This window comes from Heterodontus francisci, unplaced genomic scaffold (genome assembly GCF_036365525.1).
Source record: "Heterodontus francisci isolate sHetFra1 unplaced genomic scaffold, sHetFra1.hap1 HAP1_SCAFFOLD_136, whole genome shotgun sequence".
Classification (NCBI taxonomy): Eukaryota; Metazoa; Chordata; class Chondrichthyes; order Heterodontiformes; family Heterodontidae; genus Heterodontus; species Heterodontus francisci.
Window position 1 is genome coordinate 75,705 of NW_027141926.1, and position 72,089 is coordinate 147,793.

The window sequence follows — 72,089 nt, forward strand, 5'->3', positions numbered from 1 at the left end:
TCATCTGCATTCCTCCCTCTCCCGATGTTCGTTTTCTCTCCATACCTATCTCAAATATGTTTGTGTACACAGCAGTGAAGGATTAAATCAAGTTAATATATCTTACATTATCCTCTTCATCCAACTCAACATTCTCTCTCTCTCTCCAAGTTTGTCCCTCTCTACGCCTTCATATCTAACCCTCCGTCCCTCTGTCTCTCTCCCAGTGTCAGTGATAGCAGAGAGAGAGACAGAGATAGAAGGAGAGGGAGGGAGTGACAGAGAGGGAAAGACAGATGGAGGGGCAGAGTGAGAGAAAGAGAGAGGAGAGAGATGGAGTGACAGTGAGGGAAGGACAGATGGAGAGACAGAGAGAGAGAGACAGAGATAGAAATAGAAAGACAGAGAGGGAGTGACAGAGATAGAAGGAGAGGGAGGGAGTGACAGAGAGGGAAAGACAGATGGAGGGACAGAGTGAGAGACAGAGAGAGGAGAGAGATGGAGTGACAGTGAGGGAAGGACAGATGGAGGGATAGAGAGAGAGAGAGACAGAGATAGAAGGAGAGAGATGGAGCGATGGGGGTGGGTGGGAAGACAGATGGAGAGACCACGAGAGAGACAGAGAGAGATGGAGAGAGATGGAGTGACAGGAAGGGAAGGACCGATGGACAGGTGGAGGGATGGAGAGAGAGAGAGACAGAGACAGAAGGAGAGAGAGGGAGAGACAGAGAGGGAAAGACAGATGGAGGGACAGAGAGAGAGACAGAGAGAGAGACAGAGAGAGAGAGAGAAGGAGAGATTGGGAGAGACAGAGAGGGAAAGGCAGTTGGAGAGACAGAGAGAAAGAGAGAGGGGCAGAGATGGAAGGAGAGAGGGGGAGTGACAAGGAGGGAAAGACAGATGGAAAGACAGAGAGGGAGAGACAGTGATAGAAGGAGAGAGAGGGAGAGACAGAGAGGCAAAGACAGATGGAGGGACAGAGAGAGAGACAGAGAGAGAGGCAGAGAGAGAGAGAGAAGGAGTGTTTGGGAGAGACAGAGAGGGAAAGGCATTTGGAGAGACAGAGAGAGAAGGAGAGAGAGGGACTGTCAGGGAGGGAAGGACGGATGGACAGCTGGAGGGATTGAGAGAGAGAGACAGAGATAGAAGGAGAGAGAGGGAGAGACAGAGAGGGAAAGGCAGATGGAGGGACAGAGAGAGAGACTGATAGGCAGAGAACGAGAGAGAAGGAGAGATTGGGAGAGACAGAGAGGGAAAGGCAGATGGAGGGACAGAGAGAGAGAGACAGAGAGATGGAGGGAGAGTGAGGGAGTGACAGGGAGGGAAAGACAGATGGAAAGACAGAGGGAGAGAGACAGTGAAAGAAGTAGAGAGAGGGTGAGACAGATAGGGAAAGACAGATGGAGAGACAGCGAGAGAGGCAGAGATGGAAGTAGCGAGAGGGAGTGATGGGGAGGGAAAGACAGATGGAGAGACAGATGGAGAGACAGTGGTGGAAGGAGAGAGAGGGAGTGACAGAGATTGAAGGAGAGAGAGGGAGTGACTGGGAGGGAAAGAGAGATGGAGAGATAGAGAGAGAGAGACAGAGAGGGAAAGACAGATGGAGGGACAGAGAGAGAGACAGAGACAGAGAGAAAAGGAGAGGTTGGGAGAGACAGAGAGGGAAAGGCAGTTGGAGACAGAGAGAGAGCGAGGGGCAGAGATGGAAGGACAGAGAGGAAGTGACAGGGAGGGAATGACAGATGGAAAGACAGAGAGAGGGAGACAGTGGTAGAAGGAGAGAGAGGGAGAGACAGAGAGGGAAAGACAGATGGAGAGACAGAGAGAGGTGCAGAGATGGAAGGAGACAGAGGGAGAGACAGGGAGGGAAAGACAGATGGATGGACAGAGAGAGAGACAGAGAGAGAAGGAGAGAGAGGGAGTGTCAGGAAGGGAAGGATGGATGGACAGATGGAGGGATTGACAGAGAGAGAAAGAGATGGAAGGAGAGAGAGGGAGAGACAGAGAGGGAAAGACAGATGGAGGGACAGAGAGAGAGGCAGAGACAGAGAGAGAAGGAAAGATTGGGAGAGGCAGAGAGGGAAAGGCAGATGGAGGGACAGAGAGAGAGAGAGAGAGAGGCAGAGATGGAAGGAGAATGAGGGAGTGACAGGGAGGGAAAGACAGATGGAAAGACAGAGGGAGAGAGACAGTGAAAGAAGGAGAGAGAGGGAGAGACAGAGAGGGAAAGACAGATGGAGAGACAGCGAGAGAGGCAGAGATGGAAGTACAGAGAGGGAGTGATGGGGAGGGAAAGACAGATGGAGAGACAGTGATAGAAGGAGAGAGAGGGAGAGACAGAGATTGAAGGAGAGAGAGGGAGTGACTGGGAGGGAAAGAGAGATGGAGAGATAGAGAGAGAGAGACAGAGAGGGAAAGACAGATGGAGGGACAGAGAGAGAGACAGAGAGAGAGGCAGAGACAGAGACAGAAGGAGAGATTGGGAGAGACAGAGAGGGAAAGGCAGTTGGAGACAGAGAGAGAGAGAGGGGCAGAGATGGAAGGAGAGAGAGGGAGTGACAGGGAGGGAAAGACAGATGGAGAGACAGAGAGAGGTGCAGAGATGGAAGGAGACAGAGGGAGAGACAGGGAGGGAAAGACAGATGGATGGACAGAGAGAGAGACAGAGAGAGAAGGAGAGAGAGGGAGTGTCAGGCATGGAAGGACGGATGGACAGATGGAGGGATTGACAGAGAGAGAAAGAGATAGAAGGAGAGAGAGGGAGAGACAGAGAGGGAAAGGCAGTTGGAGAGACAGAGAAAGAGAGAGAGGCAGAGATGAAAGGAGAGAGAGGGAGTGACAGGGAGGCAAGGACAGATGGAAAGACAGTGAGAGAGACAGTGATAGAAGGAGAGAGAGGGAGAGACAGAGATTGAAAGAGTGAGAGGGAGTGACTGGGAGGGAAAGAGAGATGGAGAGATAGAGAGAGAGAGACAGAGATAGAAGGAGTGAGAGGGAGCGACAGAGAGGGAAAGGCAGTTGGAGACAGAGAGAGAGAGAGGGGCAGAGATGGAAGGAGAGAGAGGGAGTGACAGGGAGGGAATGACAGATTCAAAGAGAGAAAGAGAGACAGTGGTAGAAGAAGAGAGAGGGAGTGACAGCGAGGGAAAGACAGATGGAGGGACAGAGAGAGAGACTGATAGGCAGAGAACGAGAGAGAAGGAGAGATTGGGAGAGACAGAGAGGGAAAGACAGATGGACGGACAGAGAGAGAGACAGAGAGAGAAGGAGAGAGATGGAGTGTCAGGCAGGGAAGGACGGATGGACAGATGGAGGGATTGACAGAGAGAGACAGAGATAGAAGGAGAGAGAGGGAGAGACAGAGAGGGAAAGACAGATGGAGGGACAGAGAGAGAGGCAGAGACAGAGAGAGAAGGAGAGATTGGGAGAGACAGAGAGGGAAAGGCAGTTGGAGAGACAGAAAAAGAGAGAGAGGCAGAGATGGAAGGAGAGAGAGGGAGTGACAGGGAGGGAAGGACAGATGGAAAGACAGTGAGAGAGACAGTGATAGAAGGAGAGAGAGGGGGAGACAGAGATTGAAAGAGTGAGAGGGAGTGACTGGGAGGGAAAGAGAGATGGAGAGATAGAGAGAGAGAGACAGAGATGGAAGCAGAGAGGGGAGAGACAGAGAGGGAAAGACAGATGGAGGGACAGAGAGCGAGGCAGAGACAAAGAGAGAAGGAGAGATTGGGAGAGACAGAGAGGGAAAGGCAGTTGGAGAGACAGAGCGAGAGAGAGAGTGGCAGAGATGGAAGGTGGGAGAGGGAATGTCAGGAAGGGAAAGACAGATGGAAAGACAGAGAGAGAGAGACAGTGATAGAAGGAGAGAGAGGGAGAGACTGGGAGGGAAAGACAGATGGAGGGACAGGGAGAGAAGGAGAGAGAGGGAGTGTCAGGGAGGGAAGGACAGATGGACAGATGGAGGGATTGAGAGAGAGAGACAGAGATAGAAGGAGAGATTGGGAGAAACAGAGAGGGAAAGGCAGTTGGAGAGACAGAGATGGAAGGAGAGAGAGGGAGTGATGGGGAGGGAAAGACAGATGGAGAGACAGAGAGAAAGACAGCGATAGAAGGAGAGAGAGGGAGTGACAGGGAGGGAAAGACAGACAGAGGGACAAAGTGAGAGACAGAGAGAGAAGGAGAGATAGGGAGAGACAGAGAGGGACAGAAAGATGGAGAGATAGAGATAAAAGGAGAGAGATGGAGAGACAGGGAGGGAATGACAGACGGACGGAGAGAGAGAGGGTCAGAGATAGAAGGAGAGAGAGGGAGTGACACGGGGGGAAAGACAGATGGAGGGACGGTGAGAAAGTGAAGGAGGGAGAGGGAGAGATAGAGAGGAGGAGAGTGGGAGTGACAGAGAGGGTAAGACAAATGGTGGAACAGAGAGAGAGACAGAGATAGTAGGAGAGATTGGGAGCAACAGAGAGGGAAAGGCAGATGGAGGGACAGAGAGAGAGAGACAGAGAGAGAGGCAGAGACAGAGAGAGAAGGAGAGTGTGGATGAGACAGAGAGGGAAAGGCAGTTGGAGAGACAGAGAGAGAGAGGCAGAGATGGAAGGAGAGAGAGGGAGTGACAGGAAGGGAAAGACATATGGAAAGACAGAGAGAGAGAGACAGAGATAGATGGAGAGAGAGGGAGAGACAGAGAGGTAAAGACAGATGGATGGACAGAGAGACTGAGAGGCAGAGATGGAAGGAGAGAGAGGGAGAGACAGAGAGGGAAAGACAGATGGTGGGACAGAGAGAGAGAGAGAGAGAGAGAGAAAGGGAGAGAAATGGAGTCACAGGGAGGGAAGGACAGATGGAGGGATAGAGAGATAGAGACAGAGATAGAAGGAGAGAGACGGAGTGATGGGTGGGGTGTGGGAAGACAGATGGAGGGACAGGGAGAGAGGCAGGGATAGAACGAGTGAGAGGGAGTGATAGGGAGGGAAATTCACAAGGAAAGACAGAGAGAAAGACAGAGATAGGAGAGAGTGGGAGTGACAGGGAGGGAAAGACGGATGGAGGGACAGAGTGAGAGAGAAGGAGAGAGGGGTTAGAGGAAAAAACAGATGGAGAGACAGGGAGAGATCCAGAGATAGAAGGTGAGATAGGGAGTGTCAGGGAGGCTAAGACAGATAGAGGGACAGACTGAGAGACAGAGAGAGTGATGGAGTGACAGGGAGGGAAGGACTGATGGAGGGATAGAGAGAGAGAGAGAGAGAGAGATAGAAGGACATAGAGGGAGTGACAGAAAGGGAAAGACTGATGGAGAGACAGAGAGAGGCAGAGATGGAAGGAGAGAGAGAGGGAGTGATAGAAAGGGAAAGACAGATGGAGAGACAGAGATAGAAGGAGAGAGATGGAGAGACAGAGAGGGAAAGACAGATGGAGGGACAGAGAGTGAGAGGCAGAGATAGAAGGAGAGAGAGGAAGTGACAGAGAGGGAACGACAAATGGAGGGACAGAGAGAGAGAGGAGATCGATGGACAGACATAGAGAGGGAAAGACAGATGGAGAGACAGAGATAGAGAGAGGCAGAGATGGACGGAGAGAGAGGGAGTGACAGGGAGAGAAAGACAGATGGAAAGACAGAGAGAGAGAGTAAGGGAGAGAAAGGGAGAGAAGGAGAGAGATGGAGTGACAGAGAGGGAAGGATAGATGGAGGGATAGAGAGCGAGAGACATAGATAGGAGAGAGAGGGAGTGACAGGTGGTGGGGGGTGGATACAGATGGAGGGACCGAGAGAGAGAGAAGGAGAGAGAGGGATAGACAGAGAGAAGGAGAGAGGGATTGGCAGAGAGGGAAAGACATTTGGAGGAACAGAGAGCGAGACAGAGATAGAAGGAGAGAGAGGGAGTGACCGAGAGGGAAAGACAGATGGAGGGACAGAGAGAGAGGCAGAGAGAGATGGAGAGAGAGGGAGAGACAAAAAGGGAAAGACAGATGGAGAGACAGAGGGAGAGACACAGATAGAAGGAGAGAGAGGCAGAGACAGAGAGGAAAAGGCAGATGGAGGGGCAGAGAGAGAGAGATTAAGATAGAGCGACAGAGAGAGAGATAGAAGGAGAAAGACATAGAGATAGAGAGGGAAAGACAGAAGGAGGGACAGAGAGAGAGACAGAGAGAGTGGCAGAGACAGAGGTAGATGGAGAGAGAGTGAGTGTCAGGAGGAGGGGGAGAGTGAGATAGAGGGGGAGAGTGAGATAGAGGGGCAGAGTGAGTTAGAGGGGCAGAGGGAGAGAGACGGGCAGAGGGAGAGAGACGGGCAGAGGGAGAGAGACGGGGTGATGGAGATATAGGGGGTCAGAGGGAGAGAGAGGGGGGAGAGGGAGATATAGGGGGAGAGGGAGATATTGGGGGTATGTGAGATAGTGGGGGGAGAGACAGATAGAGGGGACGAGTGAGATAGAGGGGGGAGTGAGATAGAGGGGCAGAGGGAGAGAGAGGGGCAGAGGGAGAGAGAGGGGCAGAGGGAGAGAGACGGGGAGAGGGAGATATAGGGGGCAGAGGGAGAGAGAGGGGAGAGAGGGAGATATAGGGGGAGAGGGAGATATTGGGGGTATGTGAGATAGAGGGCGAGAGACAGATCGAGGGGGAGTGGGAGATAGAGGGGGAGAGGGAGATAGGGGGGAGAGGGAGAGAGAGCGGGAGAGGGAGAGAGGGAGATAGAGGGGGAGAGACAGATTGAGGAGGAGTGGGAGATAGAGGGGGAGAGGGAGATAGGGGGGAGAGGGAGAGAGAGCGGGAGAGGGAGAGAGGGAGATAGAGGGGGAGAGACAGATAGAGGGCGAGAGTGAGATAGAGGGGGAGTGGGAGATAGAGGGGGAGAGGGAGAGAGGGGGGAGAGGGAGAGAGAGCGGGAGAGGGCGAGAGTGAGATCGAGGGGGAGAGTGAGATATAGGGGGAGAGGGAGATATTGGGGGTGTGTGAGATAGTGGAGGGAGAGACAGATAGAGGAGACGAGTGAGATAGAGGGGGAGAGTGAGATAGAGGGGAAGAGTGAGATAGAGGGGGTGTGTGAGATAGAGGGGGTGTGTGAGATAGAGGGTGTGTGTGAGATAGAGGGGTTGTGTGAGATAGAGGGGGTGTGGGAGATAGAGGGGGAGAGGGAGATAGAGGGGGAGAGGGAGATAGAGGGGGAGAGACAGATAGAGGGAGAGAGTGAGATAGAGGGAGAGAGTGAGATAGAGGGAGAGAGTGAGATAGAGGGGAAGAGTGTGATAGAGGGGAAGAGTGAGATCGAGGAGATGTGTGAGATAGAGAGGGAGAGGGAGATAAAGGGGCAGAGGGAGATAGAGGGGCAGAGGGAGATAGAGGGGGAGAGGGAGAAAGAGGGGGGAGAGGGAGATAGAGGGTGCAGACGGAGATAGAGGGGGAGAGATGGATGGGGTAGAGGGTGGTGAACCTGTGGAATTCCCTACCGCAGAAGGCAGTGGAGGTCAAGTCATTAAATATATTCATGGAGGAGAGAGATATATTTCTTAATGTCAAAGGGATCAAGGGGTATGGGGAGAAAGTGGGAACAGGGTACTGAATTAGACCATCGGTCATGATCTTTATTGAATGACGGAGCAGGCCCAAAGGGCCGAATGGCCTGCTCCTGCTTTCTATGTTTCTATGAGAGAGGCGGATTGAGAGAGGGAGAGAGAAGGAGAAACAGAGAGAGAAGGAGAGATAAGATGGAGCGAGGTGACCCTGATATTCTCTCTCTCTCTCACACACACACATCCAGACACACACAGACACATCCATAAAGGGACAGACAGAGACACACACACACACACACACACACAGAGACACACACACACAGACACACACACACAGACACACACACACACACACACAGACAGATTTTACAATCCACACTGAGTGAGAGAAAGAGAGAGGAGAGAGATGGAGTGACAGTGAGGGAAGGACAGATGGAGAGACAGAGAGAGAGAGAGACAGAGATAGAAATAGAAAGACAGAGAGGGAGTGACAGAGATAGAAGGAGAGGGAGGGAGTGACAGAGAGGGAAAGACAGATGGAGGGACAGAGTGAGAGACAGAGAGAGGAGAGAGATGGAGTGACAGTGAAGGAAGGACAGATGGAGGGATAGAGAGAGAGAGAGACAGAGACAGAAGGAGAGAGAGGGAGAGACAGAGAGGGAAAGACAGATGGAGGGACAGAGAGAGAGACAGAGAGAGAGAGAGAGAAAGAAGGAGAGATTGGGAGAGACAGAGAGGGAAAGGCAGTTGGAGAGACAGAGAGAAAGAGAGAGGGGCAGAGATGGAAGGAGAGAGGGGGAGTGACAAGGAGGGAAAGACAGATGGAAAGACAGAGAGGGAGAGACAGTGATAGAAGGAGAGAGAGGGAGAGACAGAGATTGAAGGAGAGAGAGGGAGAGACTGGGAGGGAAAGAGAGATGGAGAGAAAGAGAGAGAGAGACAGAGATAGAAGGAGAGAGAGGGAGAGACAGAGAGGGAAAGACAGATGGAGGGACAGAGAGAAAGACAGAGAGAGTGGCAGAGAGAGAGAGAGAAGGAGAGTTTGGGAGAGACAGAGAGGGAAAGGCATTTGGAGAGACAGAGAGAGAAGGAGAGAGAGGGAGTGTGAGGGATGGAAGGATGGATGGACAGCTGGAGGGATTGAGAGAGAGAGACAGAGATAGAAATAGAAAGACAGAGAGGGAGTGACAGAGATAGAAGGAGAGGGAGGGAGTGACAGAGAGGGAAAGACAGATGGAGGGACAGAGTGAGAGACAGAGAGAGGAGAGAGATGGAGTGACAGTGAAGGAAGGACAGATGGAGGGATAGAGAGAGAGAGAGACAGAGACAGAAGGAGAGAGAGGGAGAGACAGAGAGGGAAAGACAGATGGAGGGACAGAGAGAGAGACAGAGAGAGAGAGAGAGAAAGAAGGAGAGATTGGGAGAGACAGAGAGGGAAAGGCAGTTGGAGAGACAGAGAGAAAGAGAGAGGGGCAGAGATGGAAGGAGAGAGGGGGAGTGACAAGGAGGGAAAGACAGAGAGGGAGAGACAGTGATAGAAGGAGAGAGAGGGAGAGACAGAGATTGAAGGAGAGAGAGGGAGAGACTGGGAGGGAAAGAGAGATGGAGAGAAAGAGAGAGAGAGACAGAGATAGAAGGAGAGAGAGGGAGAGACAGAGAGGCAAAGACAGAAGGAGGGACAGAGAGAAAGACAGAGAGAGTGGCAGAGAGAGAGAGAGAAGGAGAGTTTGGGAGAGACAGAGAGGGAAAGGCATTTGGAGAGACAGAGAGAGAAGGAGAGAGAGGGAGTGTCAGGGATGGAAGGATGGATGGACAGCTGGAGGGATTGAGATGGAAGGAGAGAGAGGGAGTGATGGGGAGGGAAAGACAGATGGAGAGACAGAGAGTAAGACAGAGATAGAAGGAGAGAGAGGGAGTGACAGGGAGGGAAAGACAGACGGAGGGACAAAGTGAGAGACAGAGAGAGAAGGAGAGAGAGGGAGAGACAGAGAGGGACAGACAGATGGAGAGACAGAGAGAGAGAGAGACACAGATGGAAGGAGAGAGAGGGAGAGACAGAGAGGAAAAGGCAGATGGAGGGGCACAGAGAGAGAGATTAAGATAGAGCGACAGAGAGAGAGATAGAAGGAGAAAGACATAGAGATAGAGATTGAAAGACAGAAGGAGGGACAGAGAGAGAGACAGAGAGAGTGGCAGAGACAGAGGTAGATGGAGAGAGAGTGTGTCAGGAGGAGGGGGAGAGTGAGATAGAGGGGGGAGAGACAGATAGATGGAGAGAGACAGATAGAGGGAGAGAGACAGACAGATAGATGGAGAGACAGACAGATAGAGGGAGAGACAGACAGATAGAGGGGGAGAGTGAGATAGAGGGGCATAGTGAGATAGAGGGGGAGAGTGAGATAGAGGGGGAGAGTGAGATAGAGGGGCAGAGGGAGAGAGACGGGCAGAGGGAGAGAGACGGGCAGAGGGAGATATAGGGGGTCAGAGGGAGAGAGAGGGAGATATAGGGGGAGAGTGAGATAGAGGGGGGAGAGACAGATAGAGGGGACGAGTGAGATAGAGGGGGGAGTGAGATAGAGGGGCAGAGGGAGAGAGAGGGGCAGAGGGAGAGAGAGGGGCAGAGGGAGAGAGAGGGGGCAGAGGGGGGAGAGGGAGATGTTTGGGGTGTGTGAGATAGAGGGCGAGAGACAGATTGAGGGGGAGTGGGAGATAGAGGGGGAGAGGGAGATAGGGGGGAGAGGGAGAGAGAGCGGGAGAGGGAGAGAGGGAGATAGAGGGGGAGAGACAGATTGAGGAGGAGTGGGAGATAGAGGGGGAGAGGGAGATAGGGGGGAGAGGGAGAGAGAGCGGGAGAGGGAGAGAGGGAGATAGAGGGGGAGAGACAGATAGAGGGCGAGAGTGAGATAGAGGGGGAGTGGGAGATAGAGGGGGAGAGGGAGAGAGGGGGGAGAGGGAGAGAGAGCGGGAGAGGGCGAGAGTGAGATCGAGGGGGAGAGTGAGATATAGGGGGAGAGGGAGATATTGGGGGTGTGTGAGATAGTGGAGGGAGAGACAGATAGAGGAGACGAGTGAGATAGAGGGGGAGAGTGAGATAGAGGGGAAGAGTGAGATAGAGGGGGTGTGTGAGATAGAGGGGGTGTGTGAGATAGAGGGTGTGTGTGAGATAGAGGGGTTGTGTGAGATAGAGGGGGTGTGGGAGATAGAGGGGGAGAGGGAGATAGAGGGGGAGAGGGAGATAGAGGGGGAGAGACAGATAGAGGGAGAGAGTGAGATAGAGGGAGAGAGTGAGATAGAGGGAGAGAGTGAGATAGAGAGATAGAGGGGAAGAGTGTGATAGAGGGGAAGAGTGAGATCGAGGAGATGTGTGAGATAGAGAGGGAGAGGGAGATAAAGGGGCAGAGGGAGATAGAGGGGCAGAGGGAGATAGAGGGGGAGAGGGAGAAAGAGGGGGGAGAGGGAGATAGAGGGTGCAGACGGAGATAGAGGGGGAGAGATGGATGGGGTAGAGGGTGGTGAACCTGTGGAATTCCCTACCGCAGAAGGCAGTGGAGGTCAAGTCATTAAATATATTCATGGAGGAGAGAGATATATTTCTTAATGTCAAAGGGATCAAGGGGTATGGGGAGAAAGTGGGAACAGGGTACTGAATTAGACCATCGGTCATGATCTTTATTGAATGACGGAGCAGGCCCAAAGGGCCGAATGGCCTGCTCCTGCTTTCTATGTTTCTATGAGAGAGGCGGATTGAGAGAGGGAGAGAGAAGGAGAAACAGAGAGAGAAGGAGAGATAAGATGGAGCGAGGTGACCCTGATATTCTCTCTCTCTCTCACACACACACATCCAGACACACACAGACACATCCATAAAGGGACAGACAGAGACACACACACACACACACACACACAGAGACACACACACACAGACACACACACACAGACACACACACACACACACACAGACAGATTTTACAATCCACACTGAGTGAGAGAAAGAGAGAGGAGAGAGATGGAGTGACAGTGAGGGAAGGACAGATGGAGAGACAGAGAGAGAGAGAGACAGAGATAGAAATAGAAAGACAGAGAGGGAGTGACAGAGATAGAAGGAGAGGGAGGGAGTGACAGAGAGGGAAAGACAGATGGAGGGACAGAGTGAGAGACAGAGAGAGGAGAGAGATGGAGTGACAGTGAAGGAAGGACAGATGGAGGGATAGAGAGAGAGAGAGACAGAGACAGAAGGAGAGAGAGGGAGAGACAGAGAGGGAAAGACAGATGGAGGGACAGAGAGAGAGACAGAGAGAGAGAGAGAGAGAGAAAGAAGGAGAGATTGGGAGAGACAGAGAGGGAAAGGCAGTTGGAGAGACAGAGAGAAAGAGAGAGGGGCAGAGATGGAAGGAGAGAGGGGGAGTGACAAGGAGGGAAAGACAGATGGAAAGACAGAGAGGGAGAGACAGTGATAGAAGGAGAGAGAGGGAGAGACAGAGATTGAAGGAGAGAGAGGGAGAGACTGGGAGGGAAAGAGAGATGGAGGGACAGAGAGAAAGACAGAGAGAGTGGCAGAGAGAGAGAGAGAAGGAGAGTTTGGGAGAGACAGAGAGGGAAAGGCATTTGGAGAGACAGAGAGAGAAGGAGAGAGAGGGAGTGTCAGGGATGGAAGGATGGATGGACAGCTGGAGGGATTGAGAGAGAGAGACAGAGATAGAAATAGAAAGACAGAGAGGGAGTGACAGAGATAGAAGGAGAGGGAGGGAGTGACAGAGAGGGAAAGACAGATGGAGGGACAGAGTGAGAGACAGAGAGAGGAGAGAGATGGAGTGACAGTGAAGGAAGGACAGATGGAGGGATAGAGAGAGAGAGAGACAGAGACAGAAGGAGAGAGAGGGAGAGACAGAGAGGGAAAGACAGATGGAGGGACAGAGAGAGAGACAGAGAGAGAGAGAGAGAAAGAAGGAGAGATTGGGAGAGACAGAGAGGGAAAGGCAGTTGGAGAGACAGAGAGAAAGAGAGAGGGGCAGAGATGGAAGGAGAGAGGGGGAGTGACAAGGAGGGAAAGACAGAGAGGGAGAGACAGTGATAGAAGGAGAGAGAGGGAGAGACAGAGATTGAAGGAGAGAGAGGGAGAGACTGGGAGGGAAAGAGAGATGGAGAGAAAGAGAGAGAGAGACAGAGATAGAAGGAGAGAGAGGGAGAGACAGAGAGGCAAAGACAGATGGAGGGACAGAGAGAAAGACAGAGAGAGTGGCAGAGAGAGAGAGAGAAGGAGAGTTTGGGAGAGACAGAGAGGGAAAGGCATTTGGAGAGACAGAGAGAGAAGGAGAGAGAGGGAGTGTCAGGGATGGAAGGATGGATGGACAGCTGGAGGGATTGAGATGGAAGGAGAGAGAGGGAGTGATGGGGAGGGAAAGACAGATGGAGAGACAGAGAGTAAGACAGAGATAGAAGGAGAGAGAGGGAGTGACAGGGAGGGAAAGACAGACGGAGGGACAAAGTGAGAGACAGAGAGAGAAGGAGAGAGAGGGAGAGACAGAGAGGGACAGACAGATGGAGAGACAGAGAGAGAGAGAGACACAGATGGAAGGAGAGAGAGGGAGAGACAGAGAGGAAAAGGCAGATGGAGGGGCACAGAGAGAGAGATTAAGATAGAGCGACAGAGAGAGAGATAGAAGGAGAAAGACATAGAGATAGAGATTGAAAGACAGAAGGAGGGACAGAGAGAGAGACAGAGAGAGTGGCAGAGACAGAGGTAGATGGAGAGAGAGTGTGTCAGGAGGAGGGGGAGAGTGAGATAGAGGGGGGAGAGACAGATAGATGGAGAGAGACAGATAGAGGGAGAGAGACAGACAGATAGATGGAGAGACAGACAGATAGAGGGAGAGACAGACAGATAGAGGGGGAGAGTGAGATAGAGGGGCATAGTGAGATAGAGGGGGAGAGTGAGATAGAGGGGGAGAGTGAGATAGAGGGGCAGAGGGAGATAGAGAGGCAGAGGGAGAGAGACGGGCAGAGGGAGAGAGACGGGCAGAGGGAGATATAGGGGGTCAGAGGGAGAGAGAGGGAGATATAGGGGGAGAGTGAGATAGAGGGGGGAGAGACAGATAGAGGGGACGAGTGAGATAGAGGGGGGAGTGAGATAGAGGGGCAGAGGGAGAGAGAGGGGCAGAGGGAGAGAGAGGGGCAGAGGGAGAGAGAGGGGCAGAGGGAGAGAGAGGGGGCAGAGGGGGGAGAGGGAGATGTTTGGGGTGTGTGAGATAGAGGGCGAGAGACAGATTGAGGGGGAGTGGGAGATAGAGGGGGAGAGGGAGATAGGGGGGAGAGGGAGAGAGAGCGGGAGAGGGAGAGAGGGAGATAGAGGGGGAGAGACAGATTGAGGAGGAGTGGGAGATAGAGGGGGAGAGGGAGATAGGGGGGAGAGGGAGAGAGAGCGGGAGAGGGAGAGAGGGAGATAGAGGGGGAGAGACAGATAGAGGGCGAGAGTGAGATAGAGGGGGAGTGGGAGATAGAGGGGGAGAGGGAGAGAGGGGGGAGAGGGAGAGAGAGCGGGAGAGGGCGAGAGTGAGATCGAGGGGGAGAGTGAGATATAGGGGGAGAGGGAGATATTGGGGGTGTGTGAGATAGTGGAGGGAGAGACAGATAGAGGAGACGAGTGAGATAGAGGGGGAGAGTGAGATAGAGGGGAAGAGTGAGATAGAGGGGGTGTGTGAGATAGAGGGGGTGTGTGAGATAGAGGGGGTGTGTGAGATAGAGGGGTTGTGTGAGATAGAGGGGGTGTGGGAGATAGAGGGGGAGAGGGAGATAGAGGGGGAGAGGGAGATAGAGGGGGAGAGACAGATAGAGGGAGAGAGTGAGATAGAGGGAGAGAGTGAGATAGAGGGAGAGAGTGAGATAGAGGGGAAGAGTGTGATAGAGGGGAAGAGTGAGATCGAGGAGATGTGTGAGATAGAGAGGGAGAGGGAGATAAAGGGGCAGAGGGAGATAGAGGGGCAGAGGGAGATAGAGGGGGAGAGGGAGAAAGAGGGGGGAGAGGGAGATAGAGGGGGAGAGGGAGATAGAGGGTGCAGACGGAGATAGAGGGGGAGAGGGAGATAGAGGGGGAGAGGGAGATAGAGGGTGGAGACGGAGATAGAGGGGGAGAGATGGATGGGGTAGAGGGTGGTGAACCTGTGGAATTCCCTACCGCAGAAGGCAGTGGAGGTCAAGTCATTAAATATATTCATGGAGGAGAGAGATATATTTCTTAATGTCAAAGGGATCAAGGGGTATGGGGAGAAAGTGGGAACAGGGTACTGAATTAGACCATCGGTCATGATCTTTATTGAATGACGGAGCAGGCCCAAAGGGCCGAATGGCCTGCTCCTGCTTTCTATGTTTCTATGAGAGAGGCGGATTGAGAGAGGGAGAGAGAAGGAGAAACAGAGAGAGAAGGAGAGATAAGATGGAGCGAGGTGACCCTGATATTCTCTCTCTCTCTCACACACACACATCCAGACACACACAGACACATCCATAAAGGGACAGACAGAGACACACACACACACACACACACACAGAGACACACACACACAGACACACACACACAGACACACACACACACACACACAGACAGATTTTACAATCCACACTGAGTGAGAGAAAGAGAGAGGAGAGAGATGGAGTGACAGTGAGGGAAGGACAGATGGAGAGACAGAGAGAGAGAGAGACAGAGATAGAAATAGAAAGACAGAGAGGGAGTGACAGATATAGAAGGAGAGGGAGGGAGTGACAGAGAGGGAAAGACAGATGGAGGGACAGAGTGAGAGACAGAGAGAGGAGAGAGATGGAGTGACAGTGAAGGAAGGACAGATGGAGGGATAGAGAGAGAGAGAGACAGAGACAGAAGGAGAGAGAGGGAGAGACAGAGAGGGAAAGACAGAGAGAGAGAGAGAGAAAGAAGGAGAGATTGGGAGAGACAGAGAGGGAAAGGCAGTTGGAGAGACAGAGAGAAAGAGAGAGGGGCAGAGATGGAAGGAGAGAGGGGGAGTGACAAGGAGGGAAAGACAGATGGAAAGACAGAGAGGGAGAGACAGTGATAGAAGGAGAGAGAGGGAGAGACAGAGATTGAAGGAGAGAGAGGGAGAGACAGAGAGGCAAAGACAGATGGAGGGACAGAGAGAAAGACAGAGAGAGTGGCAGAGAGAGAGAGAGAAGGAGAGTTTGGGAGAGACAGAGAGGGAAAGGCATTTGGAGAGACAGAGAGAGAAGGAGAGAGAGGGAGTGTCAGGGATGGAAGGATGGATGGACAGCTGGAGGGATTGAGATGGAAGGAGAGAGAGGGAGTGATGGGGAGGGAAAGACAGATGGAGAGACAGAGAGTAAGACAGAGATAGAAGGAGAGAGAGGGAGTGACAGGGAGGGAAAGACAGACGGAGGGACAAAGTGAGAGACAGAGAGAGAAGGAGAGAGAGGGAGAGACAGAGAGGGACAGACAGATGGAGGGACAGAGAGAGAGACAGATAGGCAGATAACGAGAGAGAAGGAGAGATTGGGAGAGACAGAGAGGGAAAGGCAGATGGAGGGACAGAGAGAGAGAGAGAGACAGAGAGGGAAAGACAGATGGAGGGACAGAGAGAGAGACAGAGACAGAGAGAGAAGGAGAGATTGGGAGAGACAGAGAGGGAAAGGCAGTTGGAGACAGAGAGAAAGAGGGGCAGAGATGGAAGGAGAGAGAGGGAGTGACAGGGAGGGAATGACAGATGGAAAGGCAGAGAGAGGGAGACAGTGGTAGACGGAGAGAGAGGGAGAGACAGAGAGGGAAAGACAGATGGAGAGACAGAGAGAGGTGCAGAGATGGAAGGAGACAGAGGGAGAGACAGGGAGGGAAAGACAGATGGATGGACAGAGAGAGAGACAGAGAGAGAAGGAGAGAGAGGGAGTGTCAGGCTGGGAAGGACGGATGGACAGATGGAGGGATTGACAGAGAGAGGAAGAGATAGAAGGAGAGAGAGGGAGAGACAGAGAGGGAAAGACAGATGGAGGGACAGAGAGAGAGGCAGAGACAGAGAGAGAAGGAAAGATTGGGAGAGACAGAGAGGGAAAGGCAGATGGAGGGACAGAGAGAGAGAGAGAGAGAGGCAGAGATGGAAGGAGAGTGAGGGAGTGACAGGGAGGGAAAGACAGATGGAAAGACAGAGGAAGAGAGACAGTGAAAGAAGGAGAGAGAGGGAGAGACAGAGAGGGAAAGACAGATGGAGAGACAGCGAGAGAGGCAGAGATGGAAGTAGAGAGAGGGAGTGATGGGCAGGGAAAGACAGATGGAGAGACAGATGGAGAGACAGTGATAGAAGGAGAGAGAGGGAGAGACAGAGATTGAAGGAGAGAGAGTGAGTGACTGGGAGGGAAAGAGAGATGGAGAGATAGAGAGAGAGAGACAGAGAGGGAAAGACAGATGGAGGGACAGAGAGAGAGACAGAGACAGAGAGAGAAGGAGAGATTGGGAGAGACAGAGAGGGAAAGGCAGTTGGAGACAGAGAGAGAGAGAGGGGCAGAGATGGAAGGAGAGAGAGGGAGTGACAGGGAGGGAATGACAGATGGAAAGACAGAGAGAGGGAGACAGTGGTAGAATTAGAGAGAGGGAGAGACAGAGAGGGAAAGACAGATGGAGAGACAGAGAGAGGTGCAGAGATGGAAGGAGACAGAGGGAGAGACAGGGAGGGAAAGACAGATGGAGGAACAGAGAGAGAGAGGCAGAGACAGAGAGAGAAGGAAAGATTGGGAGAGACAGAGAGGGAAAGGCAGTTGGAGAGACAGAGAAAGAGAGAGAGGCAGAGATGGAAGGAGAGAGAGGGAGAGACAGAGATTGAAAGAGTGAGAGGGAGTGACTGGGAGGGAAAGAGAGATGGAGAGATAGAGAGAGAGAGACAGAGATAGAAGGAGAGAGAAGGAGCAACAGAGAGGGAAAGGCAGTTGGATACAGAGAGAGAGAGAGGGGCAGAGATGGAAGGAGAGAGAGGGAGTGACAGGGAGCGAAAGACAGATGGAGGGACAGAGAGAGAGACAGAGAGAGAAGGAGAGAGAGGGAGTGTCAGGCAGGGAAGGACGGATGGACAGAGGCCAAGTCATTAAATATATTCATGGAGGAGAAAGATATATTTCTAAATGTCAAAGGGATCAAGGGGTATGGGGAGAAAGTGGGAACAGGGTACTGAATTAGACCATCGGTCATGATCTTTATTGAATGACGGAGCAGGCCCAAAGGGCCGAATGGCCTGCTCCTGCTCCTATTTTCTATGTTTCTATGAGAGAGGCGGATTGAGAGAGGGAGAGAGAAGGAGAAACAGAGAGAGAAGGAGAGATAGAGATGTAGCGAGGTGACCCTGATATTCTCTCTCTCTCACACACACACACATCCAGACACACACAGACACATACATAAAGGGACAGACAGAGACACACACACACACACACACACACAGAGACACACACACACACACACACACACACACACACACACACACACACACACACACACACACACACACACACACACACAGACAGATTTTACAATCCACACTGATGTCAGTAAAAATGACCAACAGAACCTCAGTAACAATCCCCAGTGTCTGCCCAGTCCTGAGAGAGACAGAGAGAGAGATAGGGCAGTGACAGAGAAAGACAGTGAAAGAGGGAGGACAAAACTGCTTGTGGGAGAAACTTTACATTTCTTTGTGTTCCACGATTTTATTAAAAGTTGAAAGGGACTGGACACTGGAAAAGCTGTCAACACACAACAACAACACTGAGAGACTTTAGATGTGAGGGAAGGGGAGACACACTTTAAAATCCACAATGATGTCAGTAAAAATACCCAAACACAACCTCAGAAACAATCCCCATTAACTGCCCAGTCCTGTATTGTGGGTATATGTCAAATATGTTCACACAAAGACAAACAGGGTGGTACTCCGAAATCTAGATCCCCTTGGATGTCAAGGATCAAACCGGGTACGATAAGGCACAAGAGGGAAGCTTATGTCGGATACCGAGAGCTCAATACCACAGAGGCCGAGATGAGTGGAGAAAGTACAAGGGTGAAATTAAAAATCAAATTAGGAGAGCAAAGAAATGGCCGGAAAATAATATTACCATTAAATCAAAGAAAGCACAAAGATGTTTCATAAATAAATGAAGAGCAAGAGGATAATTAAGGATAGAGTATTAGGGACCAAAAAGGGAATGTGTGTGTGGAGGTGGGAGATGTGGGCACGGTTCTTAATGAATACTTTGTCTCCATCTTTATAAAAGAGGGGGAACAATGCAGATATTGTAGTTAAAGAGGAGGAGTGTGAAATATTGGATGGGATAAACAGAGTGAGAGGGAAATATTAAGGTGTTCGGCTACTTTCAAAGTGGATAAATGGTCAGGCCTGGATGCATTGGAACCAGTTCAGAGAAGGTTCACTCGGCTGATTCCCGGGATGAAGGGGTTGTCTTATGAGGAATGGTTGAACAGGTTGGGCCTAAACTCATTGGACTTTAGAAGAATGAGAGGTGATCTTATTGAAACATACTAAATACTTAAAGGGATAGACAGGTTAGATGCAGGTAAGATGTCTCCTTTGGTTCGGGAGTCTAGAACCAGGGGACACAATTTCAAAATAAGGGGGAAGCCACTTAGGCCAGAGATGAGGAGAAATGTCTTTACTCAGAGTGTTGTGAATCTTTGGAATTCTCTATCCCAGAGGGCTGTGGAAACTCAGGCTGGGAAAAAGGCATTGAAGTGGATGATCAGCCATGATCGTATTGAATGGCAGAGCAGGCTCGATGGGCTGAATGGCCTACTCCTGTTCCTTTGTTCCCAAGCTGCTGAAATAGTTTCTCCCAAACTACCCCATCAGTTCCCCTAAATATCTCAACACCTTCGAACAAATCACCTTGATCCTCCTAAATTCCAGGCAATAAATCCCTAGTTTGTGTAATGTCACCTCGTAATTTAACCCTTGGAGTCCAGTTTTCATTCTGGTAAATCTACACTGCACTCAAATGGACATGGACCCCCCAAAGTCTCTTTGGACCTCCAGTGTTTCTATCTTTTCACCATTTATAAAGTACTCTGTTCTAGTCTTTTTTTACTGACATGGAAATCTAACTACCACAGTTTTGCCCATTTATTTAAGATATTAATATCTCTTTGTAATGTTCTGCTTCCGGTGACACTGCTTACAATGCTGCCTATTTTTGTGTCATTGGTAAACTTGGGTATGTTACATTCTTAGATTAGAGATACAGCACTGAAACAGGCCCTTCGGCCCACCGAGTCTGTGCCGAACATCAACCACCCATTTATACTAATCCTACGCTAATCCCATATTCCTACCAAACATCCCCACCTGTCCCTATATTTCCCTACCACCTACCTACACTAGTGACAATTTATAATGGCCAATTTACCTATCAACCTGCAAGTCTTTTGGCTTGTGGGAGGAAACCGGAGCACCCGGAGAAAACCCACGCAGACACAGGGAGAACTTGCAAACTCCACACAGGCAGTACCTGGAATCGAAGCCGGGTCCCTGGAGCTGTGAGGCTGCGGTGCTAACCACTGCGCCACTGTGCCGCCCTACTTCATCTATCTTCATCATCTTAAATCATTAATAAATACAGCAAAACTGAGACACACACGGGCTTTGCACCAGAAGACAGGAGTGAATCATTCCAACCTCGAGGCTTTTTAACTCCACATTAATGTTTAAAAAAAATTCAAATTCACAACAGCCCAGCGTGGGATTTGAACTCCTACTTTTTCAGTCATCAGCTCAGGCCTTCAAATTAAAACCCATAAAATGAGATTCATTTTCCTCCTGCTGTTGTCTGACTGACTGAGGTTTTGTATATTGTTCCCTTCTCCTCTTCTTCCATGTGTTTGAAGTCTTTGAAGTTTGTCAGACATTGGTAAACTACTTCATGTGGTGTTCTGTAAATACCTTCAATTCTGTGTATCTGGAAGGGACACAATTCAAATTCTCACCTTATTCCATCAACTAAAACCTGCAGGTCCATTCAAACAACTCTATTTCCTGTCTCTGCAAAGATAGCTCACACTTCCACAATGCAGGAATGTCTGAATGGAAACAGCTTTTGACACATTTCCCAACACGTTTGCTAACACTTTTCAGGATGAAGCTAAATTCAACTCACAGATTCCAAGCCCCAAATTGAGCTTTTGGGTAGAACAGGGAACATTGATGAAATCCCAGATCTCTCTGTCCTGTCACCCATTCTAACATTGTACCATTTAGTTTATATCACTCAGTCTTCCTTCCAAAATGCATCACTTCACATTTCTCAGCATTGAAGTTAATCTGCCCTGTGTCTGTCCAATGATAGGTTGGATAGTAAGCTGTCAAGAGGACATAAAGTGTCTACAAAGAGATTTCCATAGGTTCAGTGAGTGAGCAAAACATTGTCAGATGGAGTACAATGTGGGAAAATGTGAGCTTGTCCACTTTAGCAGGAAGAATAAAAATCAGTATATTATTGAAATGGAGAGAGACTGCAGAACTGTACGGTACAGAGGGATCTGGGTGTCCTGGTACATGAATCACAAAATGTTACCGTGTAGCTACAGCGAGTGATTAGGAAGGCAAATGGAATATTGTTGTTTATTGCAAGGTGAATAGAATATCAAAGTAGGGAAGTGTTGTTACAGCTGTACAGGGCATAAGTTAGACGACGTCTGCAGGATTGTGGACACTTTTGGTCTCCTTACTGAAGAAATTATATAATTGCATTCGAAGTAGTTCAGAGAAGGTTCACTGGGCTGATTCCTGGGATGAAGGGGTTATCTTATGAGGAAAGGTTGAACAGGTTGGGTCTATACCCACTGGAGTTTAGAAGAATGAGAGGTGATCTGAGTGAAACATCTCAGGTCCCGAGGGGACTGGACAGGGTGGATGCTGAGAGGATGTTTCCCCTTGTTGGGGAGACTAGAACTAGGGGACACGGTTTAAAAATTAGGGATGTTCCATTTAAAACTGAGCTGAGGAGAAATGTGTTTCTCTCAGAGGGGGGTCAGTCTGTGGAATTCTCTTCCCCTGAGACCAGTGGAGGCTGGATCATTGAATATATTCAAGGCTGAGTTCGATAGATTTTTGATCAATTAGGGAGTCAAGGGTTATGGGACACAGACAGGAAAGTGGAGTTGAGTTCACTATCAGATCAGCCATTGAATGGCAGAGCAGGCTCGAGGGGCCGAATGGCCTACTCCTGCTCCTAATTCATTTGTTCTTGTGTGTTCCATTTCACCAGACTGCCTCTATCCTCCTGAAGTCTGCTACTAGTCCCTTCCCTTTTATTACATTGCAGATGACACAAACATTGGCAAACATTGAAGTTATGCCCTGTAAACACAAGTCCAAGTCATTAGTATATATCAAAAAGATCAGTGATCCTAATATAAACCTCCACTGTATACCTCCCTCCAGTCTGAAACAACCATTGTCCACTCTCTCAGCCAATGTCGTATCCACTCAGCCAATGTCCCTTTCATCCCTGGAGCACCAATATTGCTAACTGGTCAATTAGGAGGCACCATTAAGTCCTCCCCATGAGGACCCTGGTCCCAGATCTCTCTGTTTCCACTCTCCCATCAACATTCCCCAGACAGGTACAGCATGGATTAGATACAGAGTAATGCTCCTTCTACACTGTCCCATCCAACAGTCCCAGGACAGGAACATCATGGGGTTGGATACAGAGTGAATCTCACTCTACACTGTCCGATAAAGACAGAGAGAGAGACAGAAAGAGAGAAACAGAGAGACAGAGACAGACAGGGTGACTGAGAGTGAAAGAAGGATATTTCACAGGGGATATTGGAAGAGGAGGATGCAGTTTAAACCCACACCTCCGTCCCGGCATTCAATGAGATCATGGCTGATCCGTGATCAAACTTACACCATATATCCTACCTTTGCCCCTTATCTCTTCATACATTTGGTTAACGAGAATCTATCAATCACAGGTTTAAAAATTAACCAATAAGCCAGCATGGAATTTCCACAAACAATATCATGAGGGTGTGAAGGTTCCCACAGTGGAATAGCTTGCTGAATATTTAAAATGGAGGCTATTCCTTCTGGATCATCAAAAGTGTCCGCCTGGGCCCCAACTTCATCTGCATTCCTCCCTCTCCCGATGTTTGTTTTCTCTCCATACCTATCTCAAATATGTTTGTGTACACAGCAGTGAAGGATTTCATCAAATTAATATATCTTACATTATCCTCTTCATCCACCTCAACAATCTCTCTCTCTCCACATTTGTCCCTCACTACAGCCCTCCCTATGCCGTCATATCTAACCCTCCCTCCCTCTGTCGCTCTCTGAATGTCAGTGAGAGCAGAGAGAGAGACAGAGAGAGAAGGAGTGAGAGGGAGGGAAAGACAGATGGAGGGACAGAGTGTGAGACAAAGAGAGAAGGAGCGAGATAGAGTGACAGGGAGGGAAAGACAGATGGAGGGACAGAGAGAGAGACAAAGAGAGAAGGAGCGAGATGGAGTGACAGGGAGGGAAAGACAGATGGAGGGACAGAGAGAGAGGCAGAGACAGTGAGAGAAGGAGAGAGACGGAGAGCCAGAGAGGGAAAGACAGATGGAGGGACAGAGAGAGTGAGGCAGAGATGTAAGGAGAGAGAGGGATTGACAGGGAGGGAAAGACAGATGGAGGGACAGAGTGTGAGACAAAGAGAGAAGGAGCGAGATGGAGTGACAGGGAGGGAAAGACAGATGGAGGGACAGAGAGAGAGGCAGAGACAGTGAGAGAAGGAGAGAGACGGAGAGCCAGAGAGGGAAAGACAGATGGAGGGACAGAGAGAGTGAGGCAGAGATGTAAGGAGAGAGAGGGTGACAGAGAGGGAAAGACAGATGGAGGGACAAAGAGAGAGACAGAGATAGAAGGAGAGAGACAGGGAGTGCAAGTGAGGGAAACACAGATGGAGGGACAGAGACAGAGAGAGAGACAGAGAGAGAGGCAGAGACAGAGAGTAGGAGAGAGAGGGAGAGACAGAGAGGGAAAGACAGATGGACAGACAGAGACAGAAGGAGAGAGAGGGAGAGACAGAGAGGGAAAGGCAGATGGAGGGACACAGTGAGAGACAGAGAGAGTAGGAGTGAGAGGGAGAGAGAGAGAGGGAAAGACAGATGGAGGGACAAAGTGAGAGACAGAGAGAGAAGGAGAGAGATGGAGTGACAGGGAGGGAAGGTCAGATGGAGGGATAGAGAGAGAGAGACGGAGAGAGAGGGAGTGACGGGGGGGAAGACAGATGGAGGAACAGAGAGAGAGAGAAGGAGAGAGAGGGAGAGACAGAGAGAAGGAGAGAGGGAGTGACAGAGAGGGAAAGACAGATGGAGGGACAGAGAGAGAGAGAGGCAGAGATGTAAGGAGAGAGAGGGATTGACAGGGAGGGAAAGATAGATGGAGGGACAGAGAGAGAGAGAAGGAGAGAGAGGGTGACAGAGAGGGAAAGACAGATGCAGGGACAAAGAGAGAGACAGAGATAGAAGGAGAGAGAGAGGGAGTGCAAGTGAGGGAAAGACAGATGGAGGGACAGAGACAGAGAGAGAGACAGAGAGAGAGGCAGAGACAGAGAGTAGGAGAGAGAGGTAGAGACAGAGAGGGAAAGACAGATGGAGGGACAAAGTGAGAGACAGAGAGAGAAGGAGAGAGATGGAGTGACAGGGAGGGACGGTCAGATGGAGGGATAGAGAGAGAGAGACGGAGAGAGAGGGAGTGACGGGGGGGGGAGACAGATGGAGGGACAGAGAGAGAGAGAAGGAGAGAGAGGGAGAGACAGAGAGAAGGAGAGAGGGAGTGACAGAGAGGGAAAGACCGATGGAGGGGCAGAGAGAGAGGCAGAGACAGAGAGAAGTAGAGAGAGGGAGAGACAGAGAGGGAAAGACAGATGGACAGACAGAGATAGAAGGAGAGACAGAGAGGGAAAGACCGATGGAGGGGCAGAGAGAGAGACAGAGGGAGAGGCCGAGACAGAGAGAAGTAGAGAGAGGGAGAGACAGAGAGGGAAAGACAGATGGAGGAACACAGTGAGAGACAGAGATAGAAGGAGTGAGAGGGAGAGACAGAGAGGGAAAGATAGATGGAGGGACAAAGTGAGAGACGGAGAGAGAAGGAGAGAGATGGAGTGACAGGGAGGGAAGGTCAGATGGAGGGATAGAGAGAGAGAGACGGAGAGAGAGGGAGTGATGGGGGGTGGAAGACAGATGGAGGGACAGAGAGAGAGAGAGAAGGAGAGAGATGGAGTGACAGGGAGGGAAGGACAGATGGAGGGATAGAGAGAGGCAGAGACTGAGAGAGAAGGAGAGGGTGGGAGAGACAGAGAGGGAAAGGCAGTTGGCGAGACAGAAAGAGAGAGAGGCAGCGATGGAAGGAGAGAGAGGGAGTGACAGGGAGGGAAAGACAGATGGAGGGATAGAGAGAGGCAGAGACTGAGAGAGAAGGAGAGGGTGGGAGAGACAGAGAGGAAAAGGCAGTTGGCGAGACAGAGAGAGAGAGAGGCAGCGATGGAAGGAGAGAGAGGGAGTGACAGGGAGGGAAAGACAGATGGAAAGACAGAGAGTGAGAGAGACAGAGATAGAAGGAGAGTGTGGAGAGACAGAGAGGGAAAGACAGATGGAGGGACAGAGAGAGAGACAGGGAGAGAAATGGAGTCACAGGGAGGGAAGGACAGATGGAGGGATAGAGAGAGAGAGACAGAGATAGGAGAGTGAGGGAGTGACAGAGAGGGAAAGACAGACTGAGGGACAGACAGAGAGACAGAGACAGAGATAGAAGGAGAGAGAGGGAGTGACAGAGAGTGAAAGACAGATGGAGGGACAGAGAGAGAGACAGAGAGAGAGGCAGAGAGAGAAGGAGAGAGAGGGAGAGACAGAGAGGGAAAGACAGATGGAGAGACAGATAGAAGGAGAGAGAGGGAGAGACAGAGAAGGAATGACAGATGGTTGGACAGAGAGAGAGACAGAGAGAGAGCGGGAGTGACAGAGAAAGAAGGAGTGAGACGGAGAGACAGAGAGAGAGACAGAGAGAGTGGCAGAGACAGAAAGCGAAGGAGAGAGAGGGAGTGTCAGGAAGGGAAAGCCAGGTACAGGGACAAAGTGAGAGACAGAGAGAGAAGGAGAGAGATGGAGTGACAGGGAGGGAAGGAAAGATGGAGGGAAAGAGAGAGAGAGAGACAGCGATAGAAGCAGAGAGGAGGAGTGACAGAGAGGGAAAGACAGATGGAGGGACAGAGAGAGAGACGGAGAGAGTGGGAGAGATGGTGTAAGGGAGGCACAAATGGAGTCATGGACAGAGAAAGAGAGAGAGAGAGATAGGCAGAGACAGAGAATGAGAGAGATGTAAACAGAGTCATGGACAGAGGGTGAGAAAGGGAGATAGGGAGCGACAAAGTAAAAGGAGAGAGAGATGGAGAAGCAGAGAGAGGGAGAGACAGAGAGAGGGAGGGCGCGATGGTGTGAGAGAGACAGAGGTGTGGACAGAGGAAGAGAGAGAGAGAGGGAGAGACACTGAGAGACAGAGAGAGACAGCGAGAGAGAAAGAAACAGAGAGGGAGGGAGAGAGAGACAGAGAGGGAGAGACTGGGATTCAGAGGGTAACAGAGAGGGAGAGTCTGGGATTCAGAGGGTAACAGAGAGGGAGAGACTTGGATTCAGAGGGTAACAGAGAGGGAGAGGCTGGGATTCAGAGGGTAACGGAGAGGGAGAGACTGAGATTCAGAGGGTAACAGAGAGGGAGAGTCTGGGATTCAGAGGGTAACAGAGCGGGAAAGACTGGGATTCAGAGGGTAACAGAGAGGGAGAGTCTGGGATTCAGAGGGTAACAGAGCAGGAAAGACTGGGATTCAGAGGTTAACAGAGAGGGAGATACTGGGATTCAGAGGGTAACAGAGCAGGAAAGACTGGGATTCAGAGGTTAACAGAGAGGGAGAGACTGGGATTCAGAGGGGGAGAGTGCGTGAGTGAGACGGAGCAAAGGAGAGAGATACTAGGTTAGGTGGGACAATAAGCTGTGAGGAGAACACAAATAGACTACAAAGAGAGATGGTTTGGGATAGACAGCGATAAATGTCCCAGTGTTGTGGGAACATAAAATGGCCACTGAAAATGAACCTAAAATGGCTGACTGATGTGTGTGGATTTCCACAGATGAGAGGAGAGAGAGAGAGACAGACAGACAGAGAGAAAGAGAGACAAAGAGGGAGACAGAGACCAAGACACAGAGCGTGATCGCAGGATATTTGTCGTCGGACAGAGGAAGAGGAGGAGGCCATTTGGCCCCTCAACCCTGTTCTGTCATTCAATGAGCTCATGGCTGATGTGTGATCTAACTCCATGTACCTATCTTTGCCCCTTAATACCTTTGGTTAACAAAAATCTATCAAACTCAGATTTAAAAATTAACAAGTGTCTCAGCATCAATTGCTGTTTGTGGAAGAGAGTTCCAAACTGATACCACACCTGGTGTGTTGAAGTGTTTCTTCATTTCACTCCTGAAAGGTTTTTAGACTAGGTTTATATTTTTAGACTATGCCCCCATGTTCTAGACTCTGCAGCCAGTGGGAATTGTTACTCTCTGTCCACCCCATCAGTTTCCCTTATTATCTTGAAAACAATCATCAAATCACACCTGAGCCTTCAAAATTCCAGGGATACAGAGTAAATCTCCAGCTACACTGTCCCATTAAACATTCCCAAGCCAAGCACAAGGTTTGGTTTGACACAGAGTAAATTTCCCTCTACACTGTCCCATCACACACTCCCAGGGCAGGAACATCATGGGGTGGATACAGAGTGAATCTCACTCTACACTGTCCGATAGAGACAGAGAGAGAGAGACAGAAAGAGAGAAACAGAGAGACATGGACTGACAGGGTGACTAAAAGAGAAAGAAGGATACTTCACAGGGGATATTGGAAGAGGAGGATGCAATTCAACCCCACAGCCCTGTTCCAGCATCAAATGAGATCTTGGCTGATCTGTGATGTAACTTACACCATATATCCTGCCTTTGCCCCTTATCTCTTAATACCTTTGGTTAACAAGAATCTATCAATCACAGATTTAAAAATTAACCAATAAGCCAGCATGAAATTTGCACAACCAAATCAGCCCTCTCTCTGCCTTCATATCTAACCCTCTCTCCCTCTGTCTCTCTCCTAGTGTCAGAGATAGCAGGAGGGAGAGACAGAGAGAGAATGTTGAAGGAACAGTACTCTGTTCCTAAGCTGTGCTGAAGCTGCTCTGGGAGTGTTTGATGGGCTACATTAATCGCCCGTGTACAGTCCTGTATCAGGCTGTGAAGAAACACAGCTTGTTCAGTACACAACGGGTCAAAGGAAACGATTCACTCCTGTCTGCTACTGGGAAGAGAGACTGACCTTAACATCAAGGCAGCGTTTGACCGAGTGTGGTATCGAGGAGCCCGAGTAAAACTGAAGTCAGTGGGAATTCGCTGGTTGGACTCATACCGAGCACAAAGGAAGATGGTTGTGGTTGTTGGAGGTCAATCATCTCAGTCCCAGGACATCACTGCAGGAGTTCCTCAGGGTAGTGTCCGAGGCTCAACCATCTTCAGCTGAGATCCCAGGAGAGAATACTGGAAATACTGAGCAGGTCAGGCAGCATCTGTGGAGAGAGAAACAGAGTTAGTGTTTCAGCTCGATGCTTTCCAGATTTCCAGCATCCACAGTATTTTGCCTCAGATAATAAAGCAATCCATAGCCACATGCACCAAGACCCAGACAACATTCAGGCTTGACCGACCAGTGGCAAGTAACATTCACGTCACACAAGTACCAGGCAATGACCATCTGCAACAAGAGAGAATCCAACCACCTCCCCTTGGCATTCAAAGCATTATCCCATCACTGAATCCCCCAGCATCAACATCCTGGGGAAACATTGACATCAAACTTAACAGAACGAAACACATCAATAGTTTCTTCACCCAGTGGCTGGTGGGTGTCTGGAACTCACTGCCTGAAAGGATTAGTATAAAATGGGTGGTTGATGGCCGGCACAGACTGGGTGGGCCGAAGGGCCTGTATAAGTGCTGTATCTCTCGATGACTCGAAAGGATGGAAGAGGCAGAAACCCTCATCACATTTAAAACCTTCATCAAATCACCCAATAACCTTCCGGGTGAAAAATCTTTTCCTCAAATCCCCTCTAAACCTCCTGCCCCTTGCCTTCAATCTATGCCCCCTGGTTATTGACCCCTCCGCTAAGGGAAAAAGTTTCTTCCTATCTAACCTATCAATGCCCCTCATAATTTTGTACACCTCAATCAGGTCCCCCTCAGCCTTCTCTGCTCTAAGGAAAACAACTCCAGCCTTTTCAGTCTCTCTTCATAGCTGAAATGCTCCAGCCCAGGCAACATCCTGGTCAATCTCCTCTGCATCCTCTCCAGTGCAATCACATCCTTCCTATAGTGTGGTGCCCAGAACTGTACACAGTACTCCAGCTGTGGCCTAACCAGTGTTTTATACAGCTCCATCATAACCTCCCTGTTCTTATATTCTATGCCTCAACTAATAAAGGCAAGTATCCCATATACCTTCCTAACCACCTTGTCTACCTGCGCTGCAGCCTTCAGTGATCTATGGACAAGTACACCAAGATCCCTCTGACACTCGGTACTTCCTATGATCCTACCATTCATTGGATATTCCCTAGCCTTGTTAGTCCTTCCAAAATTCTATGTAACCTAACCTATGTATAATCTTTAATCTTGCAGTGCATGTGTCATGTTTAATTTCTGAAAGCCAGACAGAGTAAAGCTTAACGTTTTCCAAAAAACTCCAGACTTTTGGCATTTATTACCTTATCGGGTCAAATCTGTCGTTAAGTTGGACTAGACTTGTGAATAATTCTTTTTAAGTTGTTTTTCCGACAGTACTAGTGTAAATCGATTTGCAGCATCCCATCATATAATATACACTCCTGTCTATATTGTCTGAATACAGACATAAAATATCCACACATTTTGCTAGTTATTCCGTGGCAGACAGGTGAAGTGTTTATTTTGTCTGTGATTTAACTCAACCCCCAATGATAACCAACATGGTGGGAGAGAGTGATAGTCAGAGAGAGAGGAACAGAGGTAGAGTAACAGAGAGATAGGGATAGATAGAAATGGAGAGAGAACAGAGAGATAGTGAGGGATAGAGACAGAAGCAGAGAGATAGAAAGTGCCAGGAGACCCTGAGACACTTTAGAAGCAGGGGGACGTGGAGACAGGCTGTGTGGGGACCCTGGGGTAACGTTACAGATAGACAGGGTAGATGTAGGTAAGATGTTTCTCCTGGTTGAGGAGTCTAGAACCAGGGGACACAATTTCAAAATAAGGGGGAAGCCACTTGGGACAGAGATGAGGAGAAATGTCATTACTCAGAGGGTTGTGAATCTTAGGAATTCTCTATCCCAGAGGGCTGTGGAATCTCAGTCATTGAGTATGTTTAAAGCAGAGATTGACAGATTGCTGAATACCAATGACATAAAGGGTAAGAGGATAGTCTGGGTAAAACACATTGAAGTGGATGATCAGCCATGATAGTATTGAATGGCAGAGCAGGCTCGATGGGCTGAATGGCCTAATCCTGTCCCTATATACCAAAGCTGCCGAAATAGTTTCTCTCAAACTACCCCATCAGTTCCCCTTAATATCTCAACATCTTTGATCAAATCACCTTGATCCTCCTAAATTCCAGGGAATTATTCCCAGTTTGTGTAATATCACCTCGTAATTTAACCCTTGGAGTCCAGTTATCATTCTGGTAAATCTACACTGCACTCAAACGGACATGGACCCCTCAAGTCTCTTTGAACCTCCAGTGTTTCTATCTTTTCACCATTTATAAAGTACTCTGTTCTGGTCTTTTTTACTGACATTGAAATCTATCTACCACAGTTTTGCCCATTCACTTCAGATATCTCTTTGCATTGTTCTGCTTCCAGCTACACTGCTTACAATGCTGCCTATTTTTGTGTCATTGGTAAACTTGGGTATGTTGCATTCTACCACATCATCTTAAATCATTAATAAATACAGCAAACTGAGACACACACGGGCTTTGCACTAGTAGACAGGAGTGAATCATTCCAACCTAGAGGCTTTTTAACTCCAGATTTATGTTTTTTTAAAGAAAAAATAGAATTCAAATTCACAACAGCCCAGTGTGGGATTTGAACTCCTACTTTTTCAATCATCAGCTCAGGCCTTCAAATTAAAACCCATAAAAAGAGATTCATTTTCCTCCTGCTGTTGTCTGACTGACTGAGGTTTTGTATATTGTTCCCTTCTCCTCTTCTTCCATGTGTTTGAAGTCTTTGAAGTTTGTCAGACATTGGTAAACTACTTCATGTGGTGTTCTGTAAATACCTTCAATTCTGTGTATCTGGAAGGGACACAATTCAAATTCTCACCTTATTGCATCAACTAAAACCTGCAGGTCCATTCAAACAACTCTATTTCCTGTCTCTGCAAAGATAACTCACACTTCCACAATGCAGGAATGTCTGAATGGAAACAGCTTTTGACACATTTCCCAACACGTTTGCTAACACTTTTCAGGATAAAGCTAAATTCAACTTAGAGATTGCAAGCCCCAAATTGAATCTTTTAGATGTAAAAAGTGACACAAATGAAATCCCAGATCTCTCTGTCCCTGCACCCATTTTAACATTGTACCATTTAGTTTATATCGCTTCTCCTCAGCCTTCCTTCCAAAATGCATCATTTGACATTTCTCAGCATTGAAGTTAACCTGCTATGTGTCTGACCATTTCACCAGACTGCCTCTATCCTCCTGAAGTCTACTCCTATTCCCTTCACTGTTTATTACATTGCAAATGGCACAATGTTGAAGTTATGCCCTGTTTACCCCAGTCTAAGTCATTCATATATCAATAAGATCAGTGGTCCTAATCAAAACCCCTGGGGAATACCACAATTTACACTGTATACAGTGAGTACAAAAGCCGAGAGGGTGTGCTGAACATTTATAAAGCTCTGGTCAGGTAACAGAGAGGGAGAGACTGGAATTCAGAGGGTAAATGAGAGGGAGAGACTGGGACTCAGAGGGTAAGAGAGAGGGAGAGACTGGGATTCAGATGGTAACAGAGAGGGAGAGTCTGGGATTCAGAGGGAAACAGAGAGGGAGAGACTGGGATTCAGACGGTAACAGAGAGGGAGAGTCTGGGATTCAGAGGGTAACAGAGAGGGAGAGTCTGGGATTCAGAGGGAAACAGAGAGGGAGAGACTGGGATTCAGAGGGTAACAGAGAGGGAGAGACTGGGATTCAGAGGGTAACAGAGAGGGTGAGACTGGGATTCAGAGGGTAACAGAGAGGGAGAGACTAGAATGCAGAGGGTAACAGAGAGCGAGAGACTGGGATTCAGAGGGTAACAGAGAGGGAGAGACTGGAATTCAGAGGGTAACAGAGAGGGAGAGACTGGGATTCAGAGGGTAACAGAGAGGGAGAGACTGGAATTCAGAGGGTAACAGAGAGGGAGAGTCTGGGATTCAGAGGGTAACAGAGAGGGAGAGACTGGGATTCTGAGAGTAACAGAGAGGGAGAGACTGGGATTCAGAGGGTAACAGAGGGAAAAATAGAGTTGGCGAGGGCAACATAGAAATTTTAAGGCACAGAAAGCGGCCACTTGGCCCATCCTCTCTGTGCCAGCCGAAAAACGATCAACCTATTCTAATCCCACCTTCCAGCATTTGGTTGGAGCCCTGCAGCTTACCGCACTTGAGGTGCCGATCCAGACTCCTTCTGAATGAGTTGAGGGTCTCTGCCTCAACTACCCTTTCAGGCAGTGAGTTCCAGACCATCACGACCCTCTGGGTGAAAAAGATTTTCCTCAACTCCCCTCTAATTTTTCTGCCAATCACTTTAAATCTATGCCCCCTCATCACTGACCTTTCTGCTGTGGTTCTCTGCCCTTCACCTCCACTCTATCCAGGACCCTCAACATTTTGTACATTTCAATCAGATCTCCCCTCAGCCTTCTCTGTTCCAAGGACAACAACCCCTGCCTATCCTCATAGCTACAATTCTCCAGTCCTGGCAACATCCTGGAAAATGGGAGAGAGACAAAGTCCCGTGTTCATAACACATGGATAAAGAGGTTAATCATCTGAGCTGTAACTCTGAGATAGAGACAGAGAGAGAGAGGGAGGGAGAGAGGGAGAAAGAGAGAGAGAGAGGGAGGGAGAGAGGGAGGGAGAGAGGGAGGGAGAGAGGGAGTGAGAGAGGGAGGGAGAGAGGGAGGGAGAGAGGTAGGGAGAGATAGTGTGGGGGAGACACAAACTGAGACGTGGACAGAGGCAGCGAAAGAGAGAGAGGGAGAGAGAGAGAGAGAGGCAGAGAGAGAGAGAGGGAGAGATAGAGAGGGAGAGGCTGAAGAGAGAGAGGCAGAGAGAGAGAGAGGCAGAGAGAGAGATAGAGAGAGACAGAGAGAGAGGGAGCGATGGTGTGAGGGAGGCACAAATTGAGACATGGACAGAGGTTGAGAAAGAGAGAGAGGGAGAGACAGAGAGAGAGAGCTGGGGGAGAGACAGATAGAGAGTGAGAGAGGCACAGAGAGAGAAGGAGACACAGAGAGGCAGACATAGAGAGGCAGACAGAGAGCTAGAGAGAGACAGAGAGAGAGGGAGAGATGGTGTGAGGGAGGCACAAATTGAGACATGGACAGAGGTAGAGAGAGAGAGGGAGAGATAGAGCGAGAGAGAGAAAAAGACAGAGAGGGATAGATAGCGAGAGAGAGAGGGGGTAAGACAGATAGCGAGGGACAGAGGCAGTGTGAGAGAGGCAGAGTGAGAGAGTCAGATTAGAAGGTAGCAAATGTAACCCCACTATTTACAAAAGGAAGGAGGGAGAAAATAGGGAACTAAAGACCTGTTCGTCTAACATCAGTCATAGGGAAAATGGTTGAATCTATAATAAAGGATGTGATAACAGGACACTTAAAGAGAGATTGCGGGGGGGGGGTGGGGGGGAAAGAGAGAAATGGGGGGAGAGAGAAATGGGGGGGTAGAGAGAGGGGGGAGAGTGCGTGAGTGAGACGGAGCAAAGGAGAGAGATACTAGGTTAGGTGGGACAATAAGCTGTGAGGAGAACACAAATAGACTACAAAGAGAGATGGTTTGGGATAGACAGCGATAAATGTCCCAGTGTTGTGGTAACATAAAATGGCCACTGAAAATGAACCTAAAATGGCTGACTGATGTGTGTGGATTTCCACAGATGAGAGGAGAGAGAGAGAGAGAGACAGACAGACAGAAAGAGAGACAAAGAGGGAGACAGAGACCAAGACACAGAGAGTGATCGCAGGATATTGGGCGTAGGACAGAGGAAGAGGAGGAGGCCATTTGGCCCCTCAACCCTGTTCTGTCATTCAAAGAGCTCATGGCTGATGTGTGATCTAACTCCATGTACCTATCTTTGTCCCTTAATACCTTTGGTTAACAAAAATCTATCAAACTCAGATTTAAAAATTAACAAGTGTCTCAGCATCAATTGCTGTTTGTGGAAGAGAGTTCCAAACTGATACCACACCTGGTGTGTTGAAGTGTTTCTTCATTTCACTCCTGAAAGGTTTTTAGACTAGGTTTATATTTTTAGACTATGCCCCCATGTTCTAGACTCTGCAGCCAGTGGGAATTGTTACTCTCTGTCTACCCCATCAGTTTCCCTTATTATCTTGAAAACAATCATCAAATCACACCTGAGCCTTCAAAATTCCAGGGATACAGAGTAAATCTCCAGCTACACTGTCCCATTAAATATTCCCAAGTCAAGCACAATGTTGGGTTTGACACAGAGTAAATTTCCCTCTACAGTGTCCCATCACACACTCCCAGGGCAGGAACATCATGGGGTGGATACAGAGTGAATCTCACTCTGCACTGTCCGAAACAGACAGAGAGAGAGAGAGAATGAGAGAAATAGAGGGAGACACAGACAGACAGGGTGTGTGAGAGTGAAAGAAGGATATAAAACATCAGACATAGGAAGATGAGGAGGCAATTTAACCCCTCGACCCTGTTGCAGCATTCAGTGAGATCAGGGCTGATCTGTGATCCAACACCATATATCCCACCTTTGCCCTTTATCTCTTAATACCTTTGGTTAACAAGAATCTATCAATCACAGGTTTAAAAATTAACCAATAAGCCAGCATGAAATTACCGCAAACAATATCATGAGGGTGTGATGGTTCCCACAGTGGAATAGCTGGCTGAATATTTATAATGGAGGCTATTCCTTCTGGATCATCAAAAGTGTCCGCCTGGGCCCCAACTTCATCTGCATTCCTCCCTCTCCCGATGTTCGTTTTCTCTCCATACCTATCTCAAATATGTTTGTGTACACAGCAGTGAAGGATTAAATCAAGTTAATATATCTTACATTATCCTCTTCATCCAACTCAACAATCTCTCTCTCTCTCCAAGTTTGTCCCTCTCTACGGCCCTCTCTATGCCTTCATATCTAACCCTCCGTCCCTCTGTCTCTCTCCCAGTGTCAGTGATAGCAGAGAGAGAGACAGAGATAGAAGGAGAGGGAGGGAGTGACAGAGAGGGAAAGACAGATGGAGGGGCAGAGTGAGAGAAAGAGAGAGGAGAGAGATGGAGTGACAGTGAGGGAAGGACAGATGGAGAGACAGAGAGAGAGAGACAGAGATAGAAATAGAAAGACAGAGAGGGAGTGACAGAGATAGAAGGAGAGGGAGGGAGTGCCAGAGAGGGAAAGACAGATGGAGGGACAGAGTGAGAGACAGAGAGAGGAGAGAGATGGAGTGACAGTGAGGGAAGGACAGATGGAGAGACAGAGAGAGAGAGACAGAGATAGAAATAGAAAGACAGAGAGGGAGTGACAGAGATAGAAGGAGAGGGAGGGAGTGACAGAGAGGGAAAGACAGATGGAGGGACAGAGTGAGAGACAGGGAGAGGAGAGAGATGGAGTGACAGTGAAGGAAGGACAGATGGAGGGATAGAGAGAGAGAGAGACAGAGATAGAAGGAGAGAGATGGAGTGATGGGGGTGGGTGGGAAGACAGATGGAGAGACCAAGAGAGAGACAGAGAGAGATGGAGAGAGATGGAGTGACAGGAAGGGAAGGACCGATGGACAGGTGGAGGGATAGAGAGAGAGAGAGACAGAGACAGAAGGAGAGAGAGGGAGAGACAGAGAGGGAAAGACAGATGGAGGGACAGAGAGAGAGATAGAGAGAGAGACAGAGAGAGAGAGAGAAGGAGAGATTGGGAGAGACAGAGAGGGAAAGGCAGTTGGAGAGACAGAGAGAAAGAGAGAGGGGCAGAGATGGAAGGAGAGAGGGGGAGTGACAAGTAGGGAAAGACAGATGGAAAGACAGAGAGGGAGAGACAGTGATAGAAGGAGAGAGAGGGAGAGACAGAGAGGCAAAGACAGATGGAGGGACAGAGAGAGAGACAGAGAGAGAGGCAGAGAGAGAGAGAGAAGGAGTGTTTGGGAGAGACAGAGTGGGAAAGGCATTTGGAGAGACAGAGAGAGAAGGAGAGAGAGGGACTGTCAGGGAGGGAAGGACGGATGGACAGCTGGAGGGATTGAGAGAGAGAGACAGAGATAGAAGGAGAGAGAGGGAGAGACAGAGAGGGAAAGGCAGATGGACGGACAGAGAGAGAGACTGATAGGCAGAGAACGAGAGAGAAGGAGAGATTGGGAGAGAGAGAGAGGGAAAGGCAGATGGAGGGACAGAGAGAGAGACTGATAGGCAGAGAACGAGAGAGAAGGAGAGATTGGGAGAGACAGAGAGGGAAAGGCAGATGGAGGGACAGAGAGAGAGAGACAGAGAGATGGAGGGAGAGTGAGGGAGTGACAGGCAGGGAAAGACAGATGGAAAGACAGAGGGAGAGAGACAGTGAAAGAAGTAGAGAGAGGGTGAGACAGATAGGGAAAGACAGATGGAGAGACAGCGAGAGAGGCAGAGATGGAAGTAGCGAGAGGGAGTGATGGGGAGGGAAAGACAGATGGAGAGACAGATGGAGAGACAGTGATGGAAGGAGAGAGAGGGAGTGACAGAGATTGAAGGAGAGAGAGGGAGTGACTGGGAGGGAAAGAGAGATGGAGAGATAGAGAGAGAGAGACAGAGAGGGAAAGACAGATGGAGGGACAGAGAGAGAGACAGAGACAGAGAGAAAAGGAGAGGTTGGGAGAGACAGAGAGGGAAAGGCAGTTGGAGACAGAGAGAGAGCGAGGGGCAGAGATGGAAGGAGAGAGAGGGAGTGACAGGGAGGGAATGACAGATGGAAAGACAGAGAGAGGGAGACAGTGGTAGAAGGAGAGAGAGGGAGAGACAGAGAGGGAAAGACAGATGGAGAGACAGAGAGAGGTGCAGAGATGGAAGGAGACAGAGGGAGAGACAGGGAGGGAAAGACAGATGGATGGACAGAGAGAGAGACAGAGAGAAAAGGAGAGAGAGGGAGTGTCAGGCAGGGAAGGATGGATGGACAGATGGAGGGATTGACAGAGAGAGAAAGAGATGGAAGGAGAGAGAGGGAGAGACAGAGAGGGAAAGACAGATGGAGGGACAGAGAGAGAGGCAGAGACAGAGAGAGAAGGAAAGATTGGGAGAGGCAGAGAGGGAAAGGCAGATGGAGGGACAGAGAGAGAGAGAGAGAGGCAGAGATGGAAGGAGAATGAGGGAGTGACAGGGAGGGAAAGACAGATGGAAAGACAGAGGGAGAGAGACAGTGAAAGAAGGAGAGAGAGGGAGAGACAGAGAGGGAAAGACAGATGGAGAGACAGCGAGAGAGGCAGAGATGGAAGTACAGAGAGGGAGTGATGGGGAGGGAAAGACAGATGGAGAGACAGTGATAGAAGGAGAGAGAGGGAGAGACAGAGATTGAAGGAGAGAGAGGGAGTGACTGGGAGGGAAAGAGAGATGGAGAGATAGAGAGAGAGAGACAGAGAGGGAAAGACAGATGGAGGGACAGAGAGAGAGACAGAGAGAGAGGCAGAGACAGAGAGAGAAGGAGAGATTGGGAGAGACTGAGAGGGAAAGGCAGTTGGAGACAGAGAGAGAGAGAGGGGCAGAGATGGAAGGAGAGAGAGGGAGTGACAGGGAGGGAAAGACAGATGGAGAGACAGAGAGAGGTGCAGAGATGGAAGGAGACAGAGGGAGAGACAGGGAGGGAAAGACAGATGGATGGACAGAGAGAGAGACAGAGAGAGAGAAGGAGAGAGAGGGAGTGTCAGGGAGGGAAAGACAGATGGATGGACAGAGAGAGAGACAGAGAGAGAAGGAGAGAGAGGGAGTGTCAGGCATGGAAGGACGGATGGACAGATGGAGGGATTGACAGAGAGAGAAAGAGATAGAAGGAGAGAGAGGGAGAGACAGAGAGGGAAAGGCAGTTGGAGAGACAGAGAAAGAGAGAGAGGCAGAGATGGAAGGAGAGAAAGGGAGTGACAGGGAGGCAAGGACAGATGGAAAGACAGTGAGAGAGACAGTGATAGAAGGAGAGAGAGGGAGAGACAGAGATTGAAAGAGTGAGAGGGAGTGACTGGGAGGGAAAGAGAGATGGAGAGATAGAGAGAGAGAGACAGAGATAGAAGGAGAGAGAGGGAGAGACAGAGAGGGAAAGGCAGTTGGAGACAGAGAGAGAGAGAGGGGCAGAGATGGAAGGAGAGAGAGGGAGTGACAGGGAGGGAATGACAGATTCAAAGAGAGAAAGAGAGACAGTGGTAGAAGAAGAGAGAGGGAGAGACAGAGAGGGAAAGACAGATGGAGAGAGAGAGAGAGAGGCAGAGATGGAAGGAGACAGAGGGAGTGACAGCGAGGGAAAGACAGATGGACGGACAGAGAGAGAGACAGAGAGAGAAGGAGAGAGATGGAGTGTCAGGCAGGGAAGGACGGATGGACAGATGGAGGGATTGACAGAGAGAGACAGAGATAGAAGGACAGAGAGGGAGAGACAGAGAGGGAAAGACAGATGGAGGGACAGAGAGAGAGACAGTGATAGAAGGAGAGAGAGGGGGAGACAGAGATTGAAAGAGTGAGAGGGAGTGACTGGGAGGGAAAGAGAGATGGAGAGATAGAGAGAGAGAGACAGAGATGGAAGCAGAGAGGGGAGAGACAGAGAGGGAAAGACAGATGGAGGGACAGAGAGCGAGGCAGAGACAAAGAGAGAAGGAGAGATTGGGAGAGACAGAGAGGGAAAGGCAGTTGGAGAGACAGAGCGAGAGAGAGAGTGGCAGAGATGGAAGGAGGGAGAGGGAATGTCAGGAAGGGAAAGACAGATGGAAAGACAGAGAGAGAGAGACAGTGATAGAAGGAGAGAGAGGGAGAGACTGGGAGGGAAAGACAGATGGAGGGACAGAGAGAGAAGGAGAGAGAGGGAGTGACACGGGGGGAAAGACAGATGGAGGGACGGTGAGAAAGTGAAGGAGGGAGAGGGAGAGATAGAGAGGAGGAGAGTGGGAGTGACAGAGAGGGTAAGACAAATGGTGGAACAGAGAGAGAGACAGAGATAGAAGGAGAGAGAGGGAGTGACACGGGGGGAAAGACAGATGGAGGGACAGAGAGAGAGAGAGAGACAGAGAGACAGAGAGAGAGGCAGAGATAGAGAGAGAAGGAGAGTGTGGATGAGACAGAGAGGGAAAGGCAGTTGGAGAGACAGAGCGAGAGAGAGAGAGGCAGAGATGGAAGGAGAGAGAGGGAGTGACAGGAAGGGAAAGACATATGGAAAGACAGAGAGAGAGAGACAGAGATAGATGGAGAGAGAGGGAGAGACAGAGAGGTAAAGACAGATGGATGGACAGAGAGACTGAGAGGCAGAGATGGAAGGAGAGAGAGGGAGAGACAGAGAGGGAAAGACAGATGGTGGGACAGAGAGAGAGAGAGAGAGAGAGAGAGAGAGAGAGAAAGGGAGAGAAATGGAGTCACAGGGAGGGAAGGACAGATGGAGAGATAGAGACAGAGATAGAAGGAGAGAGACGGAGTGATGGGTGGGGTGTGGGAAGACAGATGGAGGGACAGGGAGAGAGGCAGGGATAGAACGAGTGAGAGGGAGTGATAGGGAGGGAAATTCACAAGGAAAGACAGAGAGAAAGACAGAGATAGGAGAGAGTGGGAGTGACAGGGAGGGAAAGACGGATGGAGGGACAGAGTGAGAGAGAAGGAGAGAGAGGGAGTGACAGAGAAGGAGAGAGGGGTTAGAGGAAAAAACAGATGGAGAGACAGAGAGATACAGAGATAGAAGGAGAGAGAGGGAGTGTCAGGGAGGCTAAGACAGATAGAGGGACAGACTGAGAGACAGAGAGAGTGATGGAGTGACAGGGAGGGAAGGACTGATGGAGGGATAGAGAGAGAAAGAGAGAGAGATAGAAGGACATAGAGGGAGTGACAGAAAGGGAAAGACTGATGGAGAGACAGAGAGAGGCAGAGATGGAAGGAGAGAGAGAGGGAGTGATGGAAAGGGAAAGACAGATGGAGAGACAGAGATAGAAGGAGAGAGATGGAGAGACAGAGAGGGAAAGACAGATGGAGGGACAGAGAGTGAGAGGCAGAGATAGAAGGAGAGAGAGGAAGTGACAGAGAGGGAACGACAAATGGAGGGACAGAGAGAGAGAGGAGATCGATGGACAGACATAGAGAGGGAAAGACAGATGGAGAGACAGAGATAGAGAGAGGCAGAGATGGACGGAGAGAGAGGGAGTGACAGGGAGAGAAAGACAGATGGAAAGACAGAGAGAGAGAGTAAGGGAGAGAAAGGGAGAGAAGGAGAGAGATGGAGTGACAGAGAGGGAAGGATAGATGGAGGGATAGAGAGCGAGAGACATAGATAGGAGAGAGAGGGAGTGACAGGTGGTGGGGGGTGGATACAGATGGAGGGACCGAGAGAGAGAGAAGGAGAGAGAGGGATAGACAGAGAGAAGGAGAGAGGGATTGGCAGAGAGCGAAAGACATATGGAGGAACAGAGAGCGAGACAGAGATAGAAGGAGAGAGAGGTAGTGACCGAGAGGGAAAGACAGATGGAGGGACAGAGAGAGAGGCAGAGACAGAGAGATGGAGAGAGAGGGAGAGACAGAAAGGGAAAGACAGATGGAGAGACAGAGAGAGAGAGAGACACAGATAGAAGGAGAGAGAGGGAGAGACAGAGAGGAAAAGGCAGATGGAGGGGCAGAGAGAGAGAGATTAAGATAGAGCGACAGAGAGAGAGATAGAAGGAGAAAGACATAGAGATAGAGAGGGAAAGACAGAAGGAGGGACAGAGAGAGAGACAGAGAGAGTGGCAGAGACAGAGGTAGATGGAGAGAGAGTGAGTGTCAGGAGGAGGGGGAGAGTGAGATAGAGGGGGGAGAGACAGATAGAGGGAGAGAGACAGATAGAGGGAGAGAGACAGATAGAGGGAGAGAGACAGACAGATAGATGGAGAGACAGACAGATAGAGGGAGAGACAGACAGATAGAGGGGGAGAGTGAGATAGAGGGGGAGAGTGAGAGAGACGGGCAGAGTGAGAGAGACGGGCAGAGGGAGAGAGACGGGCAGAGGGAGAGAGACGGGGAGAGGGAGATATAGGGGGCAGAGGGGGGAGAGGGAGATGTAGGGGGAGAGTGAGATAGAGGGGCAGAGTGAGATAGAGGGGCAGAGGGAGAGAGAGGGGGGAGAGGGAGATATAGGGGGAGAGGGAGATATTGGGGGTATGTGAGATAGTGGGGGGAGAGACAGATAGAGGGGACGAGTGAGATAGAGGGGGGAGTGAGATAGAGGGGCAGAGGGAGAGAGAGGGGCAGAGGGAGAGAGAGGGGCAGAGGGAGAGAGACGGGGAGAGGGAGATATAGGGGGCAGAGGGGGGAGAGGGAGATGTAGGGGGAGAGGGAGATATTTGGGGTGTGTGAGATAGAGGGCGAGAGACAGATTGAGGGGGAGTGGGAGATAGAGGGGGAGAGGGAGATAGGGTTGAGAGGGAGAGAGAGCGGGAGAGGGAGAGATAGAGGGGGAGAGACAGATAGAGGGCGAGAGTGAGATAGAGGGGAAGAGTGAGATAGAGGGGGTGTGTGAGATAGAGGGGGGAGAGACAGATAGAGGGAGAGAGGGAGATAGAGGGGGAGAGGGAGATAGAGGGGGGAGAGACAGATAGAGGGAGAGAGTGAGATAGAGGGGGAGAGGGAGATAGAGGGTGTGTGTGAGATAGAGGGGGGAGAGACAGATAGAGGGAGAGAGGGAGATAGAGGGGGAGAGGGAGATAGAGGGGGGAGAGACAGATAGAGGGAGAGAGTGAGATAGAGGGGGAGAGTGAGATAGAGGGGGAGAGTGAGATCGAGGGGATGTGTGAGATCGAGGAGATGTGTGAGATAGAGAGGGAGAGGGAGATAAAGGGGCAGACGGAGATAGAGGGGGAGAGGGAGATAGAGGGGGGGTGAGGGAGAGTGAGCGGGTGAGGGAGATAGAGGGGGATTGGGAGATAGAGGGGGAGAGGGAGATAGAGGGTGTGAGGGAGATAGAGGGGGGAGAGGGAGATAGAGGGTGGAGACGGAGATAGAGGGTGGAGACGGAGATAGAGGGTGGAGACGGAGATAGAGGGGGAGAGATGGATGGGGTAGAGGGTGGTGAACCTGTGGAATTCTCTACCGCAGAAGGCAGTGGAGGCCAAGTCATTAAATATATTCATGGAGGAGAGAGATATATTTCTTAATGTCAAAGGGATCAAGGGGTATGGGGAGAAAGTGGGAACAGGGTACTGAATTAGACCATCGGTCATGATCTTTATTGAAAGACGGAGCAGGCCCAAAGGGCCGAATGGCCTGCTCCTGCTCCTATTTTCTCTGTTTCTATGAGAGAGGCGGATTGAGAGAGGGAGAGAGAAGGAGAAACAGAGAGAGGAGGAGAGACAGAGATGGAGTGAGGTGACCCTGATTATCTCTCTCTCACACACACACACATCCAGACACACACAGACACATCCATAATGGGACAGACAGAGACACACACAGACACACACACACAGACACACACAGAGACACACACACACACACACAGACACACACACAGAGACACACACAGACACACACACAGACACAGACACACACAGAGACACACACACAGACACACACACACACACACACACACACAGACAGATTTTACAATCCACACGGAGGTCAGTAAAAATGACCAACAGAACCTCAGTAACAATCCCCAGTGTCTGCCCAGTCCTGAGAGAGACAGAGAGAGAGATAGGGCAGTGACAGAGAAAGACAGTGAAAGAGGGCGGACAAAACAGCTTGTCGGAGAAACTTTACATTTATTTGTGTTCCACAGATTTTATTAAAAGTTGAAAGGGACTGGACACTGGAAAAGCTGTCAACACACAACAACACTGAGAGACTTTAGATGTGAGGGAAGGGGAGACACACTTTAAAATCCACACTGATGTCAGTAAAAATCCCCAAACACAACCTCAGAAACAATCCCCATTATCTGCCCAGTCCTGTATTGTGGGTATATGACAAATATGTTCACACAAAGACAAACAGGGTGGTACTCCGAAATCTAGAGCTCCTTGGATGTCAAGGATCAAACCGGGTACGATAAGGCACAAGAGGGAAGCTTATGTCGGATACCGAGAGCTCAATACCACAGAAAGCCGAGATGAGTGGAGAAAGTACAAGGGTGAAATTAAAAATCAAATTAGGAGAGCAAAGAAATGGCCGGAAAATAATATTACCATTAAATCAAAGAAATCACAAAGATGTTTTATAAATAAATGAAGAGCAAGAGGATAAATAAGGATAGAGTATTAGGGACCAAAAAGGGAATGTGTGTGTGGAGGTGGGAGATGTGGGCATGGTTCTTAATGAATACTTTGTCTCCATCTTTATAAAAGAGGGGGAACAATGCAGATATTGTAGTTAAAGAGGAGGAGTGTGAAATATTGGATGGGATAAACAGAGTGAGAGGGAAATATTAAGGTGTTTGGCAACTTTCAAAGTGGATAAATGGTCAGGCCTGGATGCATTGGAACCAGTTCAGAGAAGGTTCACTCGGCTGATTCCTGGGATGAAGGGGTTGTCTTATGAGGAATGGTTGAACAGGTTGGGCTGATACTCATTGGAGTTTAGAAGAATGAGAGGTGATCTTATTGAAACATACGAAATACTTAAAGGGATAGACAGGTTAGATGCAGGTAAGATGTCTCCTTTGGTTCGGGAGTCTAGAACCAGGGGACACAATTTCAAAATAAGGGGGAAGCCACTTAGGTCAGAGATGGGGAGAAATGTCTTTGCTCAGAGGGTTGTGAATCTTTGGAATTCTCTACTCCAGTGGGCTGTGGAAACTCAGTCTGGGAAAAAGGCATTGAAGTGGATGATCAGCCAGGATCGTATTGAATGGCGGAACAGGCTCGATGGGCTGAATGGCCTACTCCTGTTCCTATGTTCCCAAGCTGCTGAAATAGTTTCTCCCAAACTACCCCATCAGTTCCCCTAAATATCTCAACACCTTTGAACAAATCACCTTGATCCTCCTAAATTCCAGGGAATAAATCCCTAGTTTGTGTAATGTCACCTCGTAATTTAACCCTTGGAGTCCAGTTATCATTCTGGTAAATCTACACTGCACTCAAATGGACATGGACCCCCCCAAAGTCTCTTTGAACCTCCAGTGTTTCTATCTTTTCACCATTTATAAAGTACTCTGTTCTCGTCTTTTTTTGCTGACATTGAAATCTAACTACCACAGTTTTGCCCATTTATTTAAGATATTAATATCTCTTTGTAATTTGATGCTTCCAGCTACACTGCTTACAATGCTGCCTATTTTTGTGTCATTGGTAAACTTGGGTATGTTGCATTCTACCTCATCATCTTAAATTGTTAATAAATGCAGCAAAACTGAGACACACACGGGCTTTGCACTAGTAGACAGGAGTGAATCATTCCAACCTAGAGGTTTTTTAATTCCAGATTTATGTTTTTTTAAAGAAAAAACAAAATTCAAATTCACAACAGCCCAGCGTGGGATTTGAACTCCTGCTTTTTCAATCATCAGCTCAGGCCTTCAAATTAAAACCCATAAAAAGAGATTCATTTTCCTACTGCTGTTGTCTGACTGACTGAGGTTTTGTATATTGTTCCCTTCTCCTCTTCTTCCATGTGTTTGAAGTCTTTGAAGTTTGTCAGACATTGGTAAACTACTTCATGTGGTGTTCTGTAAATACCTTCAATTCTGTGTATCTGGAAGGGACACAATTCAAATTCTCACCTTATTGCATCAACTAAAACCTGCAGGTCCATTCAAACAACTCTATTTCCTGTCTCTGCAAAGATAGCTCACACTTCCACAATGCAGGAATGTCTGAATGGAAACAGCTTTTGACACATTTCCCAACACGTTTGCTAACACTTTTCAGGATGAAGCTAAATTCAACTCACAGATTCCAAGCCCCAAATTGAATCTTTCAGATATAAAAACTGACGCAGATCTCTCCAGATTCCCGATCTCTCTGAACCAGCACCCATTTTAACATTGTACCATTTAGTTTATATCGCTTCTCCTCAGCCTTCCTTCCTAAATGCATCATTTGACATTTCTCAGCATTGAAGTTAACCTGCCATGTGTCTGACCATTTCACCAGACTGCCTCGATCCTCCTGAAACCCACACTGTACCTGCCCTGACAGTGTTTTATAGAACAGAGAAGACAGAGATTTACTACTACTATTCCCTTCTCTGTTTATTACATTTCAGATGGTACAATGTTGAAGTTATGCCCTGTAAACCCCAAGTCCAAGTCATTAATATATATCAAAAAGATCAGTGATCCTAATCCAAACCCCTGGGGAATACCACTGTACCACAATGTACACTGTATACAGTCAGTACAAAAGCAGGCAGGTTATGCTGAACATTTATAAAGCTCTATTTCAGCCCCAACTGGAGAACTGTGTCCAGTTCTGGTCACCACACTTTCGGAAGGATGTGAGGTTCCTTGAGAGGGTGCAGAGATTTACCAGAATGGTTTCAGAGATGGGGGATTTTAGCTACAAGGTTAGGTTGGAAAAGCTGGGTTTGATCTCCTTAGAACAAAGGAGATAGAGGGGAGATTGAATAGAAGTGTATAAGATTATGTCAGTCAAAGATACCGCCCTCCAGTCTGAAGCAACCATTCACCACTACTCTCTGTGTCCTGTCCCTTAGCCAATGTTGTATCCACTCTGTCCCTGTCCCGTTCATTCCATCAGCATTCCTTTCGTGAACTTGTCAATTATGAGGCAGCATTCTGACCTCCCATTGAGGAAATTGTTCCCAGAGCACAGAAAAACACACACAGACAGGCAATGACCATCTGTAACAAGAGAGAATCCAACCACCTCCCCATGGCATTCAAAGCATTATCCCATCGCTGAATCACCCAGCATCAACATCCTAGGGAGACATTGACCAGGAACTGAGCTGAAGTAATCACATCAGTACTGTGGCTACAAGTGACTCACCCCCTGACTCCCCAAAGCCTTTCAACCACCTACAAGACACAAGTCAGGTGTGTGATGGTATCTCTCCACTTGCCTGGATGTGTGTAACATCTACAACACTCCAGAGGCTCGACACCATCCAGGACAAAGCAGTCCACCTGATTGGTACCCCATCCACCACTTTAAACTTTGATCAGATCACCCCTTACCCTTCTAAATTCCAGGGATACAGAGTAAAGCTCCGTCTACACTGTCCCATCAAATGCTGCCAAGCTATTAGTTAGCTATTGAGTAAATCTCTGTCTTCTCTGTTCTATAAAACACTCCAAGGGAAGGTACAGTGTGGGGTTAGATACAGAGTAAAGCTGCCTCTATATATGCCTCTCTTTCTCCTCCTCCATCCAGATGGAGAGAGTAACAGTGAGAAAGACAGGGATAGATATAGAGAGGGAAGAACAGGGAGAGGGAAGGATAGCAATGGGGAGAGATTACCAGAGAGAAAGAGGACGAGATTGGCATGGAGAGTGTCGGTCAGCATTCCCGCAAAGCTGTGTGCAGCATCCTGGAAGGTATGACACAGTGAGAGATTGAGATGAAGAGGGTACAGAGAGAGAAATAAACAAGGAGAGAGTAGCAGAGAGGGGAACTAGTGATTGATTGAGTGAGTAAGAGAGAGGGGAAGACGGAGATGGAGAGAGATTACCAGTAAGAGTAGCTCTCCACTTCTCTCTCCATGCATATCTCTCCCTTTCTCACTGTTACCCTCTCTCCATCTATATTCCTCCCTCTCTCCTGGTGTTTCACACTCTACACCTATTTCTTGTCCCTCTGTGTACACAGGATTACATCAAACTATGATAACATTTGTCATTTGCAATTTTGATCTAACCAACAACATGACTGTCTCCAACATTATCTCTGTGTCTGTGAACAGCGGGACCTTGGAGTGAATGCTCACTGATTCCTGAGGCTGACAGGACAGGTGGATAAGCTGGTTAGGAAGGGATAAGGGAGACTTTCATTTCCCGACCAGCGGAAATAATCTCTCAGTGTCCACCCTATCCAGTCCCTTTAGAATCTGATATGTTTCAATGAGATCACCTCTCATTCTTCTAAACTGCAGAGAATACAGGTCCTATTTACTCAGCCTCTCATCATAGGACAATGGCAGAGAAGCTAAACAAATACTCTCTGTCTGTCTTTATGTTCTCTCTCATGCTCTGTAATCTTCCTTGAATCATTGAACACTGCAGTTTGTGGATCATTTCACTGTTTGCTGTTGAGCTGATGAAATTGTTTGATTGGCAGTGATAATATTTTTGGACCATTGTATTGAGTCCAATGGGTTGCAACTAGGATTACTGGGTGATTTCTCTCTGCAACTTTTAATCTTTAATCAAGCTTATCTGGGCATTAACCTGCAATCTGTTTTTATATGTCTGACTCCACTCATTCTCCCGGGGATAAAGTTACTTTTGTCTGATTGTGCATCCAATTAAATGACTGTTTGACATGGCGAGACTTTCTTTCCTGTGAACGTGTGCTGATGTCTCTCTCTCTCTCACACACACACACGATCTGCCTCTCTCTCTGCCCACATATATCCCAGACTTTCCCTCTCTCTCTGACGGACACTCTATCTCTCATTCATTTTTCACACTTTCTGTACATCCTGTGTCTGCTCTTTTCCTCTAATTTCTCATTTTCCTTCCTACTCTCTCTCTCTCTCCATCTCTCTCTCTCTCTCTCTTCTGCTCTGTTACTCTCTCCTCACCTTTATCGTTCCATTTATCTGTTTCCTCACTCTCAAACTCCACCTCTCCCTCACTCTCCACCTTCCTTTCTCCTTGATCTCTCTTCACATCTCTCTATCGCTCTCTCTCCATCTCTGTCCAATTGAGGAGATTCTCCCTCCATTTCTCACCATCTCTTGCTCTCTCACTCTCTCCCTCTCACCTATTTTCTCTCAGTCTCTCCATCTCTCTATGATTCTTTCAAGCTCAGTTCTTCCTCTCTCTCTCTCCCCATCACTCTCTCTTTTCTATTTCCCTCTCTATTACTTGCTCTCCAAGTCTCTTGCACTTTCTGTCCATGTTGGGTCCCTTTAAGAGTTTGGGACAGTTCTGGTGGTGCAGGGTCCCTTTAAGAGTCTGGTGCTGACACCCCCCTCCCCCACCCCAGGGGCGGGGTTACAAGTCGCCCAAACCGCGGCTGCGCGGAGGCTGCAGGCAGCATTTGACCCCTTGACCTCCAGACACGTGGGGCGAAGCAGCCAATGAGACCTCACCGACGCCCTGGCGGGAGGGCGGTGTCCTCAGCCGCCATGTTTGCGCGACGTCACCCGCCGGCCTCTTCTTTCCGCAAACAGCAGCTGAAAGGAAAAGGAGAAGCGGCTTCAGCTGTCGATCTCAATGGAGGAAAGTTGAATGTCTGAGCCGGGGGGAGAATATAAAAAAGCGGCGGTTAACGCTCTTGTGGAGATGCGCATGTGCGGAGCATCCTCCCAGAGTGCAGCGCGGCCTGTACCGCAGAAAGGGGCCTTTCCCACTCGCGGGGCATTGTGGGAGGCGCAGGATGCCATTGCCCCCTCATTAACTCAGTCAAAATTAACTCATTCCCTCTCAGCTCTCCATCCCTCCTTTTCATATTGCAGGCTGAAATGGGGCTTTGTTGGCATCCATTACACCATCCCGGGTGCGATCAGATACTCTGTCCCTTCGTAAATGATTTCCCGTCCCTCCATCAGCTTGTGATTGTTATTGGCTTTTCTCCCACCGAAATGGTTGCTGAATTTGTTGGTCTTTTTCTCCTGGCTTCATAACTGACCCCCTCTCCCTCTGTCTCTCTCCTCGTGTCAGAGATAGCAGGAGGGAGAGATAGAGAGAGGAAGACAGAGAAAGACACAGAGAACAACCCCAGCTTCTCCAATCTATCCACGCAACTGAAGTCCCTCATCCTGGAACCTTGCTCGTGAGTCTTTTCTGCATCCTCTCCAATGCCCCCACATCCTACCTAAAGTACGGTGTCCAGAATTGGACACAATGCTAGATGAGGATGAAGCAGTGTTTTATAAAGCTTCATCATAACCTCCTTGCTTTTATACTCTAAGCCTCTATTTACAAAGCCTGGATCCCATACGCCTTTTAACCACTTTCTCAACTAGCTCTGCCACCTTCAATTTGTGCACAGACATCCCCAGGTCTCTCTGTTCCTGCACCCACTTCCTTCTGTTCTTAGGCTCCCATGGCAGAGAGGGACAGAAGGACAGGTAGGTCTAGAAATAATGAGGGGGAGAGAGAGGAAACAAACAGGAAACACGTATGGGAACACCACCACCTGCAAGTTTCCATTCCAGTCTCACACCATCCTGACTTGGAACTATATCACCATTCCTTCACTGTCACTAGGTCAAAATCCTGGATCTCACTTCCTAACAGCACTGTGGGTGTACCTACCCCACATGGACTGCAGCGGTTCAAGAAGGTTCAACGGCAATTGGTGATGGGCAATAAAATGCTGGCATAGCCAGTAATGAACACATCCAACAAATGAATAAAACATAATAACAATTTGGCACCAAGTCACTAAAGGAGATATTGAACTGGACACAAGAACACAAGACGTAGGAGCAGGAGTAGGCCATTCAGCCCCTCGAGCCTGCCCTGCCATTCAATAAGATCATGACTGATCTGTATCAACACTCAACTCCTCATTCAGGCCTGCTCTGCAGAACCCTCGACTCCCTGAGAGGGTTGAGAACAAATATTTTCCCAGAAAGACAAACAGGGTGAGACTCCCAAATCTAGAGCCCCTTCGATAGCAAGAATCAAACCAGGTAGAATAAGGCACAAAAGGCAAGCTTATGTCAGATACCGAGAGCTCAATACCACAGAAAGCCGAGAGGAGTGAAGAAAGTGCAGGGGTGAAATTAAAAAGAAAATTAGGAAAGCAAAAAGATAGTCGGAAAATAATATTGCCAAGTAAAATCAAGGAAAGCACAAAGATGTTTTATAAATACATGAAGAGCAAGAGGATAACTAAGGATAGAGTATTAGGGACCAAAAAGGGAATGTGTGTGTGGAGGTGGGAGATGTGGGCACGGTTCTTAATGAATACTTTGTCTCCGTCTTTATAAAAGAGGGGGAACAATGCAGACATTGTAGTTAAAGAGGAGGAGTGTGAAATATTGGATGGGATAAACAGAGTGAGAGGGAAATATTAAGGTGTTTAGCATCTTTGAAAGTGAATAAATGGTCAGGCCTGGATGCATTGGAATCAGTTCAGAGAAGGTTCACTAGGCTGATTCCTGGGATGAGGGGGTTATCTTATGAGGAATAGTTGAACAGGTTGGGCCTATACTCATTGGAGTTTAGAAGAATGAGAGGTGATCTTATTGAAACATACAAGATTCTGAGGGGACTTGACAGGGCGGATGTTGGGAGGATGTTTCCCTTGTGGAGGAGTCTTGAACGAGGGGGCACCGTTGAAAAATAAAGGGTCTGCCATTTAAGACTGAGCTAAGGAAGACTTCTTTCTCCCAGAGGTTGGTTAGGCTTTGGAATTCTCTTCCCCAGAGAGCAGTGGAGGTTGGGTCAATGAATTTACAAGGGAGTCAAGGGTTATGGGGGGCAGGCAGGAAAATGGAGTTAAAGTCACTATCAGATCAATCATGATCATATTGACTGACAGAACAGGCTCAAGAGGCTGAATGGCCTACTCCTGCTCCTATTTCTTCGGATCTAGTGTATAAATTGGAGGGTTTGCTCTCCACTTTTTAAACCATTTTTATAGCTGAGACAGGTCCATGTGTAATATAAACAGAGACAGGGTCTAGTGCAGACCTAACTAGTGCATTGATAACTGAGACTAGTGTAAAAGGTATCAAGGATACAGAATTCTAAATATACATTCAGGGGAAGTTTTTTAGGCCAGTACGTAGCAAGGTCAACAAGAGATGGGTCAGTTTGACACTTAGTTTTAGGGAATGAAGCTGGGCCGGTGGAAGGCGATTTAGAAAAGGTGGACTGGAAAACGGTACTTGAAGGTAAATGAGTGTCAGAGCAGTGAGATTGAATCATTTCATCCTGGAGGATTTATTATTCCAGAGTTATTTTTTATTTTCAGAGAAATTCAAATTCACAAGAGCCCAATGTGGGATTTGAACTCCGACTTTTTCAGTCATTACCTCAGGCTTTCAGATTACAAACTGTAAAAGACATTCACCTTCCTCCTGTTGTGACCTGACTGTCTCAGCTTTTGTGTATTGTCTCCAATCTTGTTCTTTCATGTGTTTGAAGACTTTGATGTTATTCAGACATTGGTAAACCACTTCATTCTCTCAGGACATCGGCTTAAATACCTTCAGGGACACAATCCACAATCTAATTCACACCCTATTCAAGCAACCAAAATCTTCAACTCCATTCAGACACCCCGATATCCTGTCCCTGCACAGATAACTGACAGTTCCACAATGCAGGAATGTCTGAATGAGAAACCACATTTACCTGACACAATCCAAGCTCCAAATTGAATCATTAAGATATCGAAAATACCACAGAAATGTGACTTGTTCCTTGTAACAGTGAGACTGAAACATTTCAGGGTACTATTCAACCAAGAAGGATTCCGAGAAAAGTCAGGATCAGGATTGAAAGAGGAAGAGAGACAGTAAAAAGCGGGGAGTGAGAGAGGGGGTAGAGAGAGAGAGAGAGAGAGAGAGACACTGTCAGCTCCTGGATGGGGAAGGATTCTCTGTTCCTTTACCCATTTTAACATTGTACCATTTAGTTTAGACAGAGAGACATAGACTGACAGGGTGACTGACAGAGAAAGAAGGATATTTAACATCGGATATTGGATGTAATTTAACCCCACAACCCTGTTCCGGCATTCAATGAGATCAGGGCTGATCTGTGATCTATCTTACACCATATATCCTGCCTTTGCCCCTTATCTCTTACTATCTTTGTTTAACAAGAATCTATCAATCACAGGTTTAAAAATTAACCAATAATCCAGCATGAAATTTCCACAAACAATATCATGAGGGTGTGATGGCTCCCACAGTGGAATAGCTTACTGGATGTTTAAAATGGAGGCTATTTCTTCTGGATCATCAAAAGTATCTGCCTGGGCCCCAACATCATCGACATTTCCCCCTCTCCCCATGTTTTTTTTCTCTCCATATCTATCTCTTATATGTTTGTGTCCACAGCAGTGAAGGATTACATCAAATTAATATATCTTACATTATCCTTTTCATCCACCTCAACAATCTCTCTCTCTCCAACTTTGTCCCTCTCTACAGCCCTCTCTCTGCCTTCATAACTAACCCTCTCTCCCTCTGTCTCGGTCCTAGTGTCAGAGATAACAGGAGGGAGAGACAGAGAGAGAATGTTGAAGGAACTGTACTCTGTTCCTAAGCTGTGCTGAACCTGCTCTGGGAGTGTTTGATGGGCTACATTAATCGGCCGTGTACAGTCCTGTATCAGGCTGTGAAGAAGCAGAGCAGGTTCAGTGTACAACGGGTCAAAGGGAACGATTCACTCCTGTCTGCTACTGGGAAGAGAGACTGACCTTAACATCAAGGCAGCGTTTGACCGAGTGTGACATCGAGGAGCCTGATGGACAGATGGAGGGACAGAGAGAGAGACAGAGACAGAGAGAGAAGGAGAGAGAGGGATTGACAGAGAGGGAAAGACAGATGGAGGGACAGAGATAGAAGGAGAGAGAGGGAGAGACAGAGAGGGAAAGAGATGGAGGGACGGAGAGAGAGAGACAGAGAGAGAGGCAGAGAGAGAGAGAGAAGGAGAGAGACGGAGAGACAGAGAGGGAAAGACAGATGGAGGGACAGAGTGAGAGCCAGTTAGAGATAGAAGGAGAGAGAGGGAGTGTCAGGAAGGGAAAGACAGATGGAGGGACAGAGTGAGAGCCAGACAGAGATACAAGGAGAGAGAGGGAGTGTCAGGAAGGGAAAGACAGATGGAGGGACAGAGAGAGACAGAGAGAGAGACAGAGAGAGAAGGAGACACATAGAGGGAAAAACAGATGGAGAGACAGATAGAGGGAGAGACAGAGAGGGAAAGACAGACGGAGGGACAGAGAAAGAGGCAGAGAGAGAGAAGGAGAGAGAGAAGGAGAGAGATGGAGAGACAGAGAGGGAAAGACAGATGGAGGGACAAGAGAGAGAGACAGAAACAGTGGCAGAGACAGAGATAGAAGGAGAGAGAGGGAGTGACAGGGCAGGGAAAGACAGATGCTGGGACAGAGAGAGACACAGAGAGACGCAGAGACAGAGATAGAAGGAGAGAGAGGGAGTGACATTGGGGGAAAGAGATGGAGGGATGGAGAGAGAGAGAAGGAGGGAGAGGGAGAGACAGAGAGAAAGAGAGTGGGAGTGACAGAGAGGGAAAGACAAATGGTGGAACAGACAGAGAGATAGAGATAGAAGGAGAGAGAGGGAGCAACAGAGAGCGAAAAACAGATGGAGGGACAGAGAGAGAGACAGAGATGGAAGGAGAGAGAAGGAGTGACTGGGAGGGAAAGACAGAGAGAGAGGCAGAGATGGAAAGAGAGAGAGGGAGTTATGGGGATTGAAAGACAGATGGAGAGACAAAGAGAAAGACAGAGATAGAAGGAGAGAGAGGGAGAGACAGGGAGGGAAAGACAGACGGAGGGACAAAGTGAGAGACAGAGAGAGAAGGAGAGAGATGGAATGACAGGGAGGGAGGGACAGGTGGAGGGATAGAGAGAGAGAGACAGAGATAGAAGGAGAGAGAGGGAGTGACAGAAAGGGAAAGACAGATGGAGGCACAGAGAGAGAGAGAGAGAGGAAGAGGCAGAGACTGAGATAGAAGGAGAGAGAGGGAGTGACATGGGGGGAAAGACAGATGGAGGGACAGAGAGAAAGAGAGTGGGAGTGACAGAGAGGGAAAGACAAATTGTGGAACAGAGAGAGAGACAGAGATAGAAGGAGAGAGAGGGAGCAACAGAAAGGGAAAGACAAATGGTGGAACAGAGAGAGAGACTGAGATAGAAGGAGAGAGAGGGAGCAACAGAGAGGGAATGACAGATGGAGGGACAGAGAGTGAGACAGAGATAGAAGGAGAGAGAAGGAGTGACTGGGAGGGAAAGGCAGATGGATGGTCAGAGGGAGAGAGACAGAGAGACAGAGAGAGAGGCAGAGACAGAGAGAGAAGGAGAGTGTGGGTGAGACAGAGAGGGAAAGGTAATTGGAGAGACAGAGAGAGACAGAGGCAGAGATGGAAGGAGAGAGAGGGAGTGACAGGAAGGGAAAGACATATGGAAAGACAGAGAGAGAGAGACAGAGATAGATGGAGAGAGAGGGAGAGACAGAGAGGTAAAGACAGATGGATGGACAGAGAGACTGAGAGGCAGAGATGGAAGGAGAGAGAGGGAGAGACAGAGAGGGGAGAGAGCGGGAGAGACAGAGAGGGAAAGACAGATGTAGGGACAGAGAGAGAGAGAGAGTGTGTCAGGGAGGGAAAGACAGATGGAGGGACAGAGAGAGAGAAAGGGAGAGAAATGGAGTCACAGGGAGGGAAGGACAGATGGAGGGATAGAGAGATAGAGACAGAGATAGCAGGAGAGAGATGGTGTGATGGGTGGGGTGTGGGAAGACAGATGGAGGGACAGGGAGAGAGGCAGGGATAGAACGAGTGAGAGGGAGTGATAGGGAGGGAAATTCAAATGGAAAGACAGAGAGAAAGACAGAGATAGGAGAGAGTGGGAGTGACAGGGAGGGAAAGACGGATGGAGGGACAGAGTGAGAGAGAAGGAGAGAGAGGGAGTGACAGAGAAGGAGAGAGGGGTTGACAGAGGAAAAAACAGAAGGAGAGACAGAGAGAGATACAGAGATAGAAGGAGAGAGAGGGAGTGTCAGGGAGGCTAAGACAGATAGAGGGACAGACTGAGAGACAGAGAGAGTGATGGAGTGACAGGGAGGGAAGGACTGATGGAGGGATAGAAAGAGAGAGAGAGATCCTTCTGGATCATCAAAAGTGTCTGCCTGGGCCCCAACTTCATCTGCATTCCTCCCTCTCCCGATGTTTTTTTTCTCTCCATACCTATCTCAAATATGTTTGTGTACACAGCAGTGAAGGATTAAATCAAGTTAATATATCTTACATTATCCTCTTCATCCAACTCAACAATCTCTCTCTCTCTCCAAGTTTGTCTCTCTCAACAGCCCTCTCTATGCCTTCATATGTAAACCTCCGTCCCTCTGTCTCTCTCCTAGTGTCAGTGATAGCAGAGATAGAGACAGAGATAGAAGGGGAGGGAGGGAGTGACAGAGAGGGAAAGACAGATGGAGGGACAGGGTGAGAGACAGAGAGAGGAGAGAGATGGAGTGACAGTGAAGGAAGGACAGATGGAGAGACAGAGAGAGAGAGACAGAGATAGAAATAGAAAGACAGAGAGGGAGTGACAGAGATAGAAGGAGAGGGAGGGAGTGACAGAGAGGGAAAGACAGATGGAGGGACAGAGTGAGAGACAGAGAGAGGAGAGAGATGGAGTGACAGTGAAGGAAGGACAGATGGAGGGATAGAGAGAGAGAGAGACAGAGATAGAAGGAGAGAGGTTGAATGATGGGGGTGGGTGGGAAGACAGATGGAGAGACCAAGAGAGAGACAGAGATTGAAGGAGAGAGAGGGAGTGACTGGGAGGCAATGAGAGATGGAGAGATAGAGACAGAGAGACAGAGATAGAAGGAGAGAGAGGGAGTGACAGAGAGGGAAAGACAGATGGAGGGACAGAGAGAGAGAGACAGAGATAGAAGGAGAGACAGGGAGTGACAGGGAGGGAAAGACAGATGGAGGGACAGAGAGAGAGAGACAGAGATAGAAGGAGAGAGCTGGAGTGACAGGGAGGGAAGGACAGATTGAGGGATAGAGAGAGAGAGACAGAGATAGAAGGAGAGAGAGGGAGAGACAGAGAGGGAAAGACAGATGGAGGGACAGAGAGAGAGAGACAGAGAGAGAAGGAGAGAGAGGGAGTGACAGGGAGGGAAAGACAGATGGAGGGACAGAGAGAGAGAGACAGAGAGAAAAGGAGAGATAGAATGAGAGAGAGGGAGTGTCAGGGAGGGCAATACAGATGGAGGGACAGAGAGAGAGAGACAGAGAGAGAGAGAGAGATAGAAGGAGAGTGAGGGAGTGTCAGGGAGGGAAAGGCAGAAGAAGGGACAGAGAGAGGCAGAGGCAGAGATCTAAGGAGAGAGTGGGATTGACAGGGAGGGAAAGGGAGATGGAGGGACAGAGAGGGAGACAGAGAGAGAAGCAGAGAGTGGGAGACACAGAGAGGGAAAGACAGATGGAGAGACAGAGAGAGAGAGAGGCAGAGATGGATGGAGAGAGAGGTCGAGAGAGAGGGGGAAAGACAGATGGAGGCACAGAGAGAGAGAAACAGAGAGAGAAGGAGAGACAGGGAGTGACATTGAGGAAAAGACAGATGGAGGGACAGAGAGAGAGACAGAGATAGAAGGAGAGAGAGGCAGTTTCAGGGAGGGAAAGACAGATGGAGGGAAAACAGAGAGAGGCAGAGATGTAAGGAGAGAGAGGGATTGACAGGGAGGGAAGGATAGATGGAGGGACAGAGAGAGAGACAGAGAGAGAAGCAGAGAGTGGGAGACACAGAGAGGGAAAGACAGATGGAGGGACAGTGAGAGAGAGAGGCAGAGATGGAAGGAGAGAGAGGTAGAGACAGAGGGGGAAAGGCAGATGGAGGGACAGAGAGAGAGAGACAGAGAAAGAAGGAGAGAAAGGGAGTGACAGGGAGGGAAAGACAGATGGAGGGACAGAGAGAGAGAGACAGAGATAGAAGGAGAGACAGGGAGTGACAGGGAGGGAAAGACAGATGGAGGGACAGAGAGAGAGACAGAGAGAGAAGCAGAGAGTGGGAGACACAGAGAGGGAAAGACAGATGGAGAGACAGAGAGAGACAGAGAGAGATGGAGAGAGTGGGAGAGGCAGAACGGGAAAGACAGATGGAGAGACAGACAGACAGAGAGAGATGGAGAGAGAGGGAGAGACAGAGAGGGAAAGACAAATGGAGAGACAGACAGACAGACAGAGAGAGATGGAGAGAGTGGGAGAGACAGAGGGAAAGACAGATGGAGAGACAGAGAGAGAGACAGAGATCTCTCCCGATGTTTCTGTCTCCATACCTATCTCTGAAATGTTTGTGCACACAGCAGTGAAGGATTACATCAAATTAATTTCTCTTACATTCTCCCTTTCAATCGACCCCGCAATCTCTCTCTCTCCAATCTTGTCCCTCTCCACAACACTCTCTCTGTCTGCATATCTCATCCTCTCTCCCTCTGTCTCTCTCCTCGTGTCAGGGATAGCAGGAGGGAGAGACAGTAAGAGGAAGACAGATAGAGAATGTTGAAGGAACTGTACTCTGTTCCTAAGCTGTGCTGAAGCTGCTCTGGGAGTGTTTGATGGGCTACATTAATCGGCCGTGTACAGTCCTGTATCAGGCTGTGAAGAAACACAGCTTGTTCAGTGTACAACGGGTCAAAGGGAACGATTCACTCCTGTCTGCTACTGGGAAGAGAGACTGACCTTAACATCAAGGCAGCGTTTGACCGGGTGTGACATCGAGGAGCGCGAGTAAAACTGAAGTCAGTGGGAATCCGCTGGTTGGACTCTTCCCGAGCACAAAGGAAGATGGTTGTGGTTGTTGGAGGTCAATCATCTCAGTCCCAGGACATCACTGCAGGAGTTCCTCAGGGTAATGTCCGAGGCTCAACCATCTTCAGCTGAGATCCCAGGAGAAAATACTGGAAATACTGAGCAGGTCAAGCAGCATCTGTGGAGAGAGAAACAGAGTTAGTGATTCAGCTCGATGCTTTCCAGATTTCCAGCATCCACAGTATTTTGCCTCAGATAATGAAGCAATCCATAGCCACATGCACCAAGACCCGGACAACATTCAGGTTTGGGCCGACCAGTGGCAAGTAACATTCACGTCACACAAGTGCCAGGCAATGACCATCTGCAACAAGAGAGAATCCAACCACCTCCCCTTGGCATTCAAAGCATTATCCCATCACTGAATCACCCAGCGTCAACATCCTGGGGAAACATTGACATCAAACTTAACTGAACGAAACACATCAATAGTTTCTTCACCCAGTGGCTGGTGGGTGTCTGGAACTCTCTGCCTGAAAGGAGTAGTATAAAATGGGTGGTTGATGGCCGGCACAGACTGGGTGGGCCGAAGGGCCTGTATAAGTGCTGTGTCTCTCGATGACTCTAAAGGATGGTAGAGGCAGAAACCCTCATCACATTTAAAACAATCTCTTGGATATTCACTTCTCTATATTTAAAATGGGTAAGGAATAACTCTCCTCGTCTGCACTGCCCCATCAAACAATCTCAGAGAAGGTACAGCACGGATTAGATACAGAGTAAAGCTCCGTTTAAACATTCCCTGGAGTGTCGGATTAACCCGGGTCACTCACTGTCCCCGGCTCAGCCTCAAGACTCACCTGCCTCAGTCACTGAGACGCTCCTGTATCACTTGCCTTAATGTAAGCGGATGCCGGGTTTGGGAGCAGGACAGGCACACGGGATTAGGACGACTGCTCGTGTGGAGGATAAGCATCAGTAATCCCTCAGAGAATCAGAACAGACCAGCGAGACTCAGAAAAGGAAACTTGTGTTGAATTTGTGAGTCTTGCATTGTGGAATGCTTTAGTATTTGGTGAGAATGTTGAGCCAGTGACATTTTGCCCCAGTGGGATGAATAGACACTATATGACTTGATTACAACAGTAAGGTACCGTGTGTACTGTAAATATGGACTGAAATAACAATGTAACTGATCAATTTTCAGCTGAATACTATAACTACAGTTATACCTGTTATCCTGTTATATATGTGCTGCTATACCTGCTATATGTGAGAATGTACATACGACACGATGGGATGAAGTCAAAGTGGCCACTGTTTATATTTTTTGACTATGCCCCAAGTTCCTGACTCTGCAGTCAAAGGGAATATTTACTCTCAGTCCACCCTATCAGTTTCCCTTATTATTTTGTAAACCTTCATCAAATCACCCAATAACCTTCCAGGAGAAAAATCTTTTCCTCAAATCCCCTCTCAACCTCCTGCCCCTTGCCTTCAATCTATGCCCCCTGGTTATTGACCCCTCCGCTAAGGGAAAAAGTTTCTTCCTATCTAACCTATCAATGCCCCTCATAATTTTGTACACCTCAATCAGGTCCCCCCTCAGCCTTCTCTGCTCTAAGGAAAACAACTCCAGCCTTTTCAGTCTCTCTTCATAGCTGAAATGCTCCAGCCCAGGCAACATCCTGGTCAATCTCCTCTGCATCCTCTCCAGTGCAATCACATCCTTCCTATAGTGTGGTGCCCAGAACTGTACACAGTACTCCAGCTGTGGCCTAACCAGTGTTTTATATAGCTCCATCATAACCTCCCTGTTCTTATATTCTATGCCTCAACTAATAAAGGCAAGTATCCCATATACCTTCCGAACCACCTTGTCTACCTGCGCTGCAGCCTTCAGTGATCTATGGACAAGTACACCAAGATCCCTCTGACACTCGGTACTTCCTATGATCCTACCATTCATTGGATATTCCCTAGCCTTGTTAGTCCTTCCAAAATTCTATGTAACCTAACCTATGTATAATCTTTAATCTTGCAGTGCATGTGTAATGTTTAATTTCTGAAAGCCAGACAGAGTAAAGCTTAACGTACTCCAAAAAACTCCAGACTTTTGTCATTTATTACCTTATCGGGTCAAATCTGTCGTTAAGTTGGACTGAACTTGTGAATAATTCTTTTTAAGTTGTTTTTCCGACAGTACTAGTGTAAATCGATTTGCAGCATCCCATCATATAATATACACTCCTGTCTATATTGTCTGAATACAGACATAAAATATCCACAAATTTTGCTATTTATTCCGGGGCAGACAGGTGAAGTGTTTATTTTGTCTGTGATTTAACTCAACCCCCAATGATAACCAACATGGTGGGAGAGAGTGATAGTCAGAGAGAGAGGAACAGAGGTAGAGTAACAGAGAGATAGGGAGAGATAGAAATGGAGAGAGAACAGAGAGATAGTGAGGGATAGAGACAGAAGCAGAGAGATAGAAAGTGCCAGGAGACCCTGGGACACTTTAGAAGCAGGGGGACGGGGAGACAGGCTGTGTGGAGACCCTGGGGTAACGTTACAGATAGACAGGGTAGATGTAGGTAAGATGTTTCTCCTGGTTGAGGAGTCTAGAACCAGGGGACACAATTTCAAAATAAGGGGGAAGCCACTTGGGACAGAGATGAGGAGAAATGTCATTACTCAGAGGGTTGTGAATCTTAGGAATTCTCTATCCCAGAGGGCTGTGGAAGCTCAGTCATTGAGTATGTTTAAAGCAGAGATTGACAGATTGCTGAATACCAATGACATAAAGGGTAAGAGGATAGTCTGGGAAAAACACATTGAAGTGGATGATCAGCCATGATCGTCTTGAATGGCGGAGCAGGCTCGATGGGCTGAATGGCCTACTCCTGTTCATATATTCCAAAGCTGCCGAAATAGTTTCTCGCAAACTACCCCATCAGTTCCCCTTAATATCTCAACAACTTAGATCAAATCACCTTGAACCTCCTAAATTCCAGGGAATTATTCCCAGTTTGTGTAATCTCACCTTGTAATTTAACCCTTGGAGTCCAGTTATCATTCTGGTAAATCTACACTGCACTCAAATGGACACGGACCCCTCAAGTCTCTTTGAACCTCCAGTGTTTCTATCTTTTCACCATTTATAAAGTACTCTGTTCTGGTCTTTTTTACTGACATGGAAATCTATCTACCACAGTTTTAACCATTCACTTCAGATATCTCTTTGCATTGTTCTGCTTCCAGCTACACTGCTTACAATGCTGCCTATTTTTGTGTCATTGGTAAACTTGGGTATGTTGCATTCTACCCCATCATCTTAAATCGTTAATAAATACAGCTAAACTGAGACACACACGGGCTTTGCACTAGTAGACAGGAGTGAATCATTCCAACCTAGAGGTTTTTTAATTCCAGATTTATGTTTATTTTTAGAAAAAACAAAATTCAAATTCACAACAGCCCAGCGTGGGATTTGAACTCCTACTTTTTCAATCATCAGCTCAGGCCTTCAAATTAAAACCCAAAAAAAGAGATTCATTTTCCTACTGCTGTTTTCTGACTGACTGAGGTTTTGTATATTGTTCCCTTCTCCTCTTCTTCCATGTGTTTGAAGTCTTTGAAGTTTGTCAGACATTGGTAAACTACTTCATGTGGTGTTCTGTAAATACCTTCAATTCTGTGTATCTGGAAGGGACACAATTCAAATTCTCACCTTATTGCATCAACTAAAACCTGCAGGTCCATTCAAACAACTCTATTTCCTGTCTCTGCAAAGATAGCTCACACTTCCACAATGCAGGAATGTCTGAATGGAAACAGCTTTTGACACATTTCCCAACACGTTTGCTAACACTTTTCAGGTTGAAGCTAAATTCAACTCACAGATTCCAAGCCCCAAATTGATCTTTTGGGTAGAACAGGGAACATTGATGAAATCCCAGATCTCTCTGTCCTGTCACCCATTCTAACATTGTACCATTTAGTTTATATCACTCAGTCTTCCTTCCAAAATGCATCACTTCACATTTCTCAGCATTGAAGTTAACCTGCCCTGTGTCTGTCCAATGATAGGTTGGATCGTAAGCTGTCAAGAGGACATAAAGTGTCTTCAAAGAGATTTCCATAGGTTAAGTGAGTGAGCAAAACATTGGCAGATGGAGTACAATGTGGGAAAATGTGAGCTTGTCCACTTTAGCAGGAAGAATAAAAATCAGTATATTATTGAAATGGAGAGAGACTGCAGAACTGTACGGTACAGAGGGATCTGGGTGTCCTGGTACATGAATCACAAAATGTTACCGTGTAGCTACAGCGAGTGATTAGGAAGGCAAGTGGAATGTTGTTGTTTATTGCAAGGTGAATAGAATATCAAAGTAGGGAAGTGTTGTTACAGCTGTACAGGGCATAAGTTAGACGACGTCTGCAAGATTGTGGACACTTTTGGTCTCCTTACTGAAGAAATTATATAATTGCATTCGAAGTAGTTCAGAGAAGGTTCACTGGGCTGATTCCTGGGATGAAGGAGTTATCTTATGAGGAAAGGTTGAACAGGTTGGGTCTATACCCACTGGAGTTTAGAAGAATGAGAGGTGATCTGAGTGAAACATCTCAGGTCCCGAGGGGACTGGACAGGGTGGATGCTGAGAGGATGTTTCCCCTTGTTGGGGAGACTAGAACTAGGGGACACAGTTTAAAAATTAGGGACTGTCCAGTTAAAACAGAGATGAGGAAAAATGTGTTTCTCTCAGAGGTGGGTCAGTCTGTGGAATTCTCTTCCCCAGAGAGCAGTGGAGGCTGGATCATTGAATCTATTCAAGGCAGAGTTCGATAGATTTTTGATCAATTAGGGAGTCAAGGGTTATGGGACACAGACAGGAAAGTGGAGTTGAGTTCACAATCAGATCAGCCATTGAATGGCAGAGCAGGCTCGAGGGGCCGAATGGCCTACTCCTGCTCCTAATTCATTTGTTCTTGTGTGTTCCATTTCACCAGACTGCCTCTATCCTCCTGAAGTCTGCTACTAGTCCCTTCCCGGTTTATTACATTGCAGATGACACAAACATTGGCAAACATTGAAGTTATGCCTTGTAAACACAAGTCCAAGTCATTAGTATATATCAAAAAGATCAGTGATCCTAATATAAACCTCCACTGTATACCTCCCTCCAGTCTGAAACAACCATTGTCCACTCTCTCAGCCAATGTCGTATCCACTCAGCCAATGTCCCTTTCATCCCTGGAGCACCAATATTGCTAACTGGTCAATTGGGAGGCACCATTAAGTCCTCCCCATGAGGACCCTGGTCCCAGACCTCTCTGTTTCCACTCTCCCATCAACATTCCCCAGACAGGTACAGCATGGATTAGATACAGAGTAATGCTCCTTCTACACTGTCCCGTCCAACAGTCCCAGGACAGGAACATCATGGGGTGGATACAGAGTAAATCTCACTCTACACTGTCCGATAGAGACAGAGAGAGAGACAGAAAGAGAGAAACAGAGAGACATAGACTGACAGGGTGACTGACAGAGAAAGAAGGATATTTAACAGGGGATATTGGAAGAGGAGGATGCAATTCACAACTCTGTTCCTGCATTCAATGTGATCTTGGCTGAACTGTGATGTAACTTACACCATATATCCTACCTTTGCCCCTTATCTCTTAGTACATTTGTTTAACAAGAATCTATCAATCACAGGTTTAAAAATTAACCAATAAGCCAGCATGAAATTTCCACAAACAATATCATGAGGGTGTGATGGTTCCCACAGTGGAATAGCTGGCTGAATATTTAAAATGGAGGCTATTCCTTCTGGAACATCAAAAGTGTCCGCCCCAACTTCATCTGCATTCCTCCCTCTCCCGATGTTTTTTTTCTCTCCATACCTATCTCAAATATGTTTGTGTACACAGCAGTGAAGGATTAAATCAAGTTAATATATCTTACATTATCCTCTTCATCCAACTCAACAATCTCTCTCTCTCTCCAAGTTTGTCTCTCTCAACAGCCCTCTCTATGCCTTCATATCTAACCCTCCGTCCCTCTGTCTCTCTCCTAGTGTCAGTGATAGCAGAGAGAGTGACAGAGATAGAAGGAGAGGGAGGGAGTGACAGAGAGGGAAAGACAGATGGAGGGACAGAGTGAGAGACAGAGAGAGGAGAGAGATGGAGTGACAGTGAAGGAAGGACAGATGGAGGGATAGAGAGAGAGAGAGACAGAGATAGAAATAGAAAGACAGAGAGGGAGTGACAGAGATGGAAGGAGAGAGATGGAGTGATGGGGCTGGGTGGGAAGACAGATGGAGAGACCAAGAGAGAGACAGAGAGAGAAGGAGAGAGATGGAGTGATGGGGGTATGTGGGAAGACAGATGGAGAGACCAAGAGAGAGACAGAGAGAGGAGAGAGATGGAGTGACAGGAAGGGAAGGACCGATGGACAGATGGAGGGATGGAGAGAGAGAGAGACAGAGACAGAAGGAGAGAGATGGAGTGACAGGAAGGGAAGGACCGATGGACAGATGGAGGGATGGAGAGAGACAGAGACAGAGACAGAAGGAGAGAGAGGGAGAGACAGAGAGGGAAAGACAGATGGAGGGACAGAGAGAGAGACAGAGAGAGAGAGAGAGAAGGAGAGATTGGGAGAGACAGAGAGGGAAAGGCAGTTGGAGAGACAGAGAGAAAGAGAGAGGGGCAGAGATGGAAGGAGAGAGGGGGAGTGACAAGGACGGAAAGACAGATGGAAAGACAGAGAGGGAGAGACTGTGATAGAAGGATAGAGAGGAAGAGACCGAGATTGAAGGAGAGAGAGGGAGTGACTGGGAGGGAAAGACAGGTGGAGGGACAGAGAGAGATGCAGAGGCAGAGAGAGAAGGAGAGATTGGGAGAGACAGAGAGGGAAAGGCAGTTGGAGAGACAGAAAAAGAGAGAGAGGCAGAGATGGAAGGAGAGAGAGGGAGTGACAGGGAGGGAAGGACAGATGGAAAGACAGTGAGAGAGACAGTGATAGAAGGAGAGAGAGGAAGAGACAGAGATTGAAAGAGTGAGAGGGAGTGACTGGGAGGGAAAGAGAGATGGAGACATAGAGAGAGAGAGACAGAGATTGAAGGAGAGAGAGGGAGAGACAGAGAGGCAAAGACAGATGGGGAGACAGAGAGAGAGACAGAGAGAGAGGCAGAGAGAGAGAGAGAAGGAGAATTTGGGAGAGACAGAGAGGAAAGGCATTTGGAGAGACAGAGAGAGAAGGAGAGAGAGGGAGTGTCAGGGAGGGAAGGACGGATGGACAGCTGGAGGGATTGAGAGAGAGAGACAGAGATAGAAGGAGGGAGAGGGAGAGACAGAGAGGGAAAGGCAGATGGAGGGACAGAGAGAGAGACAGATAGGCAGAGAACGAGAGAGAAGGAGAGATTGGGAGAGACAGAGAGGGAAAGGCAGATGGAGGAACAGAGAGAGAGAGAGAGGCAGAGATGGAAGGAGAGAGAGGGAGAGACAGGGAGGGAAAGACAGATGGAAAGACAGAGGGAGAGAGACAGTGAAAGAAGGAGAGAGAGGGAGTGACGGGGAGGGAAAGACAGATGGAGAGACAGATGGAGAGACAGTGATAGAAGGAGAGAGAGGGAGAGACAGAGATTGAAGGAGAGAGAGGGAGTGACTGGGAGGGAAAGAGAGATGGAGAGATAGAGAGAGAGAGACAGAGAGGGAAAGACAGATGGAGGGACAGAGAGAGAGACAGAGAGCGAGGCAGAGACAGAGAGAGAAGGAGAGATTGGGAGAGACAGAGAGGCAAAGGCAGTTGGAGACAGAGAGAGAGAGAGAGGGGCAGAGATGGAAGGAGAGATAGGGAGTGACAGGGAGGGAATGACAGATGGAAAGACAGAGAGAGGGAGACAGTGGTAGAAGGAGAGAGAGGGAGAGACAGAGAGGGAAAGACAGATGGAGAGACAGAGAGAGGTGCAGAGATGGAAGGAGACAGAGGGAGAGACAGGGAGGGAAAGACAAATGGATGGACAGAGAGAGAGACAGAGAGAGAAGGAGAGAGAGGGAGTGTCAGGGAGGGAAGGACAGATGGAAAGACAGTGAGAGAGACAGTGATAGAAGGAGAGAGAGGGAGAGACAGAAAGAGTGAGAGGGAGTGACTGGGAGGGAAAGAGAGATGGAGAGATAGAGCGAGAGAGACAGAGATAGAAGGAGACAGAGGGAGTGACAGGGAGGGAAAGACAGATGGAGGGACAGAGAGAGAGACAGAGAGAGAAGGAGAGAGAGGGAGTGTCAGGCAGGGAAGGACGGATGGACAGATGGAGGGATTGACAGAGAGAGACAGAGATAGAAGGAGAGAGAGGGAGAGTCAGAGAGGGAAAGACAGATGGAGGGACAGAGAGAGATGCAGAGGCAGAGAGAGAAGGAGAGATTGGGAGAGACAGAGAGGGAAAGGCAGTTGGAGAGACAGAAAAAGAGAGAGAGGCAGAGATGGAAGGAGAGAGAGGGAGTGACAGGGAGGGAAGGACAGATGGAAAGACAGTGAGAGAGACAGTGATAGAAGGAGAGAGAGGAAGAGACAGAGATTGAAAGAGTGAGAGGGAGTGACTGGGAGGGAAAGAGAGATGGAGAGATAGGGAGAGAGAGACAGAGATGGAAGGAGAGAGAGGGAGAGACAGAGAGAGAAAGACAGATGGAGGGACAGAGAGAGAGAGACAGAGAGAGAGGCAGAGACAAAGAGAGAAGGAGAGATTGGGAGAGACAGAGAGGGAAAGGCAGTTGGAGAGACAGAGCGAGAGAGAGAGTGGCAGAGATGGAAGGAGGGAGAGGGAATGTCAGGAAGGGAAAGACAGATGGAAAGACAGAGAGAGAGAGACAGTGATAGAAGGAGAGAGAGGGAGAGACTGGGAGGGAAAGACAGATGGAGGGACAGAGAGAGAAGGAGAGAGAGGGAGTGTCAGGGAGGGAAGGACAGATGGACAGATGGAGGGATTGAGAGAGAGAGACAGAGATAGCAGGAGAGAGAGGGTGAGACAGAGAGGGAAAGACAGATGGAGGGACAGAGACAGAGACAGAGAGAGAGGCAGAGACAGAGAGAGAAGGAGAGATTGGGAGAAACAGAGAGGGAAAGGCAGTTGGAGAGACAGAGAGAGGCAGAGATGGAAGGAGAGAGAGGGAGTGATGGGGAGGGAAAGACAGATGGAGAGACAGAGATGGAAGGAGAGAGAGGGAGTGATGGGGAGGGAAAGACAGATGGAGAGACAGAGAGAAAGACAGAGATAGAAGGAGAGAGAGGGAGTGACAGGGAGGGAAAGACAGACGGAGGGACAAAGTGAGAGACAGAGAGAGAAGGAGAGAGAGGGAGCAACAGAGAGGGAAAGACAAATGAAGGGACAGAGAGAGAGACTGAGATAGAAGGAGCGAGAGGGAGTGACATGGGGGGAAAGACAGATGGAGGGACGGCGAGAAAGTGAAGGAGGGAGAGGGAGAGATAGAGAGAAGGAGAGTGGGAGTGACAGAGAGGGAAAGACAAATGGTGGAACAGCGAGAGAGACAGAGATAGAAGGAGAGAGAGGGAGCAACAGAGAGGGAAAGACAAATGGAGGGACAGAGAGAGAGAAAGAGATAGAAGGAGAGAGAGGGAGTGACTGGGAGGGAAAGGCAGCTAGAGGGACAGAGAGAGAGAGACAGAGAGACAGAGGGAGAGGCAGAGAAAGAGATAGAAGGAGAGTGTGGATGAGACAGAGAAGGAAAGGCAGTTGGAGGGACAGAGAGAGAGAGGGGCAGAGATGGAAGGAGAGAGAGGGAGTGACTGGGAGGGAAAGGCAGATAGTGGGACAGAGAGAGAGAGAGAGGCAGAGATGGAAGGAGAGAAAGGGACAGACAGAGAGGGAAAGACAGATGGAGAGACAGAGAGAGAGACAGAGAGAGGAGTGAGAGGGAGTGTCAGGGAGGGAAAGACATATGGAGGGATAGAGAGATAGAGACAGAGATAGAAGGAGAGAGGTGGGGTGATGGGTGGGGTGTGGGAAGACAGATGGAGGGACAGGGAGAGAGGCAGAGATGGAACGAGTGAGAGGGAGTGATAGGGAGGGAAATACAGATGGAAAGACAGGGAGAAAGATAGAGACAGGAGAGCGAGGGAGTGACAGGGAGGGAAAGACGGATGGAGGGACAGAGTGAGAGAGAGGGAGAGACAGAGAAGGAGAATGGGGCTGACAGAGGGAAAAACAGATGGAGGGACAGAGAGAGATACAGAGATAGAAGGAGAGAGAGGGAGTGTCAGAGAGGGAAAGACTGATGGAGGGACAAAGTGAGGGAGAGAGAGCGAAGGAGAGAGATGGAGTGACAGGGAGGGAAGGACAGATGGAGGGATAGAGAGAGAGAGACAGAGATAGAAGGAGAGAGAGGGAGTGACAGAAAGGGAAAGACAGATGGAGGGACAGCGAGAGAGAGAGAGACAGAGGAAGAGGCAGAGACAGAGATAGAAGGAGAGAGAGGGAGTGACATTGGGGGAAAGACAGATGGAGGGATAGAGAGAGAGAGAAGGAGGGAGAGGGAGAGACAGAGAGAAAGAGAGTGGGAGTGACAGAGAGGGAAAGACAGATGGAGGGACAGACAGAGAGACAGAGATAGAAGGAGAGAGCGGGAGCAACAGAGAGGAAAGACAGATGGAGGGACAGAGAGAGAGGCAGAGATGGAAGGAGAGAGAAGGAGTGACTGGGAGGGAAAGACAGAGAGAGAGGCAGAGATGGAAGGAGAGAGAGGGAGTGATGGGGAGGGAAAGACAGATGGAGAGACAGAGAGAAAGACAGAGATAGAAGGAGAGAGAGGGAGTGACAGGGAGTGAAAGACAGATGGAGGGACAAAGTGAGAGACAGAGAGAGAAGGAGAGAGAGGGAGAGACAGAGAGGGAAGGACAGATGGACAGAGAGAGAGAGGGTCAGAGATAGAAGGAGAGAGAGGGAGTGACAGCAAGGAAAGACAGATGGAGGGATTGAGAGAGAGACTGAGATAGAAGGAGCGAGAGGGAGTGACATGATGGGAAAGACAGATGGAGGGACGGCGAGAAAGTGAAGGAGGGAGAGGGAGAGACAGAGAGAAGGAGAGTGGGAGTGACAGAGAGGGAAAGACAAATGGTGGAACAGAGAGAGAGACAGAGATAGAAGGAGAGCGAGGGAGCAACAGAGAGGGAAAGACTGATGGAGGGACAAAGTGAGGGAGAGTGAGCGAAGGAGAGAGATGGCGTGACAGGGAGGGAAGGACAGATGGAGGGACAAAGTGAGGGACAGAGAGAGAAGGAGAGAGATGGAATGACAGGGAGGGAGGGACAGATGGAGGGATAGAGAGAGAGAGACAGAGATAGAAGGAGAGAGAGGGAGTGACAGAAAGGGAAAGACAGATGGAGGGACAGAGAGAGAGAGAGAGAGAGAGAGAGAGAGAGGAAGAGGCAGAAACTGAGATAGACGGAGAGAGAGGGAGTGACATGGGGGGAAGGACAGATGGAGGGATAGTGAGAGAGAGACAGAGATAGGAGAGTGAGGGAGTGTCGGAGAGGGAAAGACAGTCAGAGGGACAGACAGAGAGACAGAGACAGTGATAGAAGGAGAGAGAGGGAGTGACAGGGGGGGAAAGACAGATGGAGGGACACAGAGAGAGACAGAGATGAAAGGAGAGAGATGGAGAGACAGAGAGGGAAAGACAGATGGAGAGACAGAGATAGAAGGAGAGAAAGGGAGAGACAGAGAAGGAAAGACAGATGGAGGGACAGAGAGAGAGACAGACAGAGAGCGGGAGTGACAGAGATAGAAGGAGAGAGTGGGAGAGACAGAGAAGGAAAGACAGATGGAGGGACAGAGAGAGAGACAGACAGAGTGGCAGAGACAGAGATAGTTGGAGAGAGAGGGAGTGACAGAGAGGGAAAGACAGATGGCGGGACAGAGAGAGTGGCAGAGACAGAGATAGAAGGAGCGAGAGGGAGTGGGGGGGGTGGGGAAGACAGATGGAGGGACAGAGTGAGAGAGAAGGAGAGAGAGGGAGAGACAGAGGGAAGGAGAGAGGGAGTGACAGAGAGGGAAAGACCGATGGAGGGACAGAGTGAGAAACAGAGAGAAGGAGAGAGATGGAATGACAGGGAGGGAAGGACAGATGGAGGGATAGAGAGAGGCAGAGACAGAGAGAGAAGGATGAGTGGGAGAGACAGAGAGGGTAAGGCAGTTGGAGAGACAGAGAGAGAGGCAGCGATGGAAGGAGAGAGAGGGAGTGACAGGGAGGGAAAGACAGATGGAAAGACAGAGAGCGAGAGAGACAGAGATAGAAGGAGAGTGTGGAGAGACAGAGAGGGAAAGACAGATGGAGCGGTGGAGAGAGAGAGACAGAGATAGGAGAGTGAGGTAGTGACAGAGAGGGAAAGACAGACAGAGGGACAGACAGAGAGACAGAGACAGAGATAGAAGGAGAGAGAGGGAGTGACAGACAGTGAAAGACAGATGGAGGGACAGAGAGAGAGACAGAGAGAGAGGCAGAGAGAGAAGGAGAGAGAGGGACAGACAATGAAGGAAAGACAGATGGAGAGACAGAGATAGAAGGAGAGAGAGGGAGAGACAGAGAAGGAAAGACAGATGGAGGGACAGAGAGAGAGACAGACAGAGAGCGAGAGTGAGAGAGATAGAAGGAGTGAGACGGAGAGACAGAGAGGGAAAGACAGATGGAGGGACAGAGCTGGAGACAGAGACAGTGGCAGAGACAGAGAGAGAGAGGGAGAGAGAGGGAGTGTCAGGAAGGGAATGCCCGATGGAGGGACAAAGTGAGAGACAGAGAGAGAAGGAGAGAGGAGGAGTGACAGAGAGGGAAAGACAGATGAAGGGACAGAGAGAGAGACAGAGAGAGAGAGACAGAGAGAGAGAGAGTGAGAGTTAGAAGGAGAGAGGAGGAGAGACAGAGTGGGAAAGACAGGTGAAGGGAAAGAGAGAGAGACAGAGAGAGCGAGATACAGAGAGAGAGAGACAGAGAGAGTGGGAGAGATGGTGTAAGGGAGGCACAAATGGAGTCATGGAAAGAGAGAGAGAGAGAGATAGGCAGAGACAGAGAATGAGAGAGATGTAAACAGAGTCATGGACAGAGGGTGAGAAAGAGAGATAGGGAGAGACAAAGTAAAAGAAGGAGAGAGAGAGAGAGATGGAGGCAGAGAGAGGGAGAGACAGAGAGAGAAAGCAGATACAGAGAGGGAGAGGGAGAGACAGAGAGGGAGAGGGAGATACAGAGAGGGAGAGGGAGAGACAGAGAGGGAGAGGGAGATACAGAGAGAGAGAGGGAGAGACAGAGTGAGTGGGAGAGATGGTCTCAGGGAGGCACAAATGGAGTCATGGAAAGAGACAGAGAGAGAGAGAGAGAGAGAGAGAGAGATGTAAACAGAGTCATGGACAGAGGGTGAGAAAGAAAGATAGGGAGAGACAAAGTAAAAGAAGTAGAGAGAGAGAGAGAGATGGAGAAGCAGAGAGAGGGAGAGACAGAGAGAGGGAGGGCGAGATGGTGTGAGAGAGACAGAGGCATGGACAGAGGCAGAGAGAGAGAGGGAGAGACACTGAGAGACAGAGAGAGACAGCGAGAGAGAAAGAAACAGAGAGGGAGGGAGAGAGAGACAGAGAGGGAGAGACTGGGATTCAGAGGGTAACAGAGAGGGAGAGACCGGGATTCAGAGGGTAACAGAGAGGGAGAGACCGGGATTCAGAGGGTAACAGAGAGGGAGAGACTTGGATTCAGAGGGTAACAGAGAGGGAGAGACTGGGATTCAGAGGGTAACAGAGAGGGAGAGACCGGGATTCAGAGGGTAACAGAGAGGGAGAGACCGGGATTCAGAGGGTAACAGAGAGGGAGAGACTTGGATTCAGAGGGTAACAGAGAGGGAGAGACTGGGATTCAGAGGGTAACAGAGAGGGAGAGACTGGGATTCAGAGGGTAACGGACAGGGAGAGTCTGTGATTCAGAGGGTAACGGAGAGGGAGAGACTGGGATTCAGAGGGTATCAGAGAGGGAGAGACTGGGATTCAGAGGGTATCAGAGATGAAGAGACTGGGATTCAGAGGGTAACAGAGAGGGAGAGACTGGGATTCAGAGGGTAACAGAGAGGGAGAGACTGGGATTCAGAGGCTAACAGAGAGGGAGAGACTGGGATTCAGAAGGTAACAGAGAGGGAGAGACTGGGATTCAGAGGCTAACAGAGAGGGAGAGACTGGGATTCAGAAGGTAACAGAGAGGGAGAGACTGTGATTCAGAGGGTAACAGAGAGGGAGAGACTGTGATTCAGAGGGTAACAGAGAGGGAGAGACTGGGATTCAGAGGGTAACGGAGAGGGAGAGACTGGGATTCAGAGGCTAACAGAGAGGGAGAGACTGGGATTCAGAGGGTAACGGAGAGGGAGAGACTGGGATTCAGAGGCTAACAGAGAGG